General features: G+C 37.2%; 1 protein-coding gene across 1 annotated transcript; it reads left to right on the top strand.

Moving 5' to 3' along the window:
* The first annotated feature begins 17,103 nt into the window (after nt 1-17,103).
* On the top strand, nt 17,104-44,686 carry LOC149140409 (1,4-dihydroxy-2-naphthoyl-CoA thioesterase 1-like). The gene is made up of 3 exons (XM_089448002.1): nt 17,104-17,598; nt 18,956-19,147; nt 44,126-44,686. The coding sequence occupies exons 1-3, from the start codon at nt 17,422-17,424 to the stop codon at nt 44,303-44,305; spliced, it is 549 nt and encodes a 182-aa protein (XP_089304128.1). The 5' UTR covers nt 17,104-17,421; the 3' UTR covers nt 44,306-44,686.
* The last annotated feature ends 27,403 nt before the right edge of the window (nt 44,687-72,089 follow it).

Below are 72,089 nucleotides of genomic sequence, written 5' to 3'. Positions count from 1 at the left end.
CATAACTTATCCCAGTGCCTTAGATGCACCCTTAAGCTTGTATATCTGCGACTGGTATGCTATAGTCGCACATGTAAGCATACTTTTGTGCGACTAAGGCTTAGAGCAAGGGAAAAATCTCTCTCTATAGATCAAAACTTTGTTGTAGATCATCAATGTTAAATATTTGTCCATTCATGCCCATAAACCATATTTCAACAGTAAATTATATATAATGCAAATGATAATATGAGTAAGAATACTGAGGAGAGATTCTCCCTCTCAATGGGAATCCACTTCATTCATCTTCATTCATGTCGTCAACATGTCTATACTAATTTCATGTAACAATAGATATGTTAGATCATAAAATCAAACATATATCCATCATGGTCATCAGCATCATCACATCAATCTTTCATCAAGGGTTAGATTCAAGTGATTATGGCAACATACAGATGTAACATCATGTCATGAACTTAATAATACTTTCTATCAAGTCACTCCCTCAAGTTAAGGAATTCAATTTTACCATATGCCATCAAGGCATGACCACAGGTAGTGAGAGATATATGTTGAAATTTTTAAGTTTGACTCGTTAGAAATCCCTACTGCATTATGTGGTTTAATTTCTCCTACTTGTTTATTCCATTAACAAGTTATTTATAATTATAAATACTAAAATAAACACAAATGCAGCCTTAACTCATATACAGATCAACAACTGAAATAACTAAGACAAACACACAAGGGACACCGTTATTTTTGGACAATCGTCCCCGGAAAAACCCAATGTGGGAAAACCCATGCAACAGATATGAGGGTTTTATTATTATGCAGTTTTTGAATACATCTAGGGTGCTAGAAATGGCCCACCCAACAAAGAATGTGTTAAGTCCCTATACAACTAGTGTAACCCCTTATTGTTATTAGTGAAACCCCCTTATTGTATTATTGTTCACATATAGTCCCCATGTTATTATTATTGTGCCCAATAGAAGCCCACTATTGTTATTGTTGTTCCCCTACAATATTATTGTTATGAAGGTTCTGATTGTATTGGGACCCCTTAGACTCCTATATATAGAAATGAGTTCTTGTCATTCGTATCATCCAATAATTGTTCATTTGTGTAATGTAAAGGAGGTTTCCCCCTCGAAGAGGCAGATTTTTAAGTTGTTTATCTATCTTTTCTATCTTTCGTGAGATGGTTTCATAACATTTGGTATCAGAGTTTTGGATTATAGGGTTTTGCTGCTCCAAACAAGTCATCGTGGAATTTTCGCTATAACTTTTTTTATACGAAGTTTTAGAATCTAAAAAAAACCCATTTGAGCCAAAATCGTTTTGAACCTCGGGTCTGAATTTTAGATCTTGTCTCACTATATTTTCGGAGATATGATCTCAGGAAGTTAGGGTTTTTGCAAGCTTCAGAATTCCATCTCAAACAGGTCATCGTGGCATCTTCGCTATAAAAAAATTTCTACGAAGATTCAGACTATGAAATTAAAACCCATTTGAGCTGAAATCATGGTGAATCTCGAGCCCGAATGTCAGATCTTGTTTCACTATATGTTCGGAGATATAGTCCAAGACATTTAGCATTTTTGCAGGCTCCTGAATTACATCCCAAACAGGTGACATGGGGAAAATCATCATAACTTTCTCTCTGAGAATCAAATTGAAATTTTTTAAAAAGTTAAAGAAAGAGGATGGCCTGTAGTTTTTTTTGTATCGGTTTCAGGTCCTAAGGTCGAAACGGTGACACGTAGAACTTCGCACAAGTTCTCTCTACTGAACTAGTCTATAATCAGGTCATCGTGGGAGATTTAGCATAACACTTCCTTGGAGAATCCAATCTTGATCAAAATTGAGAGGTTGGAAAGAGGACTCAGAGGGATACTATAGGTTGCAATTTAAGACCTTAGAGATCTAAAATTTTAGAGATACATTAGATTAAAGATCGAGCTACTAAAAGCAAGAAAAAGAATGACCCAAATCAAGAAAATAGAAACACCTAGTAAGCAAAATTGGATGGATGATTTGAAGAATGTGATTGAAGCTAAGATAAATAGTTTTATATGTGCCATGGAAGCTAATATAGATGGTAGGGAAGCAAATTTGAAGAAAGGCATGGAATATTAGAAGAAATACATGGAAGGTTTGAAGGAGGGTGGGACAAAGCTGCGACAAGAAAGGCCTCCTAATGACAAAAAGGTAGTAGAGGAAACTCATGATGAGAAAAAAATAAATGTTAATCACGATTCACAGAATCTAACATTGGATTGAAGACCCAACATATTCCAAAGATCGATATGAGGAAGTTTGATGGCAAGGATCCCATAACATGGATACTACAGATGGAGAAATATTTTGATCTACATGATGTGAAACTGTTACAAAAGGTACGTATTGCTTCTTTATATTTAGAACCAAATCAATTTGTATGAAAGGGCTTTGTTCTCGTAAACAACTTGTCACCTGGTCAATTTTCACGGAGTAAATGATAGCACATTATGAGGATACAAAGAGAAACACCTTCTTTAGCCAATTGATAAATCTCAAACAAAAGGGTTTAATGGCTGATCACATTGAGGAGTTCCAAAAATTGAATATAAGGATAAATGATATTCCAGAGAATCATAGGATTGATGTCTTCATAGGGACTTTAAAGGATAACATTCAACATGAGGTTCATCTTTGGGGACCTGATTCATTGGAGAAGGCATTCAGGTTGGCAAGAAAAATTGAAAGCAAAATTATGGCAACAAGAAATCCTACCACTCACAATTATAAATATGGAAGTGTTGTTTCTCCTAGCCTTTCACCACCTACAAGGTTGACACCACAACAATTGGAAGAAAAAAGAGCAAAAGGCCTTTGTTACAATTGTGATAGAAAATACACTAAAGGTCATAAGTGTGCTGAGAAGAAATTAATTTACATAAACGGGGAAGAGGAGCAAGAAAAGGAACAAGAAACGTCAAAAGAAGAGGATATACACCAGGGACTACTTCCAGAGAAAGAAGAAATGAATCTGACCATATCTTGTAATGCATTGACAGGAATTACCATTCCTCAAATTCTCAAGATAGAAGGGCATATCAAGAAGAAAAAGGTAATAGTGTTGATTGATTTGGGTAGTACCCATAATTTTATTCATTGTAAGGTAGCCAAGGAATTGAATTGCTTCCTATATCCAACACCAAAGTGTCAAGTAATGGTTACAAATGGAGGAACCATAAATTGCTCTAGAAAGTGCCATAATATCAAGCTATCCATGGGAGAATATATCTTGAATATGCCAATGCTTTCCATTCTAATGGGTAGTGCTGATGTTATACTAGGAGTCTAATGGCTACAATATTTGGGTACAATAGCTTTTAATTTTCAAGAACTTTTCTTGAAATTTTTTTGGGAAGGAAAGGAAGTTGAATTAAGGGGTATCACAGGGAAACTGAGAAAGATAATCATCGCTAAAAGCACTACAAAGCTTATAAATAAAGAACAACAGGGCATAATTGCACAATTATGTTCACTAAAGGTTCCCACATTGAAATCATCTATTTCTCCAGATCTCCAAAAACTTTTGGACAATCATTCCAAGGTATTTGAGACCCACAAAGGCCTCCCACCTATTCATGATCATGATCATGCTATTCATTTGATTCCAAGAAGTGTTCCCCCAAACATCAGGCCTTACAGATATCCATATGCCCAAAAGAGTGAAATTTAACGTATGGTTTCAGAAATGCTAGAGGTTGGTATAATTCAACCTAGTCAAAGTTCTTTCTTTGCTCTAATGGTATTGGTACACAAGAAGAATGGATCATGGAGCATGTGTCTGGATTTTAGGGAGCTCAAAAATCTTACTATTAAATATAAACTTCCCATTCCTGTCATTGATGAATTATTGGATGAATTACATGGAGAAATTTACTGCAACAAGTTGGATCTTTGTTCAAGATATCATCAAATTAGAACGAAGACTGAAGACATTCCAAAAACAACATTTAGAACTCATGAGGGTCATTATGAATTTTTGGTCATGCCTTTTGGCCTTACCATGAGAGGGGCATGTTAGGTCCCTATACTACTAGTGTAACCCCTTATTGTTATTAGTGCAACCCCCTTATTGTATTGTTGTGCCCATATAGTCCCCATGTTATTATTATTGTGCCCCATAAAAGCCCACTATTATTATTGTTGTGCCCCTACAATATTATTGTTATGTAGGCTCTGATTGTATTGAGATCCCTTAAACTTCTATATAGAGAAAGGAGGTCTTGTCATCTGTACCATCCAAGAATTGTTCATTTGTGTAATGTAAAGGAGGTTTCCCCCTCGAAGAGGCTGATTTTTAAGTCGTTGATCTATCGTTTCTATCTTTTTGTGCGTTGGTTTCATCAACATCATGACATCAATCTTTCATCAAGGTTTAGATTCAAGTGATTAAGGCAACAGACAGATGTAACATCATATCATGAACTTAATAACACTTTCTATCAAGTCACTCCATCAAGTTATGTCATTCAATTTGACCATATGCCATCAAGGCATGACCACATGTAGTAAGAGATATATGTTGAAATTTTTAAGTCTAGCTCGTTAGAAATCCCTACAACATTATCTAGTTTAATTTCTCCTACTTGTTTATTCCATTAACAAGTTATTTATAGATATAAATACTGAAATAAACATAAATGCAGCCTTAACTCATATACAGATCAATCACTGAAATAACTGAGACAAACATACAAGGGACACCGTTATTTTTGGACAATCGTCCCCGGAAAAATCCAATGTGGGAAAACTGGTGCAACAAATATGAGGTTTTTATTATTATGTAGTTTCTGAATACATCTAGGGTGCTAGAAATGGCTCACCTAACAGAGAATGACCCTAGTAGTAGTACCTCTCCTCAGAAACAGATATTCCGGCTAATCAGCAACTGGATGATTGGTCCCACAGCAGCAATGGAAACTCCTTAGCTGGACAACAAAAGTTTCTCCAAGCTTCTTTGTTGCTCTGCGTCACTCTGCAGGGATTGCGTCACCCTTTTCGACTCACCAGCACTCAGTTTGTCCCACGAAAATTCTTCTGGTGTTGCCTGTTGGCCCTGCGTAAGCTCTGCTAGCCTCTACGTAGCTACTAAAGCCTCTGCGTCAGCTCTCAGGCCCTCTGTGTCAACCATGCTGCCTTATTCAGCCTCTTCGTCAGCCTCTGTAGGCTCTGCGTTGTCTCTCTGGCACTATCTCTGCCTCTCTGCTATGTATTCTCAACCTCATGTCGAATTAACCCTTGTTGCAATAGATCACTGGTTCGGTTCTCTCAGCAAACCCCACTCCAGAAAATCGAACTGATTGATCAATTTGGTGTGTCTCCAACTGACCCTCAAGCCTCCTCTTATACTTTTCTGGTTGAGTCTTCAATGAATGAGATTAAGTATCTAATCAATGGCTAAGATTAGATTTGGCTTGATCCATGTCATTTAGAACATTCTCACCGAGTTTTATATTAATACCCTTTTAATTTTCCTAAGTTTAGGCTTAGGAACCACATTAACAATATTAATTATTTTAATATCTCTCCAGCCAGGTGGAATTTCCCCAAACCATTTTTGGGTTTTGGAGATATTATGTGCCTTAGCCTCTCCACAAATCAACACTCCTTCTTAGCGAGGAATGTGCTCTAGTAATGTTTCACCATGGAAACATCACACTAATTCTCCACACTGGTACCTATGCTAATGCTTGGCCTGATGCCTCACATCATCTGCACTGCTACTTCCTGTACTTCTTCCCATGACGCTGCCACTTCCACTACTACATATGTACTGCAACTCCCTCTCAACATGCGGCCCATGTTGCCCCTAGCACTTCCACTACTCACAGCTACACTGCAAATCAGTTACCGAGCAGTAAGTAACTGATCTACCCAAATACTGACATCCCGTTCAGTCTAGAAGCCTCATGAAACTGAAGCTACCTCTGCTACTATCCTATGCTCCCTTTACTGCCACTATGTTGCTGCATACACCTCTATGCATCTCGCACTGCTGCAACCTCCACTACGCTGCCTCAGATTTCTACACCCAAGCACTGCCTTGCTAGTCCACTACATTTTGCTCCACTCGACCTCTGTCATTTTGCTATTGTCGTTAAGGGCTCCCGTATCTGGATATGATCCAAGACATTGGGTACCTCAAGAATCCTGCCCCTAGTATGCAGTCCTCTTGACTACAACTTGATGTCTCCCCACATCTTCTTTAGACCTGCTAAAAATAGCATGTCTAAAAATAGCAGTTTGGCCAGTGAGGTCATTGGCCACATAGGGTGAGAGGTGAAACTGCTAAAAATATAAAGTTCTAAAAGTAGCATTTCTGGATCCCTTCCTATTTATAGCAGTCCCTAGTCTATCTATAGGAAGTAAAATTAATTTTGGTCTTAACAGCAGTTGGAAATATTAATTAATTAATTTAGTTGAGTTAATTAGTTAAAGAAATTCGAATTTGAAGTCTTTGTGAGCATGCACATGAGTTGTCCCACTAATTAAGGAATTTATCCTTAATTTCCTCCACTGATTGAGGGAATAAGTATGAGTTCTATAATGAGAGAATCAGTTGACTTAGTTCTAACTATTCAAGTCCAGTTAGATTATTTTAACAAGTTGTTAAAATAATAAAATATAGTTTGTTAATGCTTGCATGCCTGTGACAACTATTATTTTAGATAACTGAGGATTCACTCATGGATAACTGTTGCATGTCAGTTCTGTCAAAGACCCAGTTGAGATCAGATGTGGGACAATGTACTATCAGATGCTGGACTATTTCTAGTAAGTAGTTTTTGCATGGTTGAGGAACTAGTGTCCTCGAGGATTGCGTAGTTGGAAGATTGGTTAATTTTGGTATGTTGGAATTAATAGCATATGCATTTGCTATTATTTCCTAAGCAAACTACGCAAGGACCATATGTAAAGCCTATATAAACAGGGCTTGGTTGGTTCATGAGATATATCTTCATATCTTCATAGTTCATTGAGAACTGAATAGCTTGAGAGCTAATTCTTTTTGTATTCTGAAGAGGATTTCCACTTGATTGATAATACATGGTTGGGGTTTTATGCTAGTGCTTTCCCCTAGATATATCTTGTGCTATGTGTGATTATTTCTCTTGATCATTTATGCATGTTTCTACTTGATGTTGCTCATGAATTCGATTATGCTTCCGCTTAATGTTTTGTAGAAGTACAACAAGTATTAAGCTTTAGGACATTGCATATATCGGTTTGTTCTACAGGTGAAATTTCTACATGGTTTTAGAGCACAGGTGATCAAGCAAGAACAATATACTAGCAGGAGAAATTCGAAGTTGATTATTCGGGATATAGATCTCAAGTTCTTATCACATCTATTTCATCGATGGCATTCTAAGGTTTGAGGCTTGAGTATGCCCTTGATGGCAGCTCAAACTATATAGCTTGGAACGATCGCATGGAGGCAGTTTTGGAAGATAATGACCTTAAGGATTTCATTGATCAAGAAATTCCTAAGCCTACTGACAAGACTGAGCAGTTGGAATGGAGGAAGTGTGTGGCTAGAGCTAGGAGAATTCTCTTGGAGGGAGTGTGAGATCACATTGTCTCGAGCCTCCATGGGAAGGAGACTTTGCATGCAATGTGGAAAACATTGAAAGGTTTATATCAGAATAGCAGTGATCAGAGGAAGCTGGCACTGAAGGACAAACTTAGAAAGATCAAGTGTGAAAGGGATGAGACAATCTCTATATATCTGACCAATCTCATCACATGCAGGGATGAGCTTGCAAGTGTAGGGGTCGTGACATCAGATGAGGATATGGTGAGTCTAGCACTCCTTGGCCTTCCTAAACGCTGGCATAGCTACCAGGACTGGGTGAATGGAAGGGAGAAACTACTAGATTGGGAACGACTATGGTTGGATTTGATGTAGGAGGAGATCAGACGGAGTACCAGAGACAGTTCTTCATCCATGCATGATGAGGAGAACTGTGCCTTAGCGAGTAAGGCGAAGAAGGGGAAGGAGAAGGTTTCTCTTTCCGAATCCAGTTCTTCCAATGATGGGAAGAAGGTTGACAAATTGAAAGTGTGATGCTTTCGTTGTCATGAGGTGGGCCATTATGCTGCAAATTGTCCACGAAGGAAATCCAAGAAGGGAACCAGGGAAGGATCTGAAGGTGAGGCACTTGCTTCACAGTTTGAGTTGGATTTCACACTCTTTGCATGCATGGTTTCATCCACGGTGGGAAGTGGTTGGTTTCTTGACAGTGGAGCTTCTTTCCACATGACCGGGGATAAGAGTTTGTTCAGTACTTTGGAGGAGAAAGATCTCCAGATACTCATAGCGATGGGTAATGATGAGAAGTATAGTGTCTCAGGTGTAGGCACGGTTAATTTTCAAAGGGAGCATGGATCTCACCTTACCTTGACCGATGTCAAGTATGTACCAGGACTGAAGAGAAACTTGGTGTCGATCACGATGCTGGAAGACAGAGGCTATGATGTAGTCTTCAGTAAGGAAAAGGTTTTCCTTAGACACATCATCACTAGACAGGTGACGCAGATTGGTTCATAGGTTAAGAACCTGTATGCTCTTTAGGTTCAAGATGCATGCAAAGCCTTGAGCAGCAAGGTAACTGATGGAGACTTGGTGGTTGAGAGGGAGGGTATATTACCTTTCAACATGCAGAGCCAGAAGAAGTCTCAGATGATTGTGGAGGAGCCACGATTGGTGCAACAACTTCAGGAGGTTATGGAGCAGCCACAATAGGGGAAGCTGAGTGGAGATCGAGTAGAGACATCTACTCATGCAAAGACCTCCAGTAGGGGGAAACTTCGAGCTAGGTGGGCTGAGGGATCACATGCAGCCATACCTCCAGGTAGGAGGTGGGGCGATATAGAGTGATCGTCCCAAGGAGGAGGGGCAGGATCCTTGAGGCACCCAACCTCTTGGATGATACCTTGCTACAGGAGCCCTGATGTGGAGTAGCAGGAACTAACTGATTAGGTAGAGATAGATGCAGATGGAGCGGTAGAGAGAGCGACAGTGTAGGGAATCCCAGGACAACGCAAAGCTAGCAGGCTGCAGTAATGTGAGAGGCACAAGTGTTTTGCACAGTGCTAGGTGGCACAGAGAGGTGTGTAATGGTGCAAGATGCATGGAGATGTTGCAGTAGCGCAGATGTCAGAGAGCAAGCACTTGTCAGTAGCAGGTAGAGCTTCAACATCAGAGTATGTTCCTAGCCCAACAGAGTGGTCAGTTGGGAGTGTTTTTGTTCCAAGTGTTGTTGGAGCAAGTGGACTAGGTAGATGTGTTGCATGTAGAACATTCCAGAGTTACAGGATTGGGTTCGAGAGAAAGCCTTTCTTGTTGAGAGGGAGTGTTGAAAAATGTGCAACAAGAAATGTTAAATTTAGAATGTGCTAAAAATAGACATGCTAAAAATAGCATGTCTAAAAATAGCAGTTTGGCTAGTGAGGTCATTGGCCACATTGGGTGAGAGGTGAAACTGCTAAAAATAGAAAGTTCTAAAAATAGCATTTATGGGTCCCTTCCTATTTATAGCAGTCCCTAGTCTATCTATAGGAAGTAAAATTAATTTTGGTCTTAACAGTAGTTGGAAATATTAATTAATTAATTCAGTTGAGTTAATTAGTTAAGGAAATTCGAATTTGAAGTCTTTGTGAGCATGCACATGAGTTGTCCCACTGATTGAGGAATTTATCCTTAATTTCCTCCATTGATTGAGGGAATAAGTATGAGTTCTATAATGAGAGAATTAGTTGACTTAGTTCTAACTAGTCAAGTCCAGTTAGATTATTTTAACAAGTTGTTAAGATAATAAAATATAGCTTGTTAATGCTTGCATGCATGTGACAACTATTATTTTAGATAACTGAGGATTCACTCATGGATAACTGTTGCATGCCAGTTCTATCAGAGACCCAGTTGAGATCAGATGTGGGATAGTGTACTATCATATGCTTGACTATTTCTAGTAAGTAGTTTTTGCATGGTTGAGGAACTAGTGTCCTCAAGGATTGCGCAGTTGGACCATTGGTCAATTTTCGTATGTTGGAATTAATAGCACATGCTTTTTCTATTATTTCCTAAGCAAACTATGCAAGGACCATAGGTAAAGCCTATATAAACAGGGCTTGGTTGGTTCATGAGATATATCTTCATAGTTCATTGAGAACTGAATAGCTTGAGAGCTAATCCTTTTTGTATTGTGAAGAGGATTTCCACTTGATTGATAATACATGGTTGGGGTTTTATGCTAGTGCTTTCCCCTGAATATATCTTGTGTTATGTGTGATTATTTCTCTTGATCAGTTATGCATGATTCTACTTGATGTTGCTCATGAATTCGATTATGCTTACGCTTAATGTTTTGTAGAAGTAGAACAAGTATTATGCTTTAGGACATTGCATATATGGGTTTGTTCTACAAATGAAATTTCTACATTCCAAGCTTCTCTGCTACTCTTTGTCACTCTTCAGGGACTGCATCACCCTTCCCAGCTTATCAACACTCAGTCTGCTCCACAAAAATTCTTTTGGCACTGCCTCTTGACCCTATGTCAGCTCTGCTAGCCTCTGCGCAACTACTAAAGCCCCTGCATCAGCTCTCAGACCCTCTGCATCACCCACATTGGCTTCTTCAACCTCTACGTAGCTCCTAGCTGCCTCTGTGTAGCACTCAACTGTCTTTGTGTTAGCCTCTCCAGTCCCTTTGTTGTCTCTCTGGCACTATCTCTGCTTCTCTGTTATGTATTCTCGGCCTTGTGTCGAACTGCCCCTCGCTACAATAGATCACTGGTTCGATTCTCTCAACAAACCCCACTCCAGAAAATTGAACTGACTGATCAATTTGGTGTTTCTCCAACTGACCCTCAATCCTCCTCTTATACTTTGCCCGTTGAGTCTTCAACGATCAAGATTAAGTCTCTAATCAATGGCTAAGATTATATTTGGCTTGATCCATGTCATTTAGAACATTCTCACCCAGTTTTATACTAATACCTATTAATATTTTAATTTTCCTAAGTTTAGACTTAGGAACCCCATTAAAAATATTAATTATTTTAATATCTCTCCAACCAGGTGGAATCCCCCCAAACCATTTATGGGTCTTGGAGATCTTATGTGCCTTAGCCTCTACACCAATTTTCGTGGCTAGAGCACATCCGATGATGCCAAAAATCAACAATATAGAATATCAATCTCATAGTTAATCATCATAGTTACCATGCTTATCATTATCAATAGGATCAAGTTAGGTCATTCAATAAAACTTTACCAAAACAACAAGAGTATCAATCTATCTTTCCATTAGATTTCATCATGCTTATCACAAGCATTATCAATAGTATCATGTATAAGAATTAATGAGCTAACCTTCTATGTGAAATCCATCATGTCTTATGCATGTCAAGTATCAAGAGTATCATCTACTAGAGTCAAGGTGCTATCCTTCTTTATAGGATCAAGATATCCAACATATATATGTTATCCAAACATCAAGTATATCAATGTATCAACATTAGGTAGCCTCATAAAATTCAAGAAGATCAAAGTATTCAACACCAGGGGCACCATTTCATCATAGGAAACATAAATCCAAGTCACTTTCATATGAATGGACCATTAAAGAAAGAGACATTCTCATCATACCTTAGGGCTTACCTAACCATCCAATGTTACAACTGAAATACAACATACCATGCATACCTTGTGGTATTCAAATACCTATGCACCTTTTCATTAGACATAGGCATCTCGTGTCACTTGTTCCTATAATACCTCTTTTCTTTTTCCAGTTCTAGCCATCCTTCATGCATTTCAAATGATCCTCAAGAAGGATCCACTCATCACATCACATCAAGGAGGTTAGAAACATCCATATACCCAAATACATATGCAGGAAGTATAAAAAACAAACATAATAATTAGATCCATAAGTTTAAACAAAAGTAAGAAGCATCATAAGTCAAGATATACTTATCTTCAATGAGAGGTGATCCTCTCCCTCTTGAACCAACCTTCAAGAGCCATTAATGTACATACCAATATTGCCTTCAATCAATCAACCAGACCTACTAGGGATTATCCCATCTAGGGCTTCATCAAATCTTTCACAAGTGCTTGAGCATCTTCACATTGACCATACTTAGGTTTCATATTTCACATCGTTTCCATAAACCATGGTTTCTCTCAAACCCTATCCTCATAATATCCTTCAAACCTTAATACAAAAATTGCCTAAGGTTTCCTTTAAACCCTAGAATTCTTTTATGTCTCCACCATCCTCTTCTTTCTTCCATCAATGGTGGCATCGTCAAGGTGATCTCCATGGCCTTTCTTTAGCCCAGCTCCGATACCATGTTAATTTTCCTTAGGGCTATATTGTTCTTTGCTTAGATAATTGCATTCCTTCATTAACACATTAAGTTCACCCCATATCATCATACATTATTCAGATCTACATCATTATTCATCAGCATATGCAATTATGTAGAAATAACAACAACATTATCATCAATGCAGTGAAACATAAAGGAATAATAGAAGAAAAACATGCACACATAGAGACACTAGGATTGGTTTGAGACTAGGGCGAAACCCACTATGGGGAAAACCCTTGCAAATTCTTCTTCTTCTTAGATCGTCATCAAATGTTTTAGCAAAAGAGAGTACAATGATCCATATCTTCATCTATACAACTAACTAGTAAAACAACTATGACACCCATGAAATGAACCTAATCATGCTTATACTCAAACCCCAATTATGAGGACTATAATGCATTGTCATTGTCTGTAGTCAACTGCTGAACACAGCTGTCACTGAGCAGAGTCTTCAAAATACTGAAATTTCATATTTTTGTCCTAGATGCATGAAAGAGGAGTTGTGCGAGCGACTATGGAAGTCTTGAACACTCCCTGGTGAACTGTATGCATGTGTTTTGGGACAAATACACTCAGATTTGCCTCAAACCCCTAGATGCTCCCTTCAGGCTACTTTGCAAGTGTCTGTGGCTGCCTAGACACTCCCTTGACCACTATGTTCGTGCATATGAGGAACAAACTGCCCCATCTGCTTCAAAAACCCTAGACACTCCCTTCAGGCCTATGTGAGAGTATCTGAGACTTCCCAGACGCTCCCTTCAGGCCTATGTGAGAGTGTCTGAGACTTCCCAGACGCTCCGTTGACCACTTTGTGCATGCGTCTGGGGACCAAACTGCCCAATCTGCTTCAAAAACCCCATACACTCCCTTCAGGCTTATGTGCGAGCATCTTAGACTTCCTAGACGCACCCTTGACCACTCTTTGCATGCATTTGGGGCTGAAAATACTCAGTTATGTATGTGCGTCTGAGAAACATAAACCCTAGATCCATGCAAGCTTTAACCCTATATTTTCAGACCCTTGTGCGAAATTCCTTTGTCCGACTTGTGCGAACCAAGAAAATAGAAGAGAAGAGAAGATGCTTGATCAATATGTCCAAATGAGCTTGAGGTATCTCCTATTTATAGGCTTCCATGAGGGTCCACTTGATGTTGAGGCTGACCTATCTAATTGTACATGTGCTTGGGGCCGACCTATTCCAATATACACGAGTGGATAAAATAAATTCAAAAACCAAGTTCTACTTGTCCAAATGAGGTGATCTTTAGGTTGATTTTGGTCTTCTTGAAAAGAGGAATCTATTGCAATTATTATCTTCATCATATGAGATGTACAAAGTGGAATTTGACCACAGTTGCATAATTTTAACAAAGGTGGGATCCTTGGCTGATGGACTCACATAGTTGGGCTTCCCACTTAAGTCGAAATGTAACCAGATCCATTATTGGATGTGGCTCATTACACAAATATAAAAGATAATTATCCATTGGTGTTATCATTGGCTATCGCTGGGAGGCATAATGTTCCTTGTGGAGTTTGTTTTAGAGAGCATAGTAGTTTACTAATTAGCTCTCTAAAAAAATCCTAAATCCATTGCCAATAAGTCAAGAGTTTGTATTCACTCGACCAAATGGGAGTTGTTATCCCTTCCAAAGCATCTTGGTGGTTGGGGCTTCAAAAACCTCAAATATTTTTGTCATGCTTTCACCACGAAGAGCCTTTGGGAGTCTACTATAGGTTCAAGATGCTAAAATAGTTTAATCTATGCAAAATACCTTAAAAATAGATCCTTTTGGGAGTGTCTGCAAGAGGTATTGATCAAAGACCTTCTTTCAACTCCATCTCCTTGAAAGGTCAGGTATCGACCTTTCCGTGGGTAATTGAAGGACTATCCTAGAAGGTTGGTAATGGATTGAACATTATTATTGGGAAGAGTTCCTTTTTGGGAGGGCCTTCATGATCTCACTTCTCCCTGGAACTCATATCTATTTTGCATTCAAAAGGAATTATTAAACTTTGTTAGGTTGTCTCCACATTCTGGTAATTGGAAATCTACTATGGACTTAATATTACAGGGCTCTTGGGGCCTAAAATGGGATTACTTCATCAAAGTCCTCTCTTCCAATGGGATATTTATATCTAGTGTAGCATACTCTCTTGTGTGGTCCCGAGACAAGGATTTAGGCTAGATCACGACCAAGCTGGCGTATGACTTTATCTTCATCAGGGCTTCTCATCATTGAAATACGTGGTGGTTCAAGAAAATTTGGCACTAGTCTCTTCCTTGGAAGCTTAAATGTTTTGTATGGCTTGTGATGGAGAAGTGCATTCTCACCTAGGACAGTTTATTACGTATGGGTTTTTGTAGCCCAAATTCATGATGCCTATGTCAAATGGGCTAGAAATAGTTGACCATATCTTTTTTCAATGCTCCTTTTCCATTTCTTTATGGTCTGATGTTCTTTCCTTTTTCTATCTATTGGATTCTGGTCCTTTCTCCTCATATTCTAATTGTCTTTAATGGTGGGATCATAGGATGGGCCCCTTGTAAATCCTTTCCGGTGTTTATTACTCGGGGCATTTGGAAGGTCAGGAAGAAGCATATCTTTGAGAACCTCCCTATTAACCCTTACCTCATTATGCCTCATGTCATAGGTTTCTTCAAGGACTATTGGTGACCCTCTTTGTCCAAATCTGTCTATCCTCTTTGCTATCCTCTTGTCTCCAACTCTGATCATCTTAGCTTTTTCAACAAAGCTACACAAAACTCACTTTGTGGAGGTGGCACTTTTATTCACCTTCAAGGGTCTTCCTCCTTCATGATCTGGGAAAACTTTGTTGTTGGTTCTAACACTAAGGCAGAGATTTGTGCATGTTGGAACCTTTTATTCTTTGCATCCATCCTTCATATCTCCTCTCTTCCGGTATTTGGAGACTCTAAATGTGTCATAGATTGGGTCATTGGTGAATTCCACTTACAAGTTCTTTGCTTAAGTCACCAGATGGATCAAATTATCGCCTTAAAAGACAAATCTCATTCCTTCAATTTTCAGCATATTCATAGGGTGTGGAATCAAAAGGTAAACTCTCTATTGAAGAGGGCCCTTGGGGCAAAAGAAGGCTTCATCTTTTATGAAGAAATAATTGGAACACAGATCATTAACAATGGGCATTTCTCATTTTCTATAGGACAACAATCTCCATGTCAACAACTCAACACACAATAGAAGATTTCAACTATGACACATGAAGGATACATACTATATTTTAGCAATGATATGTTTTTCCTTGCAAATTTATGTCTTTTTTTGCATATTTACAGACATGTGTATTGGCAAAGAGTATTGTTGCCAACTTAAACTTGTTTTAGAAAATTTTTTGAGTTTTGTTTTGTGAATAAAATTTTGGTTATCTTAACCACCATCAATATTGTATTTAATTCCTCTGTAAATAAAGTCATACACAAAAATTAATGCCCTTATAAACATAAATTTATTATAAACATCCAAAAAAATTGTACTATAACAATTTTAATAATAGAAAAGTAGATTTTTCCTTTTTGAAAAAAATTACTCAAACTTACTTCAATTATTTGTTTCAATATACAATTTTATATATTTATTTGAATATTCAAAAAATGTTGCTATCTCATTAATTATATTAAAGAAAAAGGTTAGGTATTGTGATCAATCATATTATAAGAATTTTGAAACTTACATGATATACTTATTTTAACGCGTAGTCTAGCGAGGCTGAGGAGTTGCCTGGAAAGTTATGGAAATTCCGGTCATATTTAGATAAAATCCGGCAAGGATTTTTGTAAATCTAAGAACTTCAAAATTTTAGGTGTCCTAGACATTTTTGATGGTGCTGAATTAATTTCCACCATCAAAAACATGATTCAAACACTACTTGTACACGATTTTTTGAATTTTTTTGCTCATTCCAACCACTTTTAGCCGTCTAGGCAATTCCTCCACCTCGTTAGACTCCTTATTTTAATAGTCTATAACATACTTATTTTAACATATTAAAATCATTCTTAAATTGATGGTCAAGTTGGATTCTCTAACTTTATTTTATTTTAATATATTAAAATGTGGATAGCATAATTATTTCAATATATTAAAAATATTTTGAAAAATTGTCTTTTCAAACTTTATTTTAATATATGAAAATGTATATGACATACCTATTTCAATATATTAAAAATATTCTTAAATGGATGGTCAGGTTCACTGTTCCATCTTTATTTTAATATGTTAAAATGTATATGGCATACTTATTTCAATATATTCAAAATATTCTTAAATGGATGGTTAGCTTGGCTTTTCCAACTTTACTTCAATATATTAAAAAGTACATGGCATGATTATTTCAATATATTCAAAATATTCTTAAATGGATGGTTAGCTTGGCTTTTCCAACTTTCTTTTAATATATTAAAATGTATAGGACATATTAATTTAATATATATAAATATTCTAAAATGGATGGTCAGCTTGGCTTTTCCAACTTTATTTTAATATATTAAAATATATATGACATACTTATTTCAATATATAAAAATATTCTTAAATGGAGGGTCAGGTTGGCTTTTCTAACTTGGCTGATAAGTCATCTTCTAAGATTACCCCATCGCTTGAGCCAATTATGTTGACTCAGTTGTTCAGACAGTTGAATTAAATTATTTAGTTTTTCACGTGTTCAATGAATAGAAATATGTTTTCAGGAGAGTACAACAGCAGGTCCACCCATGTAACAACCTCGATTGCTGCCAATCCTGTAAAATTCATGCCACATGCTCGCCATCATACAGTCATAAATGCCCGCAAGTTTGTCAATGATTTTTGCCTTGCAGCACGCGCACAACAAATTCAAAGCATATTTCAGTGTCCATTGACAGCCCAAGTTACCTGAATTCTTTGTGGTAGCGTATTGATCTCAGTAAACCCGCTTACAGAACCAGGAAGATTCAACTTTGATGCGATATGACTTCCGGACCAGAGGATTCTTTCACAGAGAAGTATCTACAAGGAAAAATTCCAGAGACCAAAGGAGGTTTAAGAGCACCTGATTTAGTGCTTAGGCCCTTTGGGTTTGAGGTGGATTTGGCTAGCTCGGACCGAGTATCAGGGCGTTTTACTGTCACCCAATGCTGCTGCCAGGTAGGTTGTATTAGTGTTTGTTGTTAAATCTATTCCCTATCATTTTTTTGCCTTTTGGATGAAGACTTTCCATATCGGCTAGACATGACACCATGTGGGTACAGTGTAATTTGTGATGTACAAGATTGGAATGATGGCAATTCATGCATTTGATGCCTTTCTAGGTGAGGGTATTCAGTTTAATGATAATCAATGTGTAATGGCAACCAATATTTCTGGTGAGGGTATTCAGTTTAATGATAATCGATGTGTAATGGCAACCAATATTTCTGGAATTATAGTTTCATTAATGCACTGGGATAGGTTAACCTTTGGATTTTGTACTGGCTTAAATCCAAAGATTGACATATACTACCCAATGCATTAATGAAATTAAAACTCCAAAACTATTGATAGCTGGTGAAGTGATAGTAAGTTATACTTACAGACTATTTGCATGACATGGGTGCATTGCATTTTTGGTGAAGTGATAGTAAGTTATACTTACAGACTATTTGCATGACATGGGTACATTGCATTTTGTGATGACTTAAGCTTGAGGGCAACAATTTATGTATGTAGCTTCTGTTTGTGGTATGTGAAATACAAGTGTGAAATATATACGTTTGTTCTTAGAGTCTGTAGAAGAAAATGAATAGCAATTTTGTTGGGGTGGATTTCAAGAATAAAATTATAGAAGTAATCTATGCTCACAATATTTCTGGATTAGTTATTAATGCCCTGGCCCGTGGGCAGTATATGCTAATTTTTAGATTTTATATGGTCTAAATCCAAAGATTGACATATACTACTCAGTGCATTAATGGAGCTAAAGCTCCAGAAATATTGATAGATAGCTGGTGAAGTGATAGTACGTTGTACTTACAGACTATTTGCATGACATGGAGACATTTCATTTTGTGATGATTTAAGCTTGAAGGCAACAATTTATGTATGTAGCCTATGTCTGTGGTATGTGAAATACAACCGTGAAATATATCCAGAAATATTGATAGCTGGTGAAGTGATAGTACGTTGTACTTACAGACTATTTGCATTACATGGGTACATTGCATTTTGTGATGACTTAAGCTTGAAGGCAACAATTTATGTATGTAGCCTCTGTCTGGGGTATGTGAAATACAAGTGTGAAATATATACGTTTGTTCTTATAGTCTGTAGAAGAAAATGAATAGAAACTTTGTTGGGGGTGAACTTAAAGGAAAAAAACTATAGAGGTACTCTATGCTTACGATATTTCTGGATTAGTTCGTTACATAAGTTTTTCAAGAGAGTTTTGGAACTGCAATTTTTGCTTTTACGGGCTATTTATGGCTAATTTGCTAAATCGGTTTGATTTCTGGGCACAAATGAACAGCCTTTCGATGTTCTTCATGGAGGGGTATCTTCCCTGGTTTCAGAGGCTCTTGCAAGTATGGGTGCTCACATTTCTTCTGGATTCAAGAGGATTGCAGGAATTGAACTCAATATCAACCATTTAAAGGCGGCATCTTTAGGAATGAATGTCTATGCATCTGCAAAGCCTATTTCTGTAGGTAAAACAATTCAGGTATTTTTCTCAATCTTTGACCTCAAAATTACACTCATCTTTTTTGAGTTATAGGAAAGCAAAATGAAGAAGTTACACTATCCTCTGTTTACCCCAAACCCCTCTTCCATAACTTAGAAGAATAACTGGAGACAGAAGGATAGTGTATGTGACAGAGGGTCATATCAGTGAAAAGAAATGTGAGGCCACCCACTAGCTGAAAAAGGTATATTGAAGGTATAGAAAGCCACAGCCCCAAGTGTTGGCTCGATTGGTACGTGCTCTTGTGCAAGTCCACAGAGGTCTCAGAGACAAATATAGGGGTTACCAGCAAACCATATGGCTGGTGACCGATCCTCCTTCAATTCCCACTAAGAAAAGGGAGAGCTCAGCGAGGTTTGATATGGCACAGGCATCTCCATCCTTAGCTTAAGTGCACGAGGAGGGGTGAGATTATTTCCTTGGAAAAGAAGCATAAAAACCCATTGATCCAAACACCCAGGTAAGCTTGCGGGAACTAAGTGTCATAGGGAATTCCTCGGCTATAAGTGTGTGGACTAAGGTGACATATTTAGTTGACTAGAGATTAGTGTTATAAGAACAGATATAATCAGAAATTAAATAAAGTAGACTAAGTAAATGTGATATGTGCTCAACTTTTATTACAATGCCAAAATACAAATGTCTACATATAGTATTACAATAGATTTGTAGGACTGTTCAAGTAGTGGTGTTGTATGTGCTAAAACATGAAAGGATTGTGAAGAGTGTTACGCTTAAGAAAGTTAATACTATGCAACTACACGATATTTATAGCTAGAAAATTCCTATTCAACAATGCATTTGGTGCTATAGTTGTGCAGTCCTAGTTGAGCTGAATGTCGATGTTGTCAATATTATACTGGAATCTTGACCAAGGTTGGTGTCAATGTTGAAGTTGGCCAAAGGATTGAGGAAGCCTTCAACGTCAGTTGAAGACTAGAGGAAGTCTGATGATGTCAACTTGTGAGTAGGTCGATGTCGAGGTCTGATCATTCCTTCAGAGTGATGGTCCTCCATTGCTTGTTGATTTAGTTATAAAAATGGTTCTTTGATTTGTTCCAACCAATACACTTATACTAATGTGGATGTGGGTACTATTTTCCCTAAACAGTCTAGAACAAATAAAATTGTTATACTGAGTAATATGTTTAACCTAACTTTCAATGATGGAGTACATTGAGGCAGGTGCGATATAATCAGGATCTAAGTCTGTCAGATGCAAATTTGCAGAATGCTTGAGAAAGGGCAATGCAGATGGCTGAAGAAGTTCAGCATTAAATAATGGATGCATACCAAGATATGAGGGGATGCCTAGGACAAACGTGTATCACCTGTTGCTTTGATAATCATATATGGACCATAACAGAGAGGCTTGAGTTTTTCATAAGGGGTTTTAAATCTTTCCCTCTGCATATAGAGCCAAACTTTGTTAGTGACATTCAACTGATGTGGGACATGATGAGCAATGTGTTCCTTCTCATACTTTTGTTGCTGTCAGGAAAGGTTTTCTTGAACTGTGATCGATGTGCTGCATGAACTACTCGGTTTTATCTTGTTCATGAGCTCACTGGGGCATTGGCAACGTCATGGGTGCCTAAAAGGTAATGCTAAGGGGGACTATATGTTAAAAAACAAGGCGTGTTTGAAAAGAACTATGGCTTGTAGAAAACTATGAATATAAAGGGCAAGTTATCATCCCAGCTGTTAAGATGGATTTGACTATAAAAAGGTAGAGAATGTTACTTTGTTTTGCATTCTCTATAGGAGGGGACACAAACTCGAGATGAGGTTGCCTCCTCTGTGCCCAGTATGGGATTGAGATGCTTATCTTGCACCAAGGTGCACGATGGCATTCCATGGGCATCTTGGGGACACATTATATGTCTTCAATGCCAAATTTTTGCATGTAGAAATTAATGTGTAGATTCGAAACTGGTCATGAAATTCACTAAATCACAAGACTTGAAACTACTCTAATGATGTGTGGAAGTTAATTCACAATCTAGAACACAAATCATAGTCATGCAAAAGGAAACATCACACGTGCACAAAGATTTATCTAGGGGAAAGCAACTGTTCAAAACCCCTTCCTATCTGTATTACATTAATCAAAGAATATATATGAATACATATGCTTGTTCAAGCCTGAGCACAATTTGCAAGTGTATAGTCTATCTCTTTGCATGACTCACTGACTTTGTCCAACACGTAGCCAATTTTCAAGCCCTCCAAGCTCCTATTTCCTTGTGTTGTTCCTTGAGGAAGTTAGCCCCTATTATTTAGGAAATTCCCTCTATTAGATTGCGCAATTCCTCTAGGTCCTTCCTTTGACTGCATGCACCACCTGTACACATGGGAATAGTCTACGATTGATAGTACACTGCCTTGGAATCTCCATCTCAACTGGGTAACTCGAATTCTCCACATGCATCAATTATTTTGGGTTGATTGATTAGTTAACTAGTTGATCATTAAGTGTGGTTGAAGTTCCACTTCCACAACTTAACCTCCACTAGTTCTTCTGACAGTTAGAACTAGTTTAATTGACCATAACTCAATTTAACTGAAATAGATTGCTACAAATTATAAAACAATCATACTGAACTGAACTCAAGATTCCCCAACTCGAATTAATTGAGTTAACTGAGTGACAAGTGCCATGTCACCTCAGTTAACTACCTCCAATATTCCTGCTGAAATGGAAATTCAAATTTTCTCTAGTTTGACCAAGGCAAAGTCAACTGAGATTTTCTCGCTGCATTTTCAACACTCCCGCTCATCAAGAAAGGGATTATCGACCACCCCTATCCTGCACCTGTGGAACTCGAAATTTCCTCTTGACAAGGCCTTTGTCAAAATATCAACATCTTGTTCCTCTGTTGGAATGTACTACAACAACATTATCCGCCTTTGTACACAATCTTGTAAATGGTGATACCTGGTATTTATATGCTTGGATTAATCATGAAAAACTGGGTTTTCAGAGAGCTTGATGCAACTCTTATTATCACAGTAAATCACAGTTGGATCCATCATTTGACCAAACAGTCCAACACGTATCTTTCTCATCTAGATCGCCTCAAATGTTGCTTGACTTGCAGCCATGTATTCTACTTCTACCGAGTTGAGTGCCACAAATTTTTGCTTCCTGTTTTTCCAAGAAACCGTTGCAGACCCAACACTGAAAATTCCACCTGATGTATTCTTCTAGTCTGATGGACTCCCTGCCCAATCTACATCTATGAAGCCACACAACTTCACTTCCTCCGTCCGTTTGTACCATAGTCCAAACTGGGTAGTGCCTCTAAGGTACAGTAGAACCATAGTTTTAAAAACCGTTCACAAAAACCGGTAACCGGTCAAACCGGCCGGTTAGCTAGCCTGCCGGTCGGAACCGGCCTAAAAACCCGGTCTGAACCACCATGTGCCCGTTTTTTTGACCTAACCGGTAAAAACCGGCCGGTTTAGGACGGAACCGGCCGGTTTGTAGCAAACCGGCCGGTTCCGTCCTAAACCGGCCGGTTTATGGCAAGCCCACCATAACTTGCAAAAAGCGGTTTTTTGATTGTGGTTTAGGGGTTTTGGGGGGGAACTAAGGGTGTTTTCCCTCCAAAAACACCCTCTCCAAGCTTATAAGAGGCCCCTCTCACTCTCATTTGTCTCACACAACTGATTTGGAGTGTTTGTGAGTTTGTTTGTGAGCTTGGAGAGTGTTGAGTTTTTGCTGAAGTAGTCATCTTGGAGTTGGAGTTGGAGCTATTTTGGAGATATGTAGCTGTCAGTGGAGTTGCCATCTTCAAGAGGAGGCTAAGGGAGCTAGTTTGCATTTCCAGGTAAGGATTTGCACTTGATAATTCCTCATTTGAGTCTGCTGTCCATGAATTTTTTTTTTATGTGTTATAAACTTCTCACTTCTATGATCTACCATCCAGGGAGTCATCATGCCTCCAAAAGCCAAAGACACTGCATGGGCTCACTGTGATATGATTGATGGCAAAATGATCTGCAAATATTGCCAAAAATCCATTCAAGGAGGGGGTATTAACAGGTTCAAGCAACACTTGGCTGGGATAGGAGGCCATGTAAAGCCATGTGGAGCACCAAATGAAATAATAGGGCATATTAGGGCAGAATACCTTCAGAAGTTTGAGACTCAAGTCACTGAACCAATAGAGAAGTTTGTGACTGAAAAGTTTGGGAGTAGAGACTCAACCGAGTTTGATCATGATGACTGAGACTCACGAGAAGTTTCAACTTCAAGTGATAATGTTGATCACTATTATAGTATTACTATTATCATATATGTAGAGTCTACACTGAAGTCTTGTAGTAGGCCACTGGCCCCATAGTTTGTAGGCTTTGTTTTTGCACTCTAGAGGCCATTTAGAGCCTCATTGCTTATGTATTTTGTCGACAATATGTATTGCACTCGGTGCCATTTTGATATATTCACCTTTACATGGTATATAAATGAGCAATCTTTGCATATTTTGTCTCTATTGGCTTCGAATCATGGTTTTAAATCTTAAAAATAGTTTTTTTCATTAAAAAATAATTATTTAATGTATTTTTCTAAAAACGGTTTGTTTAGACCAAACCAGTCCCGGTTAGACCGGTTCTGGTCGGTAAACCGGTTCATTAGGTGGACCGGTCCGATCACCGGTTCCGGTTTTAAAAACTATGAGTAGAACATGCTTAGCTGCCCTCCAAAATAGTTTGGTTGGCCTAACCATAGCTTGGCTCAGCTGGTTGACTGCATAACACGTATCTGGTCGTGTGTTCACAAGATACATGTGTGAACCCACCAACTGTCGGTAAACAGTAACATTGACTTCCTCACCTGAAGTGGCATCCTCTTTCCTCCAGTTGGTTACTAGAGGTGTCTCCATGTGTTTGCATCTGTCCATGCAGAACCTCTGAAGTATCTCGTTGGCATACTTGCCCTGAGAGACAGAAAATTCCCCATCACCTTGCCATACTTCTAGTTCGAGGAAGTAGTGCATGAGACCCATGTCCTTCATTTCAAACTGTCTTGTAAAGTCCTCCTTGCAAGATCTAATCAGTCGCTCATCACCAGTCAAAATCAAGTCATCAACATATAAGACAATAATCAACAATTTACCTTCTACCAAAATATGATAGAGGTTTGCATTTGCTTCACTTTTGTTGAAGTCCAAACTGATGAGATAGCTATGGTTCCTAGTGTACTAAGCACGGGGTGCTTGCTTGAGACCGTACAACGCTCACTTGAGTCTGCACACATGAGACTCTTGATCAAAAGTTTCAAAGCCTTATGGTTGTTCGATATACACCCCCTCCTCAATAACTCCATTGAGGAATGTTGTTTTCGCATCCATCTGCTGGATCTTCCACCCCATCTGTGCAGCGAGAGCAAGGATTGATCTGATGGATGAGTACCTTGCTACAGGAGCAAAGGTCTCCTCATAGTCAATTCTCTCAACCTGAGAGTACCCCTTGGCTACAAATTTAGCCTTGTACTTTTCTATGCTTCCGTTTGTTGCATTCTTTACCTTGAAGATCCATCTTGAACCCATAATTGATTTGTCTGCTTATCTTGGACCACATCCCAAACATTGTTGCTTACAATGGATTCGTACTCCCCCACCATTGCATCAAATCATACAGGTTGCTCTACTGCTTCCTTGAAAGAGGATGGCTCAGTCTCGACAAGCTCAATCATTAGAGCCATGTAACCAGTGTATCGATCTGGTGACCTTCTCCGTGTTGAAGAATCTAGGGCAAGTAGGATTGATGTGATTCTTCTTAACTTGATAACTATTTGTGAGGCATTTTAATTTTCTTCTTAGCACAATCTTCTCTTTGACATTATTAGAGTGTGTGTTTCTTATTTCATCAAATAGCTACCAAAACCAAAGAGACAAGAACACAAGATGTTTGGCTTTCTGCTAGGGCCAAAACCTCTCCCTCTTGGAGAGGAAAACCCACACACAATTCTTCTTATAGAGATTCCATTTGACGAATACCAAGACCTTGACCCTTGACCTACTAGGCCACTCCAAGACCAAGACACCAATCCTCTTCTTTGACACTGCTGAGATCATCATCATTGCTGCATCATTGAGGTCATTATTGTTGCACCATTGCTATTCCTTCACCTAGATCATTTCTGCATTTTTCTCTGTTATCATCACCATGTCTTCATCAATGCACTGAGGTCTTCATCTTGCCCTTGTCTTCACCAAGATCATTATGTCAAGGTAATAACTGTGTATAGTATGTTGAGAGAGCATTGTTGTGGGATTACTATTATGTCGAGACAGTGATCAGTGTATCATCTTCATCTTCTTCATAACAAACATATTGAGGCAGTGATCAACACTAAGGTCTATGTCATTACATCTATAACGAGATTGTGACTGTGGTCTTTCCTTGTACCCTAGACTGTCACCGCCAAGGAGGAGAAGACTGTAATCTGCTTACTATAATTATACCCGAAATAGCAGAGGTATCCCAGGTGTGTCCTTCTGTAATGCGAGGTTCAGATTCCTGTACTCATCCGAGAGGATTTGAGGTCCTATAGTTACCCAAAGTTTCAGAGATCTGAGACACTATTCTGTTGCCTTGATCCGAGATTCCTGTACCTCCTGCACCCATCTGAAGTTCAGAGAAGAATCTGAAATCTTACTTTTCTGTGGTGACCCTAACTACGTATATATAGTATTTATGTCTCTATATGTTAGGCCTCTATACTACTAGTGTAACCCCTTATTGTTATTAGTACAAGCCCATTATTATATTGATGTACCCATGTAGTGCCTATATTGTTACTATTGTGCCCCATAGAAGCCCACTATTGTTATTATTATGCCCTTACATTATTATTGTTATGTCGGCTCTGATTATATTATGACCCCTTAGACTCCTATATATAGAAAGGAGGTATTTTCATTTGTATCATCTAAGAATTGTTCATTTGTGTAATGTAAAGGAGGTTGTCCCCTCGAAGAGGCTTATTTCTAAGGTGTTCATCTATCTTTTCTATCTTTTTGTGAGCTGGTTTCATAACATTTGGTATCAGAGCTTTGGATTCTAGGGTTTCGCTGTTCCAAATAGGTCATTGTAGCATTTTCGCTATAACTTTTTTTTTTTTTTGTTCTTTTTTTTTCTGTGATGTTTCAGAAGTGAACAAAAAAACCCATTTGAGACGAAATCGCACTGAACCTCGGGTCCAAATTTCAGAGCTTTTCGAACTATATTTGCGGAGATATGATCTGGGGAAGTTAGTCTTTTGCAGACTCTTGAATTACATTCCAAACAGGTGACCTGGGGAAAATCGTCATAACCTTCTCTCTGAGCATTGGATTGAAATTTCGTAAGAAGGTACGGAAAGAGGACGGACTGTAGTTTCTTGTATATATTTTTCAGAGCCAAAGGTTGAAACAGGGACACGTGGCACGTCGTACAAGTTCGCTCTACTGAACTAGTCTATAATCAGGTCACTGTGGGAGATTTGGCATAACTCTTCCTTGGAGAATCCAATTTGGATCAGATTGGTGGCATTGGAAAGAGGACACAGAGGGCTACTGCAGGTCAAAATTTCAGAACTTAAAGATCCGAAAGTACAGAGTTACAGTCGTTTCAAGATTGAGCTTCTAAAATCAAGAAAAAGCAAGACGAGGAAGTTTGATGGCAAGGATCCGGTAAATTGGATACTTCAGATGGAGAAATATTTTGATCTACATGGTGTAACACTGTTACAAAAGGTATGTATTACATCTTCATATTTAGAACCGGATCAATTTTTATGGTATAAAGGCCTTTGCTCTCGTAAACAACTTGTTACGTGGTCAATTTTCACGGAGGAAATGATAGCACATTATGAGGATACAAAGAGCAACACCTTCTTTAGAGCAACACCACAACAATTGGAAAGAGTAAAAGGGCTTTGTTACATAGTGGAAAGTAAAATTATGGCAACAAGGAAGTCTACCCCTCACAACTATAAAGATGCAAGTGTTGTTTCTTCTAGCCTTCCACAACCTACAAGGGTTACACCACAACAATTGGAAGAAAAAAGAGAAAAAGGGCTTTGTTACAATTGTGACATCAAATGCACTAAAGGTCATAAGTGTGTTGAGAAGAAATTATTTTACATAGAGTATGAAGAGGAAGAAGAAAATGATCAAGAAACATCAAAAGAAGAGGATATACGCCAAGACCCAACCCCAGAGAAAGAAGAAATGAATCAGACCATATCTTGTAAAGCATTGGCAAGAATTACCACTCCTCAAACTCTCAAGATAGAATGACATATCAAGAAGAAAAAGGTACAAGAAGTGAAAGATCACATCGAGAAAGAAGAAATGAATCCAACCATATCTTGTAATTCATTGGTCGGAATTACCACTCCTCAAACTATCAAGATAGAAGGACATATCAAGAAGAAAAATGTTCAAGAAGTGAAAGATCACATTGGCATCAAGAAATGAATCCAACCATATCTTGTAAAGGATTGGAAGAAATTACCATTCCTCAAACTCTAAAGATAGAAGGACATATGAAGAAGAAAAAGGTTCAAGCAGTGAAAGATCACATCGAGTATCAACAACAAGTTCTCCAACTTTTAAAGGATAACGCCACTTTGGTGCAAAATCGAATGAAACAACAAGTAGATCAACATCGTAGTGAAAAATGTTTTAATGTAGGTGATTGGGTATTTTTATTGCTACATCTCAAGCAAGCTATTTATGAGAAGGAAATGTTGGCAATACTACATGCACTTAAGAAATGGCTACCTTACCGAATGGGAAGACACTTCAAGGTAAAAATGGATTATGATAGTCTTAAATACTTTTTAGAACAATATTGCCAGAAATTGAAGAGGAAGGAAAAATCATATTGGAACCTAGAGCAGTCACAGAAACAAGAACCCAATAGCTACGAAATCGATCAATTTCAGAGTATCTCATCAAGTGGAAGAACTTACCTGCTGAATATTCCACATGGGAGGACAAGAATTTTATACAAAAGCATCAAGAACTACTCAAGCATTGAGGAAAACACTTTTTGAAGGAGAGGGGCAGGTTAGACACCTATACTACTAGTGTAACCCCTTATTGTTATTAGTACAAATCCATTATTCTATTGATGTACCCATGTAGTGCCCATATTGTTACTATTACGCCCCATAGAAGCCCACTATTGTTATTATTATGCCCTTACATTATTATTGTTATGTCGGCTCTGATATTATGACCCCTTAGACTCCTATATATAAAAATGAGGTATTTTCATTTGTATCATCCAAGAATTGTTCATTTGTGTAATGTAAAGGAGGTTGCCTCCTCGAAGAGGCTTATTTCTAAGGCGTTCATCTATATTTTCTATCATTTTGTGAGCTGGTTTCATAACATTGTATTTGATCCGACATGACAATGTGAAGTGTTGTGTCCTTTTATTGAGCCGACATGACTTTCTTTAGTCTATTTAATTCAATTTGAGGCCGACATGACTGCTCTCTTTATCATTTTTCTTGCTGTCTTCTTCATGAGGATTGTGCTGGTCTTGGAGGGCTAATCTAGTCACTAGGTAGACTTATATACATTACATATATGCTCAAGAAGAGCTCTTTGACTCTGACTTTCCTAGACCTATGAAATGAGCAAGAAACTCATTCTCATAATTTACAAAAATAATATTTCTTTTTCTTGACAAGTACAAAGATCAAAATTACATTTGTAAATATTGAACTCAGTTACACTTTCTTCAACACTCTGCTTGTGCTAATTTGAGGGAGCACCCACATTCTCCCTTGCATCCTACACAAGTCTCTCAGCTTCCCTGGTCCTTTTCCCACCTTCTCTGGATGGTTTTGCTTGAGTGGTTGTCTCCACTCAAGGCTCAATTTGTGCTTGCTCCACAACTTCCTAAGGTTCCTCCTTTGGAGTTAAAAGCTCTTTTTCTCGTGGCATCTTAAGCTCCCTCTCAAGAGAGCACCGCATGGCTTTGTCTTCATCAAATTTTACATCACTTCGCACAATTGACATTCTAAGGGATGGCAAGTGCACACGGTAGTTGTGGGGAGTTTCTGTGTAACCCAAAAATACCCCCATTTTTGCTGTCGGCTCTAGCTTCTTCCTTGATTCTTTGGAGACGTGGCAATAAACAGAGGCTCCAAAAATCCAGAAGTGTGACACATCTGGCTTCCTCCCCAAAAAAGCCTCCTTTGCGAAGAATCCAATGAGGACTCTTGTTCTGCAAATAGACTGTTGTGTTGCATGCCTCGGCCCACAAATGTAGAGGTAGGCCCTGATCATGCAACATCGCCTTTGCTGCTCCCACAATGCTATGATTCTTCCTCTCAGCCACCCCATTCTGCTGTGGGTTATGGGGTGTTGTCAACTCTCATCGAATGCCTTCTTTTACACATAAATTTTTAAATTCATTCGACACGTACTCACCTCCATTATTGCTCTTGAGAGCTTTCACCTTCTTGCCTGTTTCTTTCTCAACCAGTGCCTTGAATTCTACGATCTTGGAGAATTTCTCATCCTTCTTCCGCATGAAGAAGATCCAACACTTTCGTGAGAAGTCATCAATAAAATTGACAAAATATTTGTGCCTGGCAGTGAAGGTTGTCGAGAAAGGTCCACAGACATCAAAGTGGATCCTTTTAAGTTTTAAGAATTGCATGTGCTTTGTTGTCCCGATCATGGAAATTGGCTTTAGTGTACTTCCCCAAGGTACACCCTTTGCATGTATCCTATTGCTCTAGTGCTCCTTTGGTGAGGCCTATGGTTATTTGCTACATGATCTTCAAAGCGCCATGATGCAAGTGATCAAGTCTTCTATGCCAAAGTTCACTCGCGGCTTTGCACCTTCTCTGCCTTTGTGCTTAATGCAGCACAATCCTACACATCTAGCTTGTACATGTTCTTCACACGAACCCCAATCTGCTTCACCTATCCCATGGCTATGTGTCTCAGGAATGCCTTTCCTTTGCTGAAGATCACATCATAACCACGGTCTTCCAAAACTGCAACAGTGACAAGATTTTTCTTTAGACTCGGAGCAAATATCACATCCTTAAGTTTGAGAGGGGAGCTCGAATCCCTCTAAAAGGTGACTGTACCAATCCCAGTCACACTGTTCCTTCCATCATCTCCCATCTTGATGTGCATACGGAGATCTTTCTCCTCCAAATCACTGAAAATTTTTGTATTCCCTGTCATATGGAATGAGGCACTATTTTCCAAGTACCACACGCTCCCCATCACTATGTTGGCCATGCATGCGATGAGAGTGAAGTCAAGCTCGAACTGTGAAGCCAAGGCTTCACTAGATGCTCCTCTTGAGGTCTTCTTGCTTGTCTTCTTGTTTGGACACTTCGTGGCATAGTGCCCAAATTCATGATAGTGAAAGCACTTGATTCTGGACAAGTCTTTCTTCTTGCCCCCTTGATTAGATTCTACTTTGGATTGGGATTTCATCCCTTTTCCATTCTTTGCCTTTCCAGCCAAGGCACAATTTTCTTCATCCTCACCCTTGGATGAAGTCTCATCTCTGGTATTCCACCTTATTTCCTCTTGTACCAAATTGGACCTTAAGCGTTCCCAATTTGGTAGTTTCTCCCCCCTGTTCACTGAACCTTGGTAGTTGTGCCAGCTCTTGGGAAGGCCTGGAAGGGCTAGGCTTACAAAATCATCTTCTGCTACAGTAACACCAACTTGACCAAGTTCATCACGACATTGCGTAAACCTGCTTAGGTACTAGGGAATAGTCTCATTCTTCTACATCTTGACTTGCCACATTCCATACAGTCTCTTTCCAGTGGAGATTGGAGACAATATGGTCTCGTACTCCCTCCGATATGATTCTCCTCGCTTTGGCTACACATTTCTTCCATTGTGCTAGATCCTGAGCATTAAATGTTGTTGGTTTCGGGATATCATTATCAATGAATTCCTTCAATCCATTATCTTCTAGCACTGCCTCCATGTGGTCCTTCCAAGCAACATAATTTGAGCTTCCCTCAAGGGCATACTTGAGTATTAGTCCATAGAAAGCCATCCTTCTAGCTCTGAAGAATTGATCTTGCAAATCTGATCCTCCTGCAATAAGAACTTCGAAATCTCTGCTCTACTGTGAACCCTGCTTTGGTACCATGTAGAAATTAATGTGTAGATTCGAAACAGTTCATGAAATTCACTAAATCACAAGACTTAAAGCTACTCTACCAATCTGCAGAAGTTAATTCACAATCTAGAACACAAATCATAGACATGCAAAAGGAAACATCACACATGCACAAAGATTTATCTAGGGGAAAGCAACTGCTCAAAACCCCTTCCTATCTGTATTGCATTAATCAAAGAATAGAGATGAATACATATGCTTGCTCAAGCTTGAGCACAACCTGCAAGTGTATAGTTTATCTCTCTGCCTGACTGACTAACTCTGGCCAACACTTAGCCAATTTTCAATCCCTCCAAGCTCCTATTTCCTTGTGTTGTTCCTTGAGGAAATTAGCCCCTATTATTTAGGAAATTCCCTCTATTGGATTGCGCAATTCCTCTAGGTCCTTCCTTTGACTGCATGCACCACCTGTACACATGGGAATAGTCTACAACTGATAGTACACTGCCTTGGAATCTCCATCTCAATTGGGTAACTCGAATTCTCTGCATGCATAAATTATTTTGGGTTGATTGATTAGTTAACTAGTTGATCACTGAGTGTGGTTGAAGTTCCACTTCCACAACTTGACCTCCACTAGTTCTTCTAATAGTTAGAACTAGTTTAATTGACCATAACTCAATTTAACTTAAATAGATTGCTACAAATTAGCAATCAATCATACTAAACTGAACTCAAGCTTCCCCAACTCGAATTAACTGAGTTAACTGAGTGACAAGTGCCATGTCACCTCAATTAACTACCTCCAAGATTCCCGCTGAAATGGAAATTCGAATTTTCTCTAGTTTGACCAAGGCAAAGTCAAACTGAGATTTTCTTGCTGCATTTTCAACATTGCATTTGTTTCCTGTGTCTCCCATGAGAACGAATGATGTTCCCAACTATAAAAATAGTGAAAAAAATATTTAAATGAAAAAAACAGAACTTATGGGGAATGGGTCAAAACTCCAAACCTTATGGTTGATCCAAATCAAAAAATATGACAAAGAGTTATATGAAACCATTTCCCCCATTTAAAAATAGTAAAAGAATCTATTAAATGAAAATTGTCAAAACTTATGGAAATGGGTCAAAACTCAAAACCTTAGGGTTGATCTCAATCCAAGAACATGAAAAAGAGTGATATTGCCTATAGGAAATGATTTTCTTTTCACTTGGAAATTTTAGCAGCTACAAGGAGATATTTTTCCATGTTTTAATATACAAACATGCATACGTATAAATCACAATTAGAATTTTAATAATCTATATCTATAATAAACATAAATGATAACAATATCTAAGTTGCTTGGAAACAAATACCAAGGCATCTTTGTATTTGAACAAGGATGTCATTGAGGCGCACCTTTAGAATCTTGTGTATGAACATTCAAAGAACCTCATTCATCAAATCAATGAATGTCATCAATATGTTGGTCCAATCAAAAGGCATGAAAAGCCACTTATTCAATCCTTCTTTCATCTTGAATGTGTCTTCCAAACATCATCCAATTGTGTAGAGGCATGATGATAACATGACCTGAGGTCGATCTTTGTGAAGTACCTCACTCCATGAAGCTAGTCTATGTTATATAAAAATTAAATATTTTGTAAACAATTTAGTTAATTAGGGCATAGGGCATGATCAAAGATCATACCCATTCACCAAGAGGCACGTAGGGCTGTATTTAAGCCTGAGTCTGTCATCCTGTAATTCATCAATTCATATTCATTATTAATAAAATACATAGTTTTATGTCAATCGTTGGTTTGTATCTTCCATTTGGTATCAGAGCGGTTTGCTCCCAAGACACTGTTGCTATTGCACGTGTTCGTCATTGCTCAACAGTGAATACACAACCGCCCACATTTGTCGTCCGACTGTGTCATCGCCGCAATTTCTTTGCTGTTTTTTCCTTGACTTTCGCTTGTGTTATCCCCGTTCAAACCAAAACCACCACGTGCTGCAAACCCTCGACTCTGTTGTGTGCCTTCAACGTCCACCTTCGATTTCCGTTGTCCCTTCCGCTATGCCCCCCACTCTCGACTTTTGTTGTGCTTCCACTGTACCCCCACCCTCCACGCTAGTCTTGATCTGCCTTCGACCTCCGCCATTTTCTCTCCCGTAGGTTCATACAAATATATATTTAGAGTATATATATATATATATATATATATATATATATATATAACCCAATCAATTAAAATTTAATTAATTATTATATAGTTATAACTTATAACTATATATATAATTCAATTAATTAAATTTAATTAATTAAAAAATATATATAGATGTTATATAATTAAATTAAATTAATTTAATTTAATTATATATATATATATATTAGGTTCAAATTAAGGAAGAAAGCTTAAACTGGCGGACAAATATACACCCCCACAAACCCGTTCAATGTCGTCGATGACAATGACCAATTTCAACAAAAAATTGGTTGATCTTGAGAATAGGATTACTAGCCATTCTGATGATTTTAACCAAAAATTAGTCAATCTCGAGAGTAAGGTTACCGGACATTCCGATGATATCAAGAAGCTTCAGATACAACAAATCGGATAGAAAGACAGCTCGGGCAGAACCATATCAAATCCAAAATGGATCATAATCAGACAATGACAATACTGACCGCTATTTGTGACAGGATGAAAATTACACCTGAACAAATATTCCAGAATGATGAAGGTAATCAACAACACAATTCACTAGATTCAGTAGATTCAATAGATTCTCATGGAAAAACCGAGTCTCTAAAAAAAAATCATCCATGCAACATCAAGAAAATAGTAACGCGAATTTTCAAAATAAGCAGCTCTGGAATCCATTCACCAATCAATACCCTTTATTCACTCCACCATTAGCGACGTATCAACGAAGAGCAAAAATCGAGCTACCCAAGTTCGATGGTAACGAAAAATGTAGCGTTGCATGACTCCATAAAGCAGAAGAGTATTTCGAGATTTACGTTATTGACAATGATGACAAAAACACTAGGCACACTTCCATGAAAATGGAAGGCAAAGCATATAATTGGTATATGTGGTGGAAGAAGACGATACTCGCTATCAGTTGGAGAAAATTTAAGGATGCATTCTTTAAAAGGTTCCAAGGTGTGAAGGAAGAAGGGTTATTTTCAACACTCATCAGATTGTGACAAAAAGGAGATGTGGATGAATACACTCGAGAATGGGAGACCTTAGCAACACGAGTACCTGGGTTATCAGAATCTCTTCTAATCCAATTGTACATCTTTGGACTTAAAGCCCATCTAAGAGTAGAACTTGAGCTACATGACATTGCGTCGATAGAAGTAGCAAGACAAAGAAAAAGCCGTTGAAAAGAAATTTGAAAAGATACTGTGGTCAATACGGATAATACAAAATATGTTCCACCACATCTTCGTGAAGGAGAAAAATCTAACGTGGAAATGCAAAGGATGAAAGAGCGCAAGTGCAAATGCCGTGGTGAAAAGTGGGACCCTAAACATAGGTGTGCTAAAGGAAAAGAGACAAAGAACCTATATAACTGTGAAGCAACTAATGATTCAAATAGTAATGAATTAGACATAGAAGGAATAGACTATGCCCTAGAATTCTCTCCAAAACTAGATGATGAAAGCGTTCCGCAAGTGTCATTATCAGCTATGATAGGTATATCACAACCCCAGACCTTAAAATTAAAAGGACATATCAAGAAGAACAACGTAATGGTTCTCATCGACACCGGTAGCACCCACAATTTTTTAGACTCAACCATGGCAAATAGACTCGACATTTTCACATTTCCCATGCCCAACATGAAGGTGATGGTAGCCGACAGTAAGAAGATTGAAAAGGTAGGGAAATGCCATAAGGTCAAATTGCAAATTCAAGACTTTAATTTAGAATCTCCATTCTACACTGTACCATTAGGAGGAGTAGATGTGGTCTTAGGTATCCAATGGCTACAAACCCTAGGCACTTACAGGTATATCACAACCTCAGACCTTAAAATTAAAAAGACATATCAAGAAGAACAACGTAATGGTTCTCATCGACACTGGTAGCACCCACAATTTTTTAGACTCAACCATGGCAAAGGGACTCAACATTTTCACATTTCTCATGCCCAACATGAAGGTGATGGTAGCCGACGGTAAGAAGATTGAAAAGGTAGGGAAATGCCATAAGGTAAAATTGCAAATTCAAGACTTTAATTTAGAATCTCCATTCTACACTGTACCATTAGGAGGAGTAGATGTGGTCTTAGTCATCCAATGGCTACAAACCCTAGGCACTTACATCACACATGTATATCACAACCCTAGACCTTAAAATTAAAGGACATATCAAGAAGAACAATGTAATGGTTCTCATCGACACTGGTAGCACCCACAATTTTTTAGACTCAACCATGGCAAAGAGACTCAACATTTTCACATTTCCCATGCCCAACATGAAGGTGATGGTAGCCGATGGTAAGAAGATTGAAAAGGTAGGGAAATGCCATAAGGTCAAATTGCAAATTCAAGACTTTAATTTAGAATCTCTATTCTACACTGTACCATTAGGAGGAGTAGATGTGGTCTTAGGTATCCAATGGCTACAAACCCTAGGCACTTACTCTGCCAACCATCAAAAACAGTTTATAAGCTTTAAATGGGAAGGGCAGAGGTACAAGTTATATGGATTCCAAGCACTAGAAAATCAAATCATGTCATCATCCCAGATGATGAAAATGATTTGAAAAGGAGCACCAACCTATGTAGTACAATGTCACCAATTAGAAATGTTATCTGCAAAAGTGATTAGCGAAGAGTCACCAGAAGTACAAGAGCTAATTCAAAAGCACGAAAAAGTATTCCAAGACCTGCCCATGAAAATGCCTCCTAAGAGGGAAATCGTGCATACAACAGAAGTCAAAGCAGGATCAAACCCCATCAACATAAAACCATATTGATATCCGCATCACCAAAAGATTGAAATTGAGAGATTAATCCAAGACCTTTTAAAATGTGGAATCATCTCAAAAAGTAAGAGTCCGTATGTTGCTCCAGTTGTATTGGTAAGGAAGAAGGATGGATCATTCAGGCTATGCATTGATTATAGAGGATTAAACAAAATAATGATTAAAAACAAAATCCCAATTCCCTTTTTCGATGAAATGTTGGACGAACTACATGGTGCAAAATACTTCTCAGAATTGGACTTAAGGTCAAGCTATTACCAAATCAGAATCAGGTTGGAAGACATACCAAAAAATGCATTCTGAACACACGAAAGTCACTACAAATTTAAAGTAATGCCCTTTGGGTTAACCAATGCACCAACAACATTCCAAGCCACTATGAACGAGTTATTCCGTCCATATCTTAGGAAGTTTGTATTAGTATTCTTTGATGATATTTTAATTTACAGTAAAACTTGGAAGGAGCACCTACAACATCTGGATAAAGTTCTTACACTACTGGAAGAGCATCAGTTCTATGCCAAGAAATCCAAATGCACCTTTGGGAAGGAAGAAGTAGAATATCTCGGACACATAATATCCCATGAAGGAGTAAAAGTGGACCCTAATAAAATCAAGGCTATAAAGGAATGGACCAAACCTGTTACTATATCCAAGCTAAGAGGGTTTTTAAGATTGATTGGATATTACTAAAGATTTATCAAAAACTATGCACATATTACTACACCTCTAACAAACCTTTTAAAGAAGAATTCATTTCAATGGAATGAGGAAGCAGGAAGGTGTTTTGAAGAATTGAAGGAAGTTATGTCTAATGCCCCGGTATTGGCAACTCTAGATTTCTCTAAACCATTTATCATTGAGTGTGATGCTTTCGGGTTCGGTATAGGTGCAGTGTTAATGCAAGAGGGGCATCCAATAGCTTTTGAAAGCAGGAAGCTCAATAAACGAGAACGTCTTAAGTCCACATACAACAAGGAAATGCTCGCTATTATGCACGCACTGGCTAAGTGGAGACAATATCTTTTGGGAAGTAAGTTCTCCATTTGAACAGACCATAACAATCTCCAGCACCTCCTCCAACAAAAAACACTTTTCGAAGAACAACAAAAATGGATTGAAAAAATTGTCGCCTTTGACATGGAGATATTACATAAAAAGGGAAAAGACAATGTAGTAGCAGATGCCCTGTCTAGGAAGGACGAAGAACCAACATTACTTGTAGTCTCAGTTGTTGTTCCTGAATGGCTTAATGAGATTAGAAGTGAGTATGCCAAGGATCCAGAGATAACTGCGATAATTAATAACCTTCCAGACAACTCAAAATTTGAATGGAAGAACGATATTCTATGGTACAAAGTAACAATCTATCTGAATTCAAACTCCGAGTTTAAATCAAAGATACTCAAGGAGTCACATGATTCATTGTTAGCCGAACTTGTAGGATTCTTTAAAACTTACTACAATGCACGTCAATCATTCTTTTGGAAGGGGATGAGTTGCGATATTCAGAAATATGTAGCAAAATATGATAAATGTCAAAGAAATAAAAGTGAAAATATTATGACACCTGGATTACTTCACCCCTTAAACATTCCGAATCAGAAATGGGAAGAAATATCAATGGACTTTATTGAAGGGTTACCTGTATCCGATGGCAAGGATAAGATTTTCGTAGTAGTCGACAGACTCACCAAATATGCTCACTTTATTGCAATGAAGAAATCAGACTTAGCTAAACAAATCGCTGAGATATTTTGCAAAAATATTTATAAATTACACGGTTTTCTGAAAGTCATTGTGAGTGATAGAGATGCCAAATTTAAGGGTAATTTCTGGAAGGAATTGTTCAACCATATAGGAACCTACCTAAATATGAGTTCTGCTTACCACCCTCAAACAAATGGACAAACGAAGGTTGTCAATAAATGTTTGGAAGCCTACCTACGTTGTTACGCTATAGAAAAACAAAATAAGTGGGTTCAGTGGTTGCATCTCGCTAAATGGTGGTATAATTCTACTTATCATATGTCAGCAAAAATGACTCCATTCCAAGCTTTGTATGGGTATGAACCTCCGAAATGGAAGGATCTAGCTACCGTCCAGACAAATCTACCAGCTGTTAAAAACCAACTAGAAGAAACCCAAAAAATCATCCAAACCCTAAAAGAAAATTTAAATAATGCAAGAAACCGTAGAAGCAACAAGCTAACCAAAATAGAACTGAGAAAGAATAATTTAAATAATGCAAGAAACCGTATGAAGCAACAAGCTAACCAAAATAGAACTGAGAAAGAATTTGAAGTTGGAGATTGGTATTTGTAAAGCTCTAGCCATACGAACAACTGTCCTTAAAACAAAAAGGAAAAAATAAATTGGCACCAAAGTTCAACAAAAAGATCAACCAAGTTTCATATAGTTTAAGCCTTCCGGATAAAAGTCGTGTCCACAATGTCTTCCATGTATCCTGCCTTAAAAGGGTACTTGGTGACCATCAATCAACACAAACAACGCTTCCATCCTTAGATGATGAAGGAAGGGTCATTTTAGAACCAGAAGGTATCATATCCACGAGGGAAAAGAAGCTCTGATCACGAGTAATCAAAGAGTACTTGGTCAAGTGGAGAAGAAGAAGCTTCTTGGGAAACTGAAGCGTTTCGTCAACAACATCCGTCGTTACATATGATTTCAGGACAAAGCATCTTTTTGGGAGGAAGCCAATGTTATATAAAAATTAAATATTTTGTAAACTATTTAGTTAATTAGGGCATAGGGCATGATCTTTGATCATGCCCATTCACCAAGGGGCACATAGGGCTATATTTAAGCCCGAACCTCTCATCCTGTAATTCATCAATTCATATTCATTATTAATAAAATAGAAATTTTTATGTCAATCGCCGGTTTGTATCTTCTAGTCTAGTAGGTTGTCAATTCTAGGTAGTTGATAGTGGTACTCCATTATTATTTTGTACAAGGCTCTATGGTGCATATAGAGTCCCGAAGGGCCTTTTGTTTGCATCCAAAACAACTGGGCTACCACATGGGGAGGTGTAAATGGATGGATGTGTCCTTTGTTGATAATGTTTGTCATCTCCAAAGAGTTTTTTGCAAAGGGGATAATTTGTCAGTGATGATCCCAACCTTAGTTTGATACTACTTAGAATTGAGGAGTCTATACTATAACGAGACCTACCTATTAGTGTTTGAAAGATGTCATTGGAGTTCTAAAGAAATGTGTTGATTTTCTTATATTAAGTGTGTTGACAAGTGACTTCTGCCTACCATTGAAGATCTTCTTCCCCTTTGATTAGCACTATACCTTGAGGAGTCAAACTTATGTGAATGCAAGATGAGATTTCAACATTGCTTTCTTAATGCAAGGGTCATGTTTGTCTTTGAAGGCGACTTCAAGATGCTATATTTAGTATTACTGAAGCAACCAATGTGAAGGTTGGGATTCATGAACTCCATAGCTATCATAAATATAATCATGGTTGTCCAAATAGAATACTGCAAATCTCCAAGGCTGCCACGTCTTGAGAAATCATCCTTTAGGAGCTTGATATACTAGAATTTTCATTGTGAGTGACTTGAATATATTTCCCTTCTCATAGCCACCCAACAGAGTAAGGTGGAGGATCATGCATTTTTAACACCAATTGAAGTTGTTCCATTATGCTAGTTGCTATGATATTCTTATAAATTCCATTGCTGATTATGCCATGCAAAGGTTGTCCATTGACCCAATGTTTTGTTTTGAAGATCGGTTCTTTCTCCTTTTTCAGCGATCAATTGCGTATTGAGTTGTTTAGTGTCAAGGCTAATAATTTTTTGTCCTATGTTGACGAAAGTTGGTTCTTTGTTCTCACCTTGTGATGCTTGAGTGGTGCACCAATTCATGAATTATTTTTACTCCTAGGGTTGGTTTGGTTGAGTTGTCAACTGGTTTTGGGATTGTGTTGGATTAGACCATCGTCAAGGTTGCCATTGAGTTTAACATGGGTCAAATTTAGGTTGTTGTTCAACTTACGGAGACTTATGTTGGTTGTCCTTGTATATTGTCACTAGTCAATTGATCTTTGTCATCGTTGTCATGTCAGTGAGCCTTATTAGTGTCGCATGTCATTCTTTGCTTTGTACTTTTCATCTTCTTTGATAGCTACTATATAAACATCTCCAAGAGTATTGATTGTCAAAAGTTTGAGCTCAATCTAAATATAGGTACATAAATATGATTTCTACTTCCAAATATTCTGATACCTAATGTTGCAAAATATCTAACAAATGGACATTGTATGGAATTCAAAGATGTACTCTAATATCATATTGCAATTGGCTAGGATTTTGGTGTAGGAATTTCCACTAGATATACTTTTCTTTAACTTAACTGACACGGTGGAAAGTTTGTCTTAGAATATTTTAATAATCGTTCTAGTATGTCATGGGTGCTGGATATTGCAGAACTGTACATATGCTCCCACCGATAGAGCATGTTAGATGTCAAATCGATTGTGGTGAAGGAGATCTTCATTTCTTCTTCAAGTTAGTCAAGAGAAAAGTATGTATCTAGGCTTTGCGGTGATTTTTATAAGTTTTATGCATCATTTTGGCTTAAAATAAGGGAATATCAAGGTTGACTTCCACTTGAATGGATTGCGACTATAGAATGTTATCTACGTTTCATTTGATGCATGAGATGTCATTGGGAGATATGGTTTGAGCTGCATCAAGAGTTGTGAAAATTAACTATACAATTCTTTATGCTACCTCTATAATGCTTTGCCAATAAAATTTTAGACCCTAGTAAAGAGGACCTTGATTATTCAAAGTTGTACGCTTGTTTGTGCCCAATTAGGAATGCATAAATAGTGTAGGAATACGATCAGGAGTTGTAGGTTGAATTCCATCTTCTTGTAAGCTGACCTTGTATAAACGAGCTTTAAATTCTCATGGCCCCTGAAATCTTATTTCTTCCATGCAATGATATCATACTAGTCCAAAGCCCTCATATTGCCTTGAGAGAAGTATTCTAGGGAATTCATTGGTTATAAATTTGTGAATTAAGGCAATGACATATATTCAACTAACTAGAGTGCAGTGATATGACAATAGAACATAACTAAACATTAAGCAACAATAGACGAACAAAGTATCAAAGGTACTCAACTTATTATTACAATGTTGAACAATGTAAAAATGTGTACATAAAGTATTATAATATATTTGTGGGATTGTTAGAACAAAGGTACTCTTTGTGCCAGGACCTAAGAATGCTTTCTAAGGTAGAGTTCGATATATGAGACTCAAGGGGGCTAGTCTCAAGAGAGCTAATATGACACAATGAAAGAATATTTATAGATAGAAGTGTACTATAAAATATTCATGGCATTGACAGTTCAATTGTCTAATTGTTTATGGTTCAACCTCTACATTAATACTACAATGGTTCATCCTCCTTGTCAAACCTTTTTGATTTAGGACGAATCTTGATATTGATGTCAGTTTAAAGTGTTGGCCAAGGTCAGTTGATGTTAGTGATTGACATTATTTTTGTTGTTGACTTATGGAGACGGGCATGTCAAACAAATTATCTGTTCCCCTTGAAGAGCAAGACCCTCCATTATTTACATATAACTATAAGAATTATGATTTGATGTATTCTAAGGTGTACCACTTAACTAATGGAAGTTAACAAACTAGAAGGTAGTACTCTAACATCAAAACAATTCTAGACGTTGAATAAACAAATAGACTAGTGAAGTCTTGAAGGTGCTCAATTTGTATTACAATTTTGCACAAAGTATAAATTTGTACATGACATTGTTAAAGTAGAGGTGCTCTATATGACAATATCGGAGAAGGATTCACTCATAAGACTCAAGAGTGTTAGTTTCAAGAGAGCTAATATGGTTCAATGAAATGGTATTTATACAAAGAAAGGTCTTTGATTCAAACCCAAGATGGGATTGGTCACCTCAGGCACTTGGTCCCTTCATTTGTGGAAGATTGGTCAAGCCCACAACTTAAGTCACACTAAGCAGTGCAACCACACTGGTTGCAATGACCAGTCACAATAGCTGGTGAGGTGTGAACAATAACTAGACCTGGTAGAAGTGATTAACGTTGCAAAAGTATTTAATGTCGTAGACACATTTTAAGAATAGCTCTAAGAACATTGTTATGCTACTCAAGTGAATGAAGTGTGATGCATAAGCAAAAGAAACCCAAACAAGGAAACAGAGAGCCAACAAGGCCCAAAGAAAGGATCACAGATCAAGCCCAGCGATCAATGGAAATGTACATCTACATTATAGTACAAGAATGAGCTACATAATAGCAGGGATCGAAGTAATGTAAGAGTTCATTATCGATCTAATTGTGAGGACAATTGCGATAGTGTTCAATCATCATCAAAGATTATTGCCACACAACTACATGACTATACATGGTCCCGCTTGATGGAATGTTTGAATAGAATTTTCTATCAATGTTTTTGTTACAAAGTTGGCCAAATGAATAACAATGTCGCAAGATTTCCGGAAACCCGTTGACTTTTAGTGGCACTGGAGTGGACATGGTCAATTTTAATTTTTGATTGCCAAAGTCCATGGTTGCATTGAGTTAACTGTGAGATAATGATGCCAACGAACCTAGCACTGAGTTGGTACATAGATCTGTGTGTTCATATGTTGAAGATGCCACATGGATGATCTATGGAAGAAGGATTTGTGTCATGCTAAAAATCAAGCGCAAGTTATAGTTATGATGAACGTGACCAAACATAGGGGGGTCACAAAGGGAATACAGTGGATACTGTTGTGAATACTTTCTCAGTCACAATGCCAAAGGGCCTATAGCAATCCAAAATCATACCAAGTCACAGCTTAGTTCTATCTACGAATTAAGGTTGTTAGTGCTTCAAATATGTAATTGCATTAGTGTTGTGAAATTGCATCTTCCTTGTCAACATAGTGTGACTCGTGTCAATCAGTGTCACTGTTGATTTGGTATGTCAGCCAAGGTTGATCTCTATGTTAATGATCAATATTAGTCCCTGATTTTCGACTAGACGAGGTCAAATTCAGCCAAAGGCTTTAGAAAGCTTATTCACCTCTAAGATAAGATATTGCTGAACAGATGATCTTGTCCTGTATCTCTTTTCTTGATCTAAATCATAGTTATAAACTAAGAAACAGTATGGGGGAAAGTCCGATAACTGCAGACAGATATTGCATGTCGAAAGATGACTGCAGTTGGTTGAGTGTTCGACAATTATGTTCATGGGCTATATAGCATATCATTGTCCTATTTGGCAGTGATTGTAGCCTCATAGTATCTCTCTTCAGTCAAAATTGATTCATTTTTTAACATAGCAGTGGTTGAAGGGCATTTTTTAATTCCTTACAAATTACAATCAGTGTTTGTTTTCAGGATATGGGAATTTATGTTAACGAGTATGAATTCTGAACCATTGTAGTTGTTAATCTGTGATGGCCTGTTCATCAAGTCAATGTTATGAGATCTATTCTGAACTGCCATGACCTTTTATCATAGAATTGTAATTCAGAAATCATGTAACATGATGGAGAGCAGTATCTGTTCTTTATCATAAGAGTTATTAGTAGTATTGCTTTTCATGACAAAATTAAGTTACAGCAATGATTGCTTAAGGTCATTTTAAAAAGCTTATTCATCATATAATTTTCCTGTACAGGGATCATTCATGAGATGAGACAATCTTTGTCAACTTTCATTTTTGTCATTCTTAATATGGCTCGTCCTCTGGCTAAAATCTCACTTTGCTTGTGACTAATGAATTAAAGTGAAAAACATGTCAGGTATGGGAAGTGCAATTCTGGAACATCCCTGCATCAGATGTTTCCCGGCGAATAGATCCTTCTGCTTTACCCAAGAATTCTATTCTAGCTGTTTCAAGAGTGACATTTTTGGTGGGCTTGCCAATTTCTTCATCCAAATCGAGAGCTACAGAAGAATTGAAGTTACGTTCAAGTATGTGATCAATCTTTCACTCTAGGAATGTGAAATTGTGGTCAATAGAAGCATCCTGGAGGGCACTCTGCTGTCGAATGACTTTGCAAACCATTTTTAATGCCACGAATCATCCTTAGTTATAGCCGTTAAAATAGCACGTGAAGGAAGTCATGAGTATGTCAACTTTTGTTTCCCATACTAGTTCTATTGAATGTACAGCTTACATATGATATTATTCTAGGCATTGATTTCACTCTCTGGTGAGGAATTGTCTTTCCAGCTTTGCTCCACTTTTATCCACTGTACTTTGAGCTTTATTCTGTGTGCTACTCTACTTGTGGGAGTATGACTTTTAAAACTCCATGCTTTGCTTTAGCCAAATAGTAACAAAGTGCAATTAGTTATTAGATCCTGTGATTGGAATGAAACAGTTATTCCTGTGGAATTGTATTCATCTGAGCCATTCTCTAATTGTCTCAATGTTCCAATCTATCTGAAATTTGATGAGAGGCAATTCTCTCTAGTAAAACTTGAACCATTGTTCCTTGAGGTAGAGTGTGTACACCCTAGCAGGTAGTCAACATGATAACATCTCATCTGCATATTATACAGCAATCTCATTCAGACTTTCCAAGAAATGATCTTATCGTCTTTTTCATCCATTTCTTCCTACTACTTCTATAGCTTCTTCCTTTAATTAAAATGTCCAGCTTCAAGTTGCCTCATGGTATCCAAATGCTGCTTTTTCAAAATATTAGATTTTTCTTCGAGGTGAGATTACCCATTTACGGTGTTTAACTGAAATGGTTCCCGTCATTTGATTCTGCAATTACCTTCCACTTTGCAGTCTCTAAATCTGCTATTTTGAGTCAACTAAACAGCCCTTCAACCTCCTTAGTTTACACAACAGAGGGCTCAGTGTCCTTTTTAGTTTCTTGGGGTTGTGATATCGAGTTTCCTATTATCTTTAATGACTATGGTCAAGTCCTTGCAAGGATGTTTTCATCTCTCCTCACCTCTACTATGGGTACCCCCCCTAATTCTGTCAAAGACAGGGTCCAATTGAACGGAGTAATCTCCAATTTGAATTGACAACTTAAGAATATGTGAAGCAGAAAGTTCTGCTCCATCAACCACTGGAACATCCGCTTTTGCTTCTTCCTCGTGTATAATTTTCCTTTGCTTTCATTGTCTATCCCTCTATGGGGTTTCACTGCTTGGCTATTGGGTCTCTTCATCGGAAATTTCAATCTCAATCTGCCTTTTAGAAGACTCTCTCTTCGTCATTTCTTCTTAGAGGATTCCACAGCCTTTTCATGAGACTGTTTCTTAGGAGATTCTGCTACCTCTTTAGTCTCTATCATCTGAACTTCTTTTCCATGTAAACCCACAAATTGCTCCCCGGGGTACTCTAGGGAGTTTACTAGACAAGGCATCAAGCACCAATAATCTAATAAGTCCATGATGTGCAAGAGCACCAATCTTATCCCTAGTCATCCTTTCAGTGAAATGAAGTAGAAAGTAAGGACTGTAAAGGAAGGACTGTTAATGTGCTATTGATAGCATAGATGCATTAGCCACTTGAAGTGACATGCATATACTAGATTCTGCTTTCCTTCACATCTCATGTAGCTTAGGATATGAAGTGCTACTTTGACCCATAGCGTAGGTAAGGTGACATGCTTTACTCCCTAGCCTGCATCTACCAGTGTTTCATAAGCGAGCATGAATCCCTTCTTTGCTGCATGCGACTCTTCGATTTTTGACCCAATACTAGGCCTATGGCCACAGAGATAGATTCTTCAATGAATTGTATCTCTAGGATCTTTACAATTGAAATGCACCATTGAAAGATTGTTGTTGAAATTTTGCTATGAAATTCTGAAGAAACTCCATTGCAATGAAATCATTGTAACCCTGAATTGGAGAAAATAATGTCATCCATCCCGCATGTTGGAAGGTTTGCAACACAGCTGGATTACCCTGAGACGATTTGGGGCTACTCTACGTTGAATCTCTGTGATAGGTTTTCTGACCAAGGCACTCCTCCTCAACTTTGTTGCAGCTTCAGCGATTTTGAGATGATAAAATGGCTTACTGAGAGTAATTTAAATTTGCAGTACGCTCTTTTTATTGTGACATGCAGGATTTTGATTATGATATGCTTCTAGTAAGCATGCTAGCGAATGATTATAATATCTTTGCAACATCACTACTAACCTGCCACTGTCCTACCCATCAGTTCCCCACATTAGAGATTATCTCGTTTTCAAACAAGATATGTCGCGTGGCTCAACATCATTCAATTTAAACTTCTATTCATGAGCGGAGCGCAGTGAAATTGTTGACAAGACAACAGCCTTCCCCCCACCGAAATTTCATCCATCCTTAATTTGGTAAAACTATTTTATGTAAATGATGCACCATTGTAGACTTTTCTCATAACCAATGAGGAATGTAAGAATGCCATATATTTGACAAGTCTCCAAGAACGCACTGTTATTGTAAATACTTTTCACATTCCTATATTTCTCATGAGTTATTACAAAAGTAATAATTTAAGAGACTATGCCACATTGTGTGGGACTATATTAAATTCATGTTCATCTTGAATGAATCATGTTAAACTTCTACATTTCTCAAGGATTCATGTTCATGTTCATTTTGTTTAGTATATTAATAAGCAAGATATTATCATTTTTTGCACTATAATTATTTTTTTGGATTAACAAAAATATTTAATAAAACAAATTGATTTAACAAGGTAATCAAATTTGATTTATGACTGTTTTTAAAATTTAATATGCAAGATGTTGTGTTATATTAACATATATTTTAATATGTTAATTTTTGACTTACTAAGGATTAATTGAAATATCACTAGTCTACATCCATTTTACTCTGGATCTATCAAGCGCTGAGAGAGATCAAATCTCTTGAGGTGTAAACCTCTTCTTTGATTCAAAACTTGAGGAAAGGTTTGCACCTCGAGATATTTGATCTGCCTTGGCACTTGATAGATCCATGGTGATGGATCTATGATGGTTATATAATACTATATAATATCTATATTTGTATCTATGTGTCTCTTTGTTATTCCCTCTCTCTATCTCACCCACCAAAAATACACACTCTCTCTCCATATCTATCTATCTATCTCTCTCTCTCTCCCCCTCTCCCTCTCCCCTTCTCTCTCTCTTCCCTCCAGCTCTCCTCTCTCCCTCACTCTTTCTTCATCTCTCCCTTGTCACTCCCTATCTTTCTCCACCTTTCTCTCTCTATGTCTTTCTTCTTCACTACCTCTCTCCCCCCCTCCAACTCTGTCTCTCTCTCCCTTTCTCTCCTCCCTCCCTCCGTCTCTCCCCCCAATCACTCTCTCTCTCTCTCTCTTCCCTCCCTCTCTCGTTCTCTCTCCCCTCTCCATCTTTGTCTCTCCCTCTCTCTCTTCCCCTTCTCTCACTATCTCTCTCCTCCTCTTCTCTCTCTTCCCTCCTCTCCTCTCTCCCTCACTCTCTCTCCATCTCTTCCTTGTCACTCCCTCTCTCTCTCCACCTCTATCTCTCTATGTATTTGTTCTTTCGTCCCTCTCTCCCCCCTCCAATTCCATCTCTCTCCCTTCCTCTCTCCTTCTCTCCATTCCTCTCTCTCCCCCATCACTCTCTCCTTCTCTCTACACTCTAGCTCTTTCACTATCTCCTTCCCTACCTCTCTCCTCCCCTACCTCCCTCTCCCTCTCTCTTAAATTTGATCCCATTGTATTGTGTTTAAGAAATTATCTAAATTAAAAAAACTCAATTGGTTGTAAAATATCAAACCTATATTTTGGATCAATCATATCAAAGAAAATACAATAATGAAAAACTTCAAAAAACCATGGACTATATTTCCTCAATTATTGTTAGTCAGTATGTTTTCTCTCATCTCTTGGATCCATAGTTAAGATGGATCTATTTCGGTTCTTAATAATATTATTTATATATATAAATTTTACATCTTTTTATATAAAAGTATTATCATTTTTAATTTTATTAAAACCTTGATTTAATTTCTATGGAAATATTTTTAGTAGTTGTGAGGACAAAGGGTTTAGATATATCACAAAAGTAATTATAACCTTTTACCTCTTAGATTTAATTAAAAAATAAAATTAAAATAAAATATTTTGATAGCGAAATAAGTTATTGTTTTTGGGCATGTGGTGTTGATAAGCCATGGTATTTGGTCCATGGCATTATAGCAAAGCCTATTTACAAGTCAATAATATCTATGGTAAAGTGGGGGTGAATATCCATTGTTAAGAATATTGTCATATTGTTATAAAATATTTTGATTGTGAAATACGCTATGATTTTTGAGCATGTGATATTGGTAAGCCATGGCATTGTAACAAAGCCTATTCACAAGTTCATAATATTAATAGCAAAGTGCGGGTTAATATCCATGGTTAAGAATCTTGTCATATTGTTATACAATATTTTGATTGTGAAATATGTTATGTTTTTCTAGCATTTGGTATTGATAAGCCATGGCATTGTAACAAAACCTATTCACAAGTCAACATCAAAATCAAAATCAAAATATAACAATTTTTATTTTTTATTTTTTTATTTTTATTATTACTTTAACTTTATATTATGATTTGAACCAACTTTTAAATGTTTAAACTCATCCTAAGATGATATTACTTTTAATTTTTTCTTTATTACTTTTAGCTTTTGTTTATTATTTTTAACTTTTTATTATTAATAAAGCCAACTTTTAAATGTTTACACTCATCCCCGATATGTTTTTAACTTTATTATTTTTTAATTGAGTTGATATTTATAATTGTTTACATATTTACATTACACCTACACATTTATTTTAATAGAAATTTGATTAATTGCATAGATTTTCAATCATATCAAACAAAGAAATATGGAATTATGTGTAATTGTCAACCAAACTATTCTATTTTTAATCCGAGTATTCTAATTTATAGAGGAAATATTTTTTTCACCGTAATTCGCCAAAATCTTGCTATACAATTCCAAGCAAGAATGTGATTTTTTGTTATTTAAAATACATTTTTGAATGCATAAATGAACTCAATACCTTTAAAAATCCCTTGAATTATACAGATTAAACAATTTAAACTCAAGTTTTTAAAAATCTATTTTGATTAAAAATAACTAGAATTTTTTTTTATGAAAAAGGTCATTTCCTCTATAAGTTAGACTACGCCTATTTAATCCATATGAATAACCTCATTTTTTTGTATTTTTTTAATTTAACTTTATCAATGCTAATAAATAAATTTATAAGATATCATATAATAGAGGCACTTGATTTAAAAAAGTAACTAAATTATGCAAATGTTGATTGAATCATTTAATCATCTTTGTAAATATGTTTGATCAACATATTATATTTTATTAGACAACAAACAATTCATATTGAAGAAGAATTGACAATTACATAAAATTAATGGTTGTGGGTTTTTTAAACATAATCCAAATTAAACCAGCGATACATATGAAATTTAATATAAAAATAGAGAAATTATTATTAATGTTAATCGATAGCATACTCATAATACATTTCATAAATATAACAATAACAACATCAACAGGATATGAAAAAAAAAATATTGATGAACAATATACTTGTCAAATATATAATATCTCATCAAAATCAATAAACATATCAAATTAATATCTCATCATAATGAATAGACATGTGATATGTGTATCTCTAGTCAAGCATACATCCACCAAGATATATCACGTAGAGTACCAGTGCTACCTAGGTCCACCACTACAGCTAAAGGCATCAATGGATAGATCAACATATGGTGTTGATGGTGAGACGTGGAAGAGAAAAAAGAAGAGGAAGTGGAATGATGCATGTGGAGGAGAGGCAACAAGAGGAAGAATTGGATTGGCGACTCATGTGGACGAGGTGAAGGAGGATGAGTGGATGTTGTAGTTGGTGATGCACGTGGAGGAGAATGAGTGGATGCCAGTGGGTCTACTAAAGAATTAGGTGGTAGAGAATCATAATGTGAAGGACCAGGTGGTGGAGAGTCATGATGTGGAGGACCGGTGGTAGAGATCATGATGCAGAGGGTCGGGTTGTGAAGAATTTTGATGTGGAGGACTCAAAGCATCATCATCAAAAGATGATACGTACATAACATGGCCCCTCAACCTCAAGATGAGGATGAGGGCACCATAACATGATGCATTGATAATGTCATGTCACAAGGAAGTGCGTGCCATATGTTTACTAACTCCAAGACCTGTAAGATATATATAACATGTACAAGTATCGCTTCCTCCCTAACAAAGAGATCACGTATGGAATCTCTCAACTCAGTTTGGATCCTATGATCATGCCTATGTCACATGACAAGCCTATGCATTAGAGGTTGTTGGATAGCCTCATCCATCTCCTCATCCTATTAGGGAGGATAGTCCCAACATATGTGCCTATATCTACAAAATAGTAAATAATAAAAATTAGATAATTTAAACAAAATGTTACAATAAATTACATGAATGGTAAAATTGTGGCCATATCAAAACATAAGGATAATATTCACCTCTATCATTTAGTGATGTATTCTAAGTAAATATGATGTTATCCAATCCTCTCTAGTCCATCCCCATATATAGGTACTATATGAGATTTAGCATAGGATCATCCCCTTTGGCCAAGAAAGTACAAGTATCTCTATTGACATTAGCACATGCTCACTCGTTGGCTCATCTTGGGAAACAACTTCCCTCACATTCACATACATGCATCAGTCATAAGCCTACAAGGGAGGCTGTGAAGTAGTGTCAATCATGTCACAAGAAACCTTGAAAAAACAAAGTATACAAATTTGATGCAAATGGGAAGAAAATCCTCCTATTAAGAACCAAGCAGAAACAATCTAGAGTAGAGTAAAACTATCACAAAAAATAGTTGATTGCCTAACTAGTTGGGGCCTCTAAACTAAACTATTTGTTAGGATATTTAGACACTTAGGAGTTAGTTAAGTTCATCTTGGACTGATGTTCTATTAGGTAAAATCATGTTTCTTTAGTATGCATTAGTTGCATCATAATTTGACCGTCACGATATGTTTTAGACATAAAGTGATCTGATGACTCATATTCTCCTTATTGATCAATGGATTAACACTCATTGGCCCATGACCTCTATTTAAAGGGCATTGATGGTCATGGTTGATGATCAATTGTGAGAACACTCTTATGTAAAAAAAAATTGCATTAATAATTGCCTCAAGTGGTCATGTTGGTTGGGGTTGTGCACAGTTTCCCTCTCAAAGGGTTATAACCACGTAAAAATATTGGTGTTGTGATTTTGATTTAGTTGTGAGGATGTTTATTGAAGTTGTTTGTCTTGTATGGAATACCATATTTATCTAAACATGGTATTAGATCTCATTTGAATAATTGATCATGTGATGATCGAGATCTTGAAGCCCGTGATGTTGCATTTCTAATATCTACTCTTTATGTACAAATTTGGCTTAAACAAACTATTTCATTGCATCCAAAACATTGCTTTCAACGAAGAACACCTTTTGCTCCATGAAAAAAGGTGTTTGTTTGCTCGAGATTCAACACTTTTCATTCGATCCAGAGGTATATAGTCCAAATATGCCTTTTAATTTTTTTTTTTTAATTTTTTTTTTTTTATTTTTTTTTTTTTTGTAGAAACCATATTTGGGTTCTTTGTTTATATTTTTGGTTTGCTACTCTTTCTAGTTTGTGTATGATCTTTTCCTTATGATTTGTGCGACCTTGGAAAATTAGATGCAGAGTAAGAAGTGTTTTCTTAACTATGTATACTCTTTGTCATGCATTTTATGCAATATTGACAAATGAAAAACAATAATAAAACTTGCATTTATTGGGTAAGCTAACCAAAATTTAACTCCTTTGTTGTTGAGTTTTGAAAAAAAAATTGAACTATTGTTTGTTTTTGGATGAATATTTTTTTTTTTGATAAGTACATAGTTTAAGGCAGAGCTCCAACAACAACAACGACCCCACCCTTCTTCACTATTCTTGTTATGTCTTTTGCAGTAACTCACTTGGTTAAAAATTATTTTATTTAGTAAAAGGTCTTGAATTCAATTTTTTTTTAAAGTTATTTTTTGAAAAAAATCATGCAAACTTCATAAATTTATTGTAAAGTATATTTCACTTGGCATATAAAAGTGAATCACTATAAACTAACTTTAATAACTCTTTCTAAAAAAAATTTCCTCAGAAAAAAATCACAGTTTTCTTTTATTGATTAAAATGATACAAAATTACATTCTGTAGATACACATCCAGTGTGTATTTTATCAGTGACAAAAAAAGACCAGATTTGACTTGGGGAGACTTTACATCTCAACATCATTGATTACATCAAAATCACATATTGTTCTTTGATATAAGCATATAATACTATCCACCATCATAAGCCAACATATATGCCAAGAATATGAGACTGATAAAAAGTCTAAATTAAAAAAAAAAAAAAACTAATATTAATACAAAAATTTATAACTATCTGCAACCTAGCTCCTCCGTAAAGGCCTTGACAAATGGCATGTGATAAAACTCATAGACCATTTCATCTGTGACTTTAGAGACATTCGAGAGCCCCAATTCCATATTCAGACCCGCTTTAGATGGAATGTTTGCAATAATGTTTCTTTTCCTATAGATATGTGAGTATATATATTTTTATTTTAAGGTTAATATTTCCTCTACAACTAACAAGAATACGAGATCACAACATTGTCGCATGTTGTTGATCCAATTCATAACAAGTAATGAATCCTCAAACACTTGCAAACATCAACAACCCTTTTCTTGACAAAAAAGAAGAAGTGATTTGCATGCCAACAATTCAACCATGTTATTTGTTCCCCTACCCAATCCCATTTGAATATGAAAATAATGTGTAACAAAGAGAAACAACAACACACCTCCTCCACATCCATCCCCATTGTTTTGGGAGGCACCATCAAAATAAAATAATGGATTTGATTTGTTCAGTTATTCAACAATAATATGTCTCAGAGCCAAAGCATTTTTCACTTGTTCATAATGGGAGAGAATAAAAAGGCCTTCGGTAGCCACTCTGTCAGGAATGAAAGCTTATCATGAAAAATGGCCTTATTACAAGCCAACCAAACCCCCTAGCATATAATCAATGACGAAGATTTAAAGTTTGTAGCATTTATTTCTTAAAACCAACCGTGACTCCAAACAACTTCTAAATTATCCCTTGATCGCATAACATTTGTTATGATTTCTTGTAAACAAACATTCTAGACCGTTGAAGCAAAAGGGAAACCAAGAAAGAGGTGAGAGACATTCTCAATATTGGCTTTGCATAATGAACACCAAACCGACCCTATTTTTTGTTAGTTTATGGTAGCATCAGACAGGTGTTCTAGTCTCTGAAGATGCTAAGAGGCTAAGAAACATGAGATCTCCAAAACCTTGAAATGGTTTCGCAAGATAAGCTTGGGAAACACCTTAATTAAATTCATTAGACTTATATTGATGAAGTCTAATTGATCCTAGCCATTGATGGAGATTTAATCATGGTCGCTGAAGACTCAATGAGAGACTATAGCAGCAGCTTGAAGGGATGGAGAGAGACACATCGAGCATCAGTTGCATTAGAGTGATCATTGTGGCAGATCGAGCTACCCAGTTTGCAGATTCAACAATGGAGCAATTCAAGCCAGAGGGAGAGCATTGGAGAGAGGGAGAAACAAATAATTTGGAGCAGGATTCCGAAGAGGTTCCTGGTGATTTTCCAGTGTCAGAGTGGCATGAAAAGGGAGGTCTAAATTCATCTACAGGGAGGTCATACAAGTAGTGAAAATATCCAGAAGACCCTTGAGTGAGTTGTTAGAAGAGCCACAAATTAATAGCTAGAGCCCAAATCTATTTCTAGAAGGAAGTGTGAGTGGTTTATAGTGACATAGGGAGGTTGTATGACTCACTTTGAGCCAATTTTCACGCAGTGCGAGTTATCCAGATCTAACAGTGCGAGTTCCAGGCTGCAATATGAGTATCCACTGTGGGGTTTGAGCAAGTTAGAGGAGGTCGAGTTGATTATCAGAGGAGATCCTTGATCTCTAGATTTTTTTTTCCAGTATATTTGTTGGAGGATTTCGATTTGGCCATCCAGATTGTAATTATTCTCAAATTGTTGCATAATAAAATAAACCCTCATATGTTGCACCGATTTTCCCTTTGGGGTTTCTCCAGGGATGTTTAGTCCAAAAATATCGATGTCTATTTTTTATGCGTCTGCATATATTTCTTAGTTCCTGATTTTATATTCAACAATGTATTTTTATTGTGAAGAATGCATCAGTGATTTATTCGTTATTTGCCGTAAACAAATAAAATACTAACAAGTTAGAAGAATAAACTCAAGTTGGTGCATTTAAGGAAATTTCACATTTCTTGGCGCTTTTTCATATTATCCCAAGTAGGCACCTTGTTCGCCGTCAAACACCACATAAAAATATTTGCTTAGCTAGACATTTGGACTTACAAACTGCCTTCTGTGATCATACCTAAAACACATTTAGTCGAGACACATTTAAGTGTATGTATCCCAGTTTTGGAGTATAGATCCAAAATAGGGAAATGGTCCATACTAATCCATCCTCTCGATCCACTAGATGAATATGACCCACTAAAAGGGCATCTATGTATTGATGCCAAACCTCATGAAAGACAACCTCCAAGTCCAACTCATTCTCTGATTTTCATATTGTTTCCAAATGGAGGTTGTCTTTGGGTTGTTCAAGTGAGATAGTATTGTGCATCCCTTATCTAGAAAGAATTCAATAAGTGGCCGAGGGAGAATACATGAGGTGCCATAACTAGGCCAAGGGTCCACCCCTATTCTCACTTTCATATCATTGCCAACTTTCCATGGTTTCCTAGAAGTGATCAGATCAAAGGAATTTAACATCTCCCTCCAAATAATAGAAATATTTGCCTTTGGTTTATCTCAAGTCTGTCGAGCAGTAAAAAGGGTCTTTTTCACCTCTATTTACCCTACATTAACTTATCAATCCAGGAACGATTTGTTATCTCAAAGAGTGTACTCAGTTTGAGGTGGTCATTTGTCAGAGTAATGCTAGTAGTATAGTGCTCTAAATACAAGAGTAAACGGATGCTTGAAATAAGATCTACTTACAGAAAAGAACCTTAAAACTCAAATCATGCACTCAGAAAACTATAGCAATTTATCAGTCAAGGGTACAGTAATGGTAACTCATCCCTCTGTAAACTAATGTAATTAAAGACAATCAAGGAAAAGATCATCAATCTGGGAACTAGACAACAAATGTCAATGCTCGCTACAGTCTCAGATCGTTCTGCACACCAAAGCAATGATAATACAAATGACAGGAAATGGAACAACAACTATTCCTATAAACAAGATTGAACAACAAAACCTTAGTCTACGAAAATGAATGCAGCAATTGTATCCTACAGGAATTAGGTAACAATCTTTACTCTAAAGATAAATCGGACAGCAAATGGAAATAGAACGGCAACGAACAGAGATGAAATATAGAAAAACAACTAGAGTCAAATATAAATGTACAATGAATATCACAAACAACACGCTTAATGTTAAAAGGAATAGTAATCTGACTTCGATACAACAAGTATAAATCACAATTATAAAGAATAACGATTGTGATTCGTAATAGAAAAACAACACCAGTCGGACAACAATCGTGGTTAAGTGTAAATCATAGATAAATACAGTAATATCAATTTATGAATGTACAACACGGTTACTTTGTAATTGAACAACAATAACATTCTATAAGGAACAACAATGTTATATCAATGGTTAAAGGAATAGTGATGCATTACAAAGTCAGAATGAACAACACAACATTCCTATTACAGAGAACAACATTACTTAGTTGAGCGTAAACAAAATATAACAGAACCATTATGTAAAATAGCAAAACACATCAGATTACCAAATAGAGCTAATAACAAAAACCACACATGAATTAGAAATAATGGTATAGGGGCAAGCGTTCCACTAGGGTCGGGCCCTTAGCCTCCAGGGACACACTGCTTGAGATTACTCCAGAATCAAAGATGGAACGACAACCAGATTTATATTAAAACATCAAAACAGAGTTACAGTGGATCGCTCTTCAACGAGAATCGATGATCAAAGTTTCAAGTACAAAGGATAATTTCATAAAAAATAACAAGAAGTCGTCCCCCGGGATAGCAGTGTCACCCCTTCTTATAACAGCCGAGCGGAGATATCAATGATACAAAAATCGTTAAGATAGCGATCCTCAGACTGTTAATTCTTAGTTATCCTCTTGTTCTCTTGCGCCGATTTGATATCTCCTTTTCCCTTTCCTGACTGATACGCTCCAATTTGGATTGCCTTGTTTGCATGCGGTTCCCTCCCAAAGGGACATCAGTTAACTTTGTCCTGTCTTTTCCTTTGGGACGACAATCTTCCGTTTTCTCATTTTCTTGCATAAGAAAAGGGCAATTATCAATTATTTTGTGTTGCAGACAAATCCCATAGATTTTGTCATAATTTCTTATTATCTACCTAGTTCATGTTGCAAAGAGGTTATGAGTTTTAAAGAAAAAATGACAAAATAAATGATAATAACATACCTTCTTCAGTACTCAACACACCCCCCTGCTTACCCATTTTTATGCCCTCATGAAAACATTATAGTTGACATGCAAGGCAGTGAGAGAGTAGGTTGGAGACGGATCTCATGAGGTGGTCTACAACCATGATGCCTAGCTAGGTGTTCAAAAAGACGTCCTGTCTGATCCTCAGGCATTTCATACAAGGCTTGGTATTCTGGTGTAGGGTGCCAAATAACCGGACTGCGGAACCTACAGCCTAACCAAGATGGACCTTCTCTCAAAATAAGGTCACCATAAAGACTAAAGCGATCAACAGCTAGCTTAAAGTTCTCATAGTTAAACGGTTCCCTGAGTTGGATGTTCGGATTAGAAGTCTGATATCATAATTTGGCAGCTGCAATGGCAAGGTCCTTAATGGTAAAGAAATATTCTATCCCTTGCCAATTGATTGCTGTATGAATAGGTCCTAATGCCTCAATCATGCCCGGAGTCCTCATGAGGTTCCTATGTTTATTCCACAACTGTAATGGGTCTCTAGGCTCAGCTCGCACCCATAAGTCTAATCCAATTTCTTGTCTTTGAAAGGCATTATAGGCTTTAAGCCATTTTATTTGATTAACACCAAAAGAAATGAATGCCTGCAGTTGGATATCCCCAACGAAAGGGCTGGGGACCTGCTCTGTTTCTTGATCTAACACAAGGTTATGCAGATAGAATTCACATAATAATCCTTGAACCTTCACCCCATAGTGCTTACAAAAATTTATGAAATCGTCAGTAATGTTTATTTCTATCAGGGCTCCTGCTTTGACAACTTTAATTTTCAATTGCAAATATCGTTCCATTAAAAATAAGGCATAATTTCTAGTAGGTGCTCTACACGCTAGGAATTCAGTATACAAAGAGCATAAGGTGTCCATTTGTTTGATGACTACATCTGGTCTATGAGTTACCTTTTTGACCCTTTCTTATTCCTTTCACCCTACTTCAAAGGCCTGGCTTTCAGATAAGTTGACATTCCTCGGCTGCTATTGTAATTTTTCATACTTTTCTCGAGAGACAGTCTGTTTTGTAAGTTCCTCTACTGTTTGCTGGGCTTTCACCAAGTCCTTTCGCAAAGTTACTATCCTCGGATCGCTGTCCCACATGGTAGTTGTAGGCGGAAGGTTTACTTGAATCTTCTTATGGCATCATCTTGTGTTTATGGTTCACATTCCTTTAGAAGACTGTGCCTCTGTCTGAACTTCTTTGTCATGGCCGATATATTATCTGTTTGTACTTCTACATGGGCGACAATTGAATGCTATTCCTTTTGGTTTTGAACGACAGGTTGGACTTGAGTCCTCATAATATTTTTCTTGAGGGGTTTCGCCGAAATGGTTGCATGTTTTACCCTCGAAGTCCTTTTTTCTCTCTTTCCCATTTTCAAAACCCTGATTTGTTGTTGAAGTCATGCTATCACATTAAGCAATCTTTGCTGTTCTTTTCGCAATCTTTTAATTTCTTCTATTTTCTTGGAAAGAACAACTGTCTGTTTACTTGGGCCTGGACTGTCGCCTTGGCCAATTTTCTGGTTCTCTTCTTGTGGTGCTTCCTCGTTGTTCTGATTGGGTTGTTCAGGAGTAAAAACCCTAGCTTGTTCTGTTATTTCTTGGGTGACTTCTTCTTCCACCCCTTCTTCTCCATGAAATTCTTCCGGTGTAGTCTGGCTAGGCACAGATTGTTCCTCTTCTTTATCTTCATCACTTTCCTCTCCAGATATACTTTCATCATGAACAGAGTGATTGTCCTCTTCTTCTTCCTCGTCGCACAATTCTTCGGATGCATTTTTTTCATGAGCAGAATGCTCCTTTGGTTCTTCTTCGATGTGGAGGTTTAGCGCGCTGAGAGGTTGAGCATATTCACCCATATTGGCCAGAATTTGGGCCAATTCGTCCTCTTGCAATGGATTTTGCAATGGGCTTTCTTCGCATTGCTTTGTCTCTTCCTCCGCCTGCACAGACTGCTAGGTCTCTTCCTCTGTTTCTCCTTCCTCATTTTCCTCCAACTCTTTCTCATTCTCCTCTCCTTCCAATTACGGGGGTTTCTCATCCCCTGTATCATCCATCTCCATCGGTTGACTGGTATTCCCTTGGAAATTTTCCAGCCTCCCTCTGATCCATGCCAATCTAATGGATTTCCTCTGTTTCAATGGTCTATTCGATGTACTGGTAGCATGTTTTCGTTTTGGGGCTGGCAGAGCCAGTCCACCGTCTATCGTGATAATCAGTTCTTCCCAACTGCTCTATTGTTGAGCAAGACTGTAGCTAACTATCAGTCGTATCAACCCATGGTGACTTACTACCAATTCTATGTGGCGTCATTTTTTCATGCTTCGGGCAACATCATGTAATAAAGAATTTAAAAATGCAGGCAAATTCACAGAGCATTTCTGTTTTAATACGGCTAAAAGTTTAATGTGGCGTGGTCTTACCACGTCTTTCCTGCCTTCATAGGTGATGTAGCTTTGGATGATTCTTTCCAGTTCTACCCACGGACTCTCCTAATGCTGCTAGTAGAACTCCCTTTCCTCTTACAGTCAGGTTCTGGCCTTCATCTTGGAAGATTTTTATGACTTTTCGCAGTCTCTCCTTCTTTAGAGTCCACACAGGTCCAGTGGCTGGCAGTCCCGAGACCTCTGCAATTATGTCATCGGTGACTACTATGTGTCTCCCTCTTACCATGGAGTGATGTTCTTGCAAGTTCTGCAAGAATTCTATTGCTACGGTCTCGTTGGATTCTTGTAAACGATTGAGATAAACTATCCATCCTGCCCTTGTTAGGATTTCTCGTGCAGCATCAAAAACTGTCAATACCTGTGGTTCTCTCCGAATTGATCTTCCTCCCATGCTTAACACACTATAAAAACGCAGAGACGACAATGGAATAGCATGCTATTCAAACTTTTAGAAAATACAGAGAAAATAATGAAACAACAAGCTCGTTCAAATCTCGAGTCACTTACTAATTGTTGCAGAGCATAATATGGAAATAGCTTAGGAACAACAAGCCATGCAAATTGGAAAACAATATACCATTAAGCCTTCCTATTCCCAAGTGAAAATTCTTCTAATAATAGTTTGACACGTATACCAAAAAATTATGAGGTCACTTGCTTCCCCCTACAATGTGATAGGTCGTCCTCGGCTGTCAAATGAGGGAGCGACGTGCCAAACTACCATGGTACAGAGTCATAAAGGAACAACGTATACCGAGATGCCATGTTTACAAAAGGAGTAGGTTGTTGAAATCGAGGTGTATAATAGAATCGCTTAATAAATAAGAGAATGCCGTGATATGATGCGAGGCGGGAGGATAGGACAGCTGACGTGCACAAAAAGTCTGATGTGGTCATTATCAAATTTTTCCGTCATAATTGGTTGTAATATATTTTCATGTGTTTGAAGGTTCGGGGAAGTTATATACATAATCTCAATTGACCTATTACAAAGGTATAAGATAAAGAAGGGTCTTGATAATTGCTATTGGTGTATAAGGAATGTGACTTCAATACCATCAACAGAGCTCTGTTGCCCATCGGTGTCCATAACCTTGGCAGAGTTGTTTCTTTCACCCATGGAACCATGATCCTTTGTGTATGCTTAGGAAGTGTTGTGAAATGTCAAAATGGAGGTCATTATGCTGGCTTGGTAACTATATAAACCATAATGCCATTCACCAGGAAGGAGTGAAAGGTGGGCAGGCTGGCTCGTGATGAGACCTCCTATTCCAAGGACACTTTATTTTTTTCTGATGTGTCTCTTGGATCATATCCCTGGTGTGGTGGCCATAGTGGGAATGCCACTTCACTTTCTTCTTATGATCATGGTAAGCTGGCTCTTGATGAGACCCCTTATCCTTCATTTGAAAACCCATATTAGCAAATCATATAAACATTTTTCTCTTTTATAAATTACTTTCCTATTTATACAAAAAGGGTGGTTCAACACTGCTTAAGAGTAGGAATGGTGGAAGAAGTTTTAACATCTCAATAGAAAAATATACCCTTTGTTCTTATTCCTTAATAATGATCAAAGAAGATTATGGGAATTTAAAAAGAACCACCATGATAAAGATAACCAATCATATCAGTATTAGTAGAATAATGACAACAAAGTGATGAATAGTTGTGTCATTTCCTCTTTTCTGCTATCAATTCAAAGCAATTTCTAAAAAAAATAGCGATTTTATGTAATTTGCTGATTTCAGTATGCTCTAGTTTTGTATCCATTGCATAAGTGTATAGCTATGCTCCAAATCACAAAAAAAAGACTCGAAACTGTTGTATATTGAGAGGAACAACAACTGTCCTTTAATTGGAACAACAAGGAGAACAAACGTAAGTAAAAGGAATACGAAAATGTTGTCTTTTCAAAAAGGAACAACAGAAAACGCAAGTGTTATTCCTTCGGAAAAGGAACAACAGAAAATGCAAGTGTTGTTCCTTCGGAAAAAGGAACAACAGAAAACAAAAGTGTTGTTCCTTTGAAAAAAGGAACAACAGAAAACAAAGGTGATGTTCCTTCGGAAAAGAAACAACAAAAACGAAAGTGTTGTTCCTTCGTAAAAATGAACAGCAAAAAAAAACAAAAGTGTTGTTCCTTCGGAAAAGGAACAACAAAATGAAAGTGTTGTTCCTTCGGAAAATGAACGACAAAAAAACAAAAGTGTTGTTTTTTTGGAAAAGGGACAACAAAAATGAAAGTGTTGTTCCTTCGGAAAAGGAACAGTAGAAAAACAAAAGTGTTGTTCCTTCGGAAAAGGAACAGCAAAAACGAAAGTGCTATTCCTTCGAAAAGGAACAACAGAAAAACACAAGTGCTATTCCTTTGGAAAAGGAACAGCAAAAACGACAGTGCTGTTCTTTCGAAAAAGGAACAGCAGAAAAATGCAAGCGTTGTTCCTTTGGAAAAAGGAACAGCAAAACGGTGAAAATGCTGTTCCTTCTGAAAGGAACAACAACAGCATGCAAAAGTGTTGTTCCTTTGAAAAGGAACAACAAAAACGATGGAACTGTAGTTCCTTCGAAAAGGAACAACAAAATGCAGAGGTGCTATTCCTTGAGAAAAAGGAACAACAAATCGGTGAGAATGCTGTTTCTTCCTAAAAGGAACAACCAAATGCAAATACAAAAAAATATGTATAGAGAATAGCTTATGCTAAAAAAACGAAGGAATTATGTACAAAATGTAAGAATAGTTAAATCACTTAATGAACCAAAGGTGAGGAAGATTTCTCTTCCTCCACCAAAATCTGCATGTTGGAGTCTTCGCGGAGTTGCTGGTAGAAGGATTCTCGAGTAAGTGGTTTGCGGTATAGTCGAACTCGGTGGCCGTTTGCCTTGAAGGTATGTCCAGATCCATCAATGGTGGTTAGAGTAAGGGTGCCATTATCATGTACCTTCTGGATTTCATATGGCCCCAGCCAACGAGTCTGAAGTTTCCTGGGAAAATCCTGAAACCTGGAATCGCATAGGAGCGCTCAATCTCCTTCGCGGAAGTCTTTCTCTTTAATGAGAGTGTCATGCCATTTAGCTCGCTGTTGCTGGATCAATGCAGTGTGTTGAAGGGCAGAGAGCCTGATTTCATCTAGCTCATTGATCTACTGTAATCTATTAATTTGTGCCTCGTTTAGATCTAAACCGACTTCTTGTGCTGTTCGCAGTGTTTGTATCTCGAATTCTATCGGAAAGATGGGTTCCTTTCTAAATACTAGTTGGCATGGTGAATAACCGGTAGTGCTTCTCGATGTTGTTATGTAAGCCCACAAATCTTCCAGCAATCTTGTAGCCCAATCGCGTCTATGTGACGCAATGGTTTTTGTTAGGATTGCTTCTATTATTTTATTGTTGCTTTCTACTTGACCATTTGCCTAGGGGTGGTATGGAGTAGTAATTTTATGTTGGATATGATAGTTTTTTAGTGTTGCAGCAATCTTGTTACCAACAAACTATGGTCCACCATCTGTAATTATGTATCTTGGGAGGCCATATTGCACAAATATATGGAACAATAATTGTATGACGGAATCCTCTATAGCTCTCAGAAATGCCTCTGCTTCAACCCATTTGGTGACATATTCTGTTGCTACCAAAGTATATGTTTTCTGGTTCGATGATGGGTTAATTGGACCAACAAAATCGAGGGCCCATCGCTCGAATGGTTCAATAACTAGCTGTGGATTCAGGGGCATTTCGTCGGACTATCTAGGGCGTCCTGCTCTTTGGCAGCTGTCACAAGCTTGAACGAACTTCTTTGCATCTTTGAAGATCGTGGGCTAATAATACCTTGTTTGCAACACCTTGTGACCAGTTCTTCGATTGGCGAAATGTTCGCCACACAGTCCATCGTGACAAGCTTTCAAAATGTAAAAAAATTCATCTTCACGGACGCATCTCTTGATGTGCATATCTTCCCCTGTATGGAACAGGTGGTCCCCAATCTAAGAAAATCGAGTACTTCGCTGGAAAATATTTTTTCGTTCATTAGGGGTCAGATGTTTCAGTAATTTGCCTATTGCTAAATAAGTTGCAACATCAACATACCATGGTGTTTTAACAGTGACAGCAAACAAATGTTCATCCGGAAATTGATCTTCGACTACTGTTGCATCCACTCGTTTTGGTATTTGTGAGAGAAAGTCAGCTACAGGATTTTCTTTTCGAGGTCGGTCCTTTATTGTGATATCGAATTCCTGCAATAAAATCAGCCATCTGGTTACTCTACCATTTGTGATTGGTTTATTTACTAAATATTTTATGGCAGAGTGATCTGTATACAAGATAACAGGATATCCAGTAATATAATGCCTAAATTTATTGATAGCATGTGTTACAACTAAAAATTTCTTTTCAGTAACAGTATAGTTCAATTCAGTAGGAGATAAATTCTTGCTAATATAATAAATTGCATATGGTTTTTTATCTTCTTCCTGCCCAAGGACTGCTCCAATAGCTGTATCTGAAGCATCTGATGAAATTTGAAATGACAGGTCCCAATTTGGACCTTTAAGGACTGGGGCTGTTGACACAAGCTTTTTTAGATCCTAAAAAGCACGGTCGCATTTTTCTGTCCACAGAAAGTCAACATTACCTGTCAGTGCATATAGAGGTGCAACAATATGAGAAAAATGTTCTATAAATCTTCTATAATAACAAGAAAATCCAAGAAAACTGCGTACCTCTGTCTGAGTGGCAGGAGTGGGAATTAGAAAAATTATTTGAATTTTGGTCGGGTCTACCTGTATTCCAGCTGCTGAGATATAATGGCCTAAAATAAGTCCTTCAGTCATCATCATATAGCATTTTTCATGGCTCAAACAGAGCCTGGTGGCAATGCATTGCTGCAACACTTTTTCCAGTGTGTCCAATGCTGGGTCGAAATCATCTCCGTATGGTATAAAATCATCCATGTATACTTCGAGCCCTTTATTTATTAAATCTGAAAAGATGCTAAGGATAGCCCTTTGAAATGTGGCAGGGACATTGCATAGGCCAAAAGGTAGAACTCTGTAAGCAAATGTTCCCCAAGGACAAGTAAAAGTAGTTTTGTCTTGGTCTTCAGGGGCAATCTGAATCTGATTGTATCCACTGAAGCCATCTAAGAAAGAATTTTTTTTTTTTCCTGCCAAAGTGTAATACTTGGTCAATGAATGGAAGGGGAAAGTGGTCTTTTTGTGTTGCTTTATTTATTTCTTTATAATCTACAAAAATCCTCCATTTTCCATTCTTCTTTGGCACCATAACAAGTGGAGAGACCCATTTACTATCAGAGATAGGTGTCTAGTCAATTTAACGTCTTAAATTTCTCTACATAAATTATCAATCCGGGTATCGTAAACTGATGAAGTGTGGTGCACCATATGTGCTTAGTTAACCTTTTTCTTACTTCGTTGTTTTATAGATTTTATTTTGTTTTGGGTTTTTGTTTTTGTTGGTTTCCTAAAGTGTCTAATGCAAATGGAAATCCTATTCTAAGGTCTTAAGAATACTTTTAAAGGACAAGTATGGATAGAGATTTCAAGACAAGGCCTATGTCCCTAATGGTAACTTCCAAAACTTAGCACTTCAAAAGATCTTAAAACATGTTATTGATGGAATTAGTACTTAAACAAAAGTGTAAATATGCAGCTACTTCAATCAAAATAAAATGCAATAACCAATCAATGAGCTAGTGACTATGAAACCCAGTATCCTTGCTGCTGTATAAAAAGAAAACTGAAAAAAAGTAAAAACTGAACTTAAAGCAACTCAAAAACTGAAAGCAAAGCAACTAATTCACACTACTTCAACTCTTATGATCCTTTACCCTTCAGCTCAATCTACCTTATGGGAAGCAATCATGAACAAGTTAAGCAATATGATATCTAAATTGCATAAAGGAAACTAATCACACTACTTCAACTCTTCTGATCCTTTACCCTTCAGCTCAATCTACCTTATGGGAAGCAATCATGAACAAGTTAAGCAATATGATATGTAAATTGCATAAAGGAAACTAATCACACTACTTCAACTCTTCTGATCCTTTACCCTTCAGCTCAATCTACCTTATGGGAAGCAATCATGAACAAGTTAAGCAATATGATATCTAAATTGCATAAAGGAAACTAATCACACTACTTCAACTCTTCTGATCCTTTACCCTTCAGCTCAATCTACCTTATGGGAAGCAATCATGAACAAGTTAAGCAATATGATATCTAAATTGCATAAAGGAAACTAATCACACTACTTCAACTCTTCTGATCCTTTATCCTTCAGCTCAATCTACCTTATGAGAAGCAATCATGAACAAGTTGAGTAATATGATATCTAAATTGCATGAAAGTAAATGAGCAAAACAAAACTGAAAGAAATAAAAATGCTGGAATTAGAACTCAGAAAATAAATCAGCAGGAGGACAAGATGATTCTATCATGTCATTAGTCATTAAAAGACTATGTACATCACTAATCTACAATCAAAATAGAATGCAACAACCAAACAATGAGCTAGTGACTTTGAGACCCAGTGTCTTTGCTGCTTCAGCAGAAGGACAAGATGATTCTATCATGTCATTAGTCATTAAAAGGCTATGTGCATCACTAATCTACAATCAACCGGTTGAACACACTTGCATGAATTAAAATTGCATGAATGAAAAATCTAATCTATCAAATTTGAAAGCCATCAAATAACATAATGAAATCAAAGCAAATTTGAACACACTTGCATGAATGAAAAATCTAATCTATCAAACTTGAAAGCAATATTTACAAAATGAAATCTACTCTACCTTACATTATTTACAAAATGAAATCTACTCTACCTTACATTCTAATATGCTCCATGACATCTACTTCACATCTCCTTCCATGTTGAGAACATCAAAGCTTTATTCAAATTCTTCAAAAGTACAAAGTACAACAAAGTTCTCCAAAGCTTTCAAAAGCCATCAAGGAAGAACTACAAACTTAAGAACTAGGGACTAAAAACTAACAAATGAAGGAGAGAGATCTCCTATTTATACAAAAAGATGAGAGCCATCTCATTAATGATAGTCCATGAATCTCTCCCTCTACCTCTAGAGTCCTAATAAAAATAGGAACTGATAAGACACATGTCTTCTTAGAGTTACAATACAATTAGGAGATGTGACACATATCCTCATGATCCCATGTTTCTTTCCACTCAAATTCGAATTTGGCCTTGGGGTGCCACATAAGGGTCTTCTAGAAGCCTCCTTTCAACCTACACATGTCAACAATCTCAACCCATTTGTTAGGTATAAGCATATGCACATTATTTTATAATTTTTAACCACAAATTCACTTAAAAGGCTTAGAAATAATAAAGATTGGAAAAACATAAAGGTGGCCCAATGATAATGAAAGTGGGATGAATGTGGTGACATAGTAGTAAAATAGAGGTGAAATGGAGGTGATATAATGGACATAATAGTGAAAGTGTAATGGAAATGAATGACATTTTCAAGACTCAACATACCCCCCAACTGAAGCTATTGCATGTCCTCATGCAATATATTACATTAAATCTTTTGATCCTTGAGCTTTGGCTTAACTTTACATGATATCATTTGATAACTTCATATTTCTGCAAAGTGTTTTACTTGAATTGCAACATGGTTGGTTCTTGTGTTACAACCATTTTTTTTTTTGTTGCCTTCTATTTTGATCTTTGAACTTTGCATAATGATATTTTGATTAGTGATATCTTTATTGGATTGCATGATGGTTGGTTCTTGTGTGACAACCATGATTTTGTTTGTATCCAATTTATCCTTTAAGCACTTTTTCAAAAGCCATTGTATGCTCATAATAGCAATGTAATAATTAATATATGTTGGAAGTATGTGAGCTCCTGAATATGATATGGACATGGCAAGATATGAATATGAATGTATTCCCCCCCCAACTGATGGTATTGGCAATTTTTTGAAATGAGGAAGAGAAATGTTTTTCCAACAATTATCACTCTAGCTTTTTATGGAATTCTATGGTCAAAAGTTAAAAAATGCCGTACCTTCACTTACCCTTTGGAATGGATGAGTTGTATGTGTAGTGGCTAAAAAATTCTGATCATATTCTTCTTCAAGTGGCTGAACAAGAGGAGTCATGGATAGAGAGATAATATGACTTTTTATTGCTTCTACTAAAACTTGCTGAATCTGCTCCAAATGCTGAAAATAATAGTCTTCATGTCTTCAAAACTCATTGGCACAATTCCTACTATGTGAAAAGATGTTTTGATGTCGAACATAGTAGGAAATTGTTGGCTTAGTGGCCATTAATAGATGCCACTAGTCAACACGAGAACTCTCACCATTGATGACAATGAGAGTCAAGATGCCCAAACACATCTTGCTAGGTACGAATGAATTTGCTGATGTCGAGTCACCTAGAAGATCTAACGAACAAGGGACATTAATGTATTCCCATTGTTTGTCAGAATGAGGACTTGCCATTAAGACATGCAAGCCTCAAGGTGTTTTTACAAAGAACTTAGACTCAAAGGACTATGGACTCAATAATTTGCATTGAAGCAGGGCTTATTTGCGGAATGAAAATGACAGGAAATGGAAGATGAAAATGGAAGATGGCAATGGAGAGTAGAAATGACAATGGGCAATAAGCATATGAATGAGCCTCTTGCTTTTATTTGTGGGTTATGAATGGACAAAAAGAGATGGAAAGTGTATGTGAATGTAAGTGGAAAGTATGGAGTGGAATGAGGTGAATGGTTTATTATGAAGTATGGATGTGATGGAGACAATAGTATCTGAAAGTTTTTCAAGTGTTTGGATTTGATTTTGCATCAGCATATTTCCTCTTTGTTGCTGATCATCCTCTTATGAAACAAATTGGTCTCTTAGAGAGACACCATTCTCTTGTAGTCATTTGTCATTCCTCTTGGAACCTGCAAAAAAAACTAATACTTCTTCTGCAATGGAATGTAAGATTATCAAAGGAGAGAGATGGCCAATCTCTCTAGTTATGATATTTACACAAAAAACTAAGAATTTGTATTAGTGAAACAAGTTCTCAAAGGAAAAATCAAAAGAATTTATACCTGATTTGGAATTAGTGCCTCAAGTTGATGTTGCTTCTTTTCAGCAATTTATTTCATTATTTGCCATTTCAAATCCAAATGATGGGTTTCTCATTGTGTAGATCTTGTTGAGATCTTTCCAATGATACTTAAATCATCAAAATCTGATTTTGTATGAAAAAGTTAGGTTGATTTGAACAATGAGGTTTTTTCTGGCTGCAGAATTGGAGAACAGCTGTGGAATTGGACTTTAGCTGCAGAATGTGCACGGTTCTGTAGCTAAAAATCTTGGATACAAAGTTAGGCATTCATCTTTCATCATCAATCCAAAATTAATCAATACCTTCAGAAAAGTGAGCAAATAACTTATTCATTTCATTGATTCAAAATTAGTATTTTTTTTCTTGTCATGCAGCGACTCAGTGTGGCGACTCATTGTGGCGACTTAGTGAAAACACACAACTTTACTTCTCTTTGACCGGGGTCTTTTTCATCAAATTTGACCAAATGAATAGGACACCATCCATGTACTGACATTACCCCAGCTACCCATGTGGCTTGTTTTGCTTGATGACACCTGCAACCTAGAGTTTAACAAAACAGCTGCAAAAAGTTGAGCCAGCTGCGGAAAGTTGAGCCAGCTGTGGAAAGTTTGAGCCAGCTGCGGAAAGTTAAGCTAAAACAGTCGATCATCAATTTTGAATTTTTTTTTTTTCATTGTCTGCATGTAGGAACTCTGTGAATGGAGCAAAACAGTTTTATTGATGGACTTATAGTTTGATAAACAACCTATAACCATGATCATAACTATTTGGCCCTTTCATAGACTTAAGCCCTTCCGGTTCTGCCCTTAATAACCGACCCATCCTTTACTCCGTTTAAAATTTGTCTGCGGGTTCAGAAAAAAAATGGCTTGATTACAGGATTTAGGATAGACTGTAGTGACTGCAATTGGAAATGGAGAACAGGGAATGGAAGTACCTGAGTTACCGAGGGAATAGAGGATGAGCAGTAGTAAACAAGTTCACAAGAAGATACGAATGTATGCGAGGAGTATGGTCGAGGAGTATGGTATAAGTGGAGTGATAAATAAGTAGAGTAACGGCGGGATCCTTTCGGATCGGATGACTTTGTACACGTCTCAACAAACGGCTGCGGAAATTACGGCTAAGAAGAGCCGTAACACAATAAGTCACGTCTCAAGAGTACGGCTAATAAGTGGAAGTGCAATTAGTCTTGAGTTTAAACTCGGAATAAGCATAAGACTGTAATTAAGCTTGAATAACAACACATAGATGATTCCTATTTGGATTTCTCTTCCTCAGGCACGCGGAATTCAATCACACATTCAAACTATCAGTTAATTAACTCAAATTCCATTTTTCTTCATGCGGTGGCAAAAAAGAGGCTCCAAAGAACCGAGGATTTCTCACAGACCGCCACAAATTTCTTCAAACAGTTTCTGGGTTATCTAATTGATCCATCTGGAAAAAAAACCCATGTTTTATTTTCTTGAAATTCGTCTCTATTTGGGCAAATAGAGTGTTTTAAATGTGACGTTTTTCTGAGTTATTATATTCACTGTTCTGCATTCGGCCTGCAAATTTTCCGAATTAGTGGTTGGATGATATGAATTTGTGCATTCTCATACATGTCAAGTTGTCCACCATAGTTTTCACCTTTTCTCAGCAATGAAAAGAGAAGTGAATCATCAAAAGAGTTCGAGTACTTGCCTGTTAAGCCTCTGCTGTTTACACATTTTTCTGAGTTTTTCTTTCAATGCATTTACTAATCTTTTCTGACAGAGGTTGATAATCCTCCTCTATGGATTGCTCGGGGGATGGATAGACTTCTTGAATGGTTCTTTTTCCTTTTTCTTTCTTCTGTTTCTTATTTTTAGCTCTCTCTTCTCCTTCTTTTTGGACAATTTCTTGAATTTCTATTGCAGGGGAGTCTTGGATTGTAATGTTCTTTTCTTTCTTCCTAGTTTTCCTTGGAATTTTTGGTGGACTGCTTCCAGAGGCCTCAGACGGCTCTTGGAAGTGGTTTCTTGTCAAGAATTTCTCTCAAGTATCCTTAGTTTTCTTCAACTGGTCCTCAATAAGGATTTTTATGAATCCATGATGGTAGAGATGAGGTTCAATGTTGCCTACGTGTTTTTGAACTGTAAAACTCATCTTTTTCAAACTCAATAGCAAAAAATGAGGCAAATTGAGAGTTTGACCTTCTATGAAATTCATCATCAGTCTAACATGATACATATACATAGAACCAAAAAGTGACCTTCACACGTGATAAATTTCTGGATGACTAACAATAGACTAGACCATTCCTCTTTTATTGCATGAACAGGGATGCCTCTTGTTAAGCCCACAGTGGAAGCTAGGATTGTTTTTCTCTTTTCTTCTTCTCTGAAATTGTAAAACTTTATAAAAAGGATTCATGATTTTCAATTTCAAGCAGCAAATACTTTAAGAAAAACATGTTAAAAATAGGACTTTGACTGAGGTCTTAGGCTGGTTTTTCATCGATCTGAGCTAGGTGACTAGGATAGGATCCATGTCGGGACAATTCCAGAGATGCCCATGTGGTCGGTTTTTCAATTGGATGCCTGTAACCTACTAAACCTTGAAACAACTGCGGAATTCTCAACTAGCTACGGAATCAGGGCAGTTTCCGCAGCTAAGTTGCAAAACCTTATTAAAACAGGATACAATGTTTTAAAGACCACTACAAACCATAACTAGATAATTTTGGACAATTTGAACCTATCAAAGCAGTTGAGTTTCATTTTTTTTTTATTGAATCAATTGAAATGTTGAAGTTTATTTTGTCTCCTTTTTTTTTTTTACATAACAATTCTTTTTCTGATCCTCCAGATCACACAAAGTGCAGGAGGAGAGCATACTCAGGAATTTTTTTTTTTTTTTTTTTTTAACTTAACAATCATTTTTCCGATCCTCTAGATCACACGAAGTGCAGGAGGAGAGCATACTCAAGAATTATTAATTTTTTTTTTCAGATGTAAGAAATAAGGTCTCCTAATTACACTTCCCCGACAACGGCGCCAAAATGTCTAGTCAATTTAACGTCTTAAATTTCTCTACATAAATTATCAATCCGGGTATCGTAAACTGATGAAGTGTGGTGCACCATATGTGCTTAGTTAACCTTTTTCTTACTTCGTTGTTTTATAGATTTTATTTTGTTTTGGGTTTTTGTTTTTGTTGGTTTCCTAAAGTGTCTAATGCAAATGGAAATCTTATTATAAGGTCTTAAGAATACTTTTAAAGGACAAGTATGGATAGAGATTTCAAGACAAGGCCTATGTCTCTAATGGTAACTTCCAAAACTTAGCACTTCAAAAGATCTTAAAACATGTTATTGATGGAATTAGTACTTAAACAAAAGTGTAAATATGCAGCTACTTCAATCAAAATAAAATGCAATAACCAATCAATGAGCTAGTGACTATGAAACCCAGTATCCTTGCTGCTGTATAAAAAGAAAACTGAAAAAAAGTAAAAACTGAACTTAAAGCAA

Source organism: Pinus tabuliformis, chromosome X (genome assembly GCF_031772625.1).
Source record: "Pinus tabuliformis cultivar Carrire ecotype Pingquan chromosome X, CPIR1, whole genome shotgun sequence".
Classification (NCBI taxonomy): domain Eukaryota; kingdom Viridiplantae; phylum Streptophyta; class Pinopsida; order Pinales; family Pinaceae; genus Pinus; species Pinus tabuliformis.
The sequence above is the reverse complement of the archived record's forward strand: the minus strand, read 5'-3'. Positions and strand labels throughout refer to the sequence as shown.

Excerpts from the sequence above, each read along its gene's own strand:
- LOC149140409 (XM_089448002.1), top strand. The coding sequence starts at position 17,422 with ATGACTTCCGGACCAGAGGATTCTTTCACAGAGAAGTATCTACAAGGA. Across the intron at positions 17,599-18,955 it reads TCACCCAATGCTGCTGCCAG|CCTTTCGATGTTCTTCATGG; the intron begins GTAGGTTGTATT and ends ACAAATGAACAG. Across the intron at positions 19,148-44,125 it reads CTGTAGGTAAAACAATTCAG|GTATGGGAAGTGCAATTCTG; the intron begins GTATTTTTCTCA and ends AAAACATGTCAG.